This window comes from Olea europaea, unplaced genomic scaffold, assembly GCF_002742605.1.
Source record: "Olea europaea var. sylvestris unplaced genomic scaffold, O_europaea_v1 scaffold878, whole genome shotgun sequence".
Taxonomy (NCBI): Eukaryota; Viridiplantae; Streptophyta; class Magnoliopsida; order Lamiales; family Oleaceae; genus Olea; species Olea europaea.
The window spans coordinates 158,595-212,517 of NW_019267241.1; the positions used below are offsets into that span (position 1 = coordinate 158,595).

General features: G+C 36.1%; 1 protein-coding gene, 1 non-coding gene and 1 pseudogene across 3 annotated transcripts; all 3 read left to right on the forward strand.

Moving 5' to 3' along the window:
• The first annotated feature begins 4,766 nt into the window (after positions 1 to 4,766).
• Positions 4,767 to 32,150, forward strand: LOC111392082 (eIF-2-alpha kinase GCN2). Of its 2 annotated transcripts, XM_023017360.1 has the most exons (30): positions 4,767 to 5,124; positions 6,919 to 6,987; positions 7,069 to 7,128; positions 7,219 to 7,324; positions 11,544 to 11,648; positions 12,981 to 13,385; positions 13,717 to 13,848; positions 13,927 to 14,013; positions 14,107 to 14,193; positions 14,294 to 14,405; positions 15,414 to 15,531; positions 16,316 to 16,370; positions 16,818 to 16,984; positions 17,617 to 17,801; positions 18,519 to 18,664; positions 18,754 to 19,003; positions 23,811 to 24,093; positions 24,230 to 24,323; positions 25,544 to 25,624; positions 25,738 to 25,794; positions 27,457 to 27,588; positions 27,674 to 27,757; positions 28,923 to 29,031; positions 29,122 to 29,258; positions 30,090 to 30,197; positions 30,784 to 30,869; positions 31,018 to 31,120; positions 31,202 to 31,324; positions 31,477 to 31,618; positions 31,880 to 32,150. In XM_023017360.1, the coding sequence occupies exons 1-29, from the start codon at positions 5,000 to 5,002 to the stop codon at positions 31,585 to 31,587; spliced, it is 3,717 nt and encodes a 1,238-aa protein (XP_022873128.1). In that variant the 5' UTR covers positions 4,767 to 4,999; the 3' UTR covers positions 31,588 to 31,618; positions 31,880 to 32,150. The 2 variants fall into 2 exon arrangements, with proteins under 2 accessions (XP_022873128.1, XP_022873129.1); XM_023017361.1 differs by lacking the exons at positions 4,767 to 5,124; positions 6,919 to 6,987; positions 7,069 to 7,128; positions 7,219 to 7,324 and adding an exon at positions 11,216 to 11,336.
• Positions 32,151 to 32,835: 685 nt separating this feature from the next.
• Positions 32,836 to 32,907, forward strand: TRNAT-UGU. Its single transcript has one exon. It is a non-coding gene; the product is annotated as a tRNA-Thr (tRNA).
• Positions 32,908 to 35,946: 3,039 nt separating this feature from the next.
• LOC111392085 lies at positions 35,947 to 48,496 on the forward strand (annotated as a pseudogene).
• Positions 48,497 to 53,923: the final 5,427 nt, after the last annotated feature.

Consider the following 53,923-nt stretch of genomic DNA (forward strand, 5'->3'; position numbering starts at 1 on the left):
GGTGGGGTTGACGAGTGAGAGGGTGTACTGGCCCCGCCACCTTCCTAAATGCATCGCTGCAATGGAGAGGCTGAGAAACACCCTCAGCAGGCAAGCTGAGAAGCACTCTCAGCAAGCAAAGTGGCCCACATGCAGCCCAAAAATTGCCTCCCATCATTGACTCCTTGTGAAGAACAAAGAGACGACGGGAAGAATTTTGCAGGAAAAAACTTCGCTGCTGGCCAGAAAATATTTCCTATACCTCCCATACCAAAGGTGACATCAAGGTAAATATAAGGCGGACGGACTAGACAGTCCATTTTTTGATCTGGTTGATCGTCAGAATGCCAAGAAATGGCAGCAAATTGGTTTCGAAGAAGAAAATGAAGAGATGAAGATAGAGGGTGAAAAATGCGAAACATTTATAGGGGGGTGAAGTTGAAGGGACAGAATATGAACAGCCACATTTCTGTTTAATGGACGGAATTAAATGGCCCTAAGTCTTGGGAACAGTAGTGGGAATATCAAAAGGGAGTAGACAAGATTCTTAGTGCAAAGCAGTTAAGTGATTAAAGAATTGATGATTAGAAAATAAACGTCAAATAAATGCACAAGAAGTTAATGTTCGTTAACAATGAACAAAAATTACAAAAGAGAAAAAGACATCGTATGTCTTAATTACAGTCTACCCCATAAGGAACGAATTCGTTCCCTAAGTTTTTCACAATCCTCGTTCTGCCGAGAGGAAGTAATGTTCAATTCAGCCGCAACGTCATCATCATCAACCTCCAAATTCTTGTACTGTTCGACCAAAGATTTAGTTCGCTCAATCCCCTGAGAGGCGTTACGCTTCTTAGCAGCCATCCTCGCCCTGCAATCGTCCATTTTGGCTTGAAGTCCCCTCATCTGAGCAGCCAGGTTAACCTTCAAAGAGTCTTCAATCATGACTTCGGAAGAGATTTCTTTCAACTCGTCCTTAGCCTTGTTGATCTCCATGCGTAAAGACTCTTTCTCAGCTACAGCTCGAAGATATTGAGTACGCTTGGCCTTTAGTTCAGCATTCTTGGCCAGCATAGAAAGGACCTCGGAGTGAATGACTTTCAACGTCGCTTTAAAGTTGGCAGAAAGATTGAGCGACGGAAGCGTCAGTGCTTGCTCTAACTTCGCACTCAAGTGCTCAAGTTCATCCTTATGTCTGGCAGCACTAGCCCTTCCAATGTCCATATCCATGAAGGATACGTACTCAAATACCAACTCCTTCAAGAACTTCAAATCATCCTCTGAAGAAACGACAGGACAACCAGATGGAGCAGGGCGAGGCATTTGGACCTGCCCCCAAGAAGCGAACAAATCCTGGATAGAACGCACAATCCTGTCAGCCTCTTGCAAAGAACGTTGCCAATATTAAAAATCCTCACTACAATGAACAAGGTGGAAATAGAAATGATAGAAATGAAGCAAAAAGAAAAACTACCTCGTCGACAATCGTAGAAGATGGCGCGCCCTCGGCCAAGCTTGCCACCAGCGACTCATCCATTCGTGAGGACTTCCCCTTGTCCGAGCGAGACGATGTTGCCACAACGGGCGGACTCATAGGAGTATCTGCAAAGTTCAAGAGCAACAAATCAGAAACCAATAGCACGAGCAAAGGTAAGACATCAAAAACTGAATTACCTTCTGCTTGGATGATTGGGGGGGCGACACCCTGGGAAGAAGGTGGCTTATCCACGGTTTGTGATGAAGACTCTGGGACTGAAGATGTATCTTTAAGCATGGTCCCATCACCAACCGGTTTGGATGAAGTAGCCTCAGCAGAGGATGGTGGAGCAGGAGTTGTCGATGCCAAAGCCTTTGAAGGGGAGACTGAACTTTTCTGAAAAGTCCAAAAGATCATCAGTACACAGAACAGTATAAAATGTGGAAAAGCATACTTGTAAATAGACCGATTTAATTACCTTCCTCCTGACGATAAGAGGGGCATCATCATCATCATCCTCCAGAATGGGAGATGCTGAGGCTGGCCGTTTGCGGTTTGAAGCACTCTTGGCCGTAGTAGGCCTGGCGGGGAGAGAAGAAGATGGACAAGCAGGTTGTTTGGTACGACGAGAAGGAGAGGGGCTTCGAATAGACAAAGGAGTGACCAAAACAGGAGGAGGAGAATAAATACTCGGTTGGTCTAATGAATGAAAGGCACGATTGCCCTCAGTCGCAAATAATCTGCGCTTCATTGATGGCCAAAGTTGTTCAAAAAGAGGGTGAGTAGCATGACAAGAATTAAAAAGGGCTAATGAAAAATGGCTTGATAAATGGAGGTTGCGAACGTTTATAGCCTCTACTTCCGCCTTATTAATGGTATGAAAACGGTCAATTAAGCTCTTCGAATAGCAAAGAGGAACAGGCCAAGTTTGGCCAAAACCAAGCTGACGGGCAAAAAATTGGGGAGCATAAATTTCTACCCCCACTTTGGCATTGGTCCCAGTTAAGATATCATGGAAAAGCTCCCTCCCAGTTAAAAACTGGATCCAAATGAGCAGAGAGGTGCTCGCGCTATCTATAGTGGAAGGGGGATGTACATAGTTTGGAGTCAAAAAAGGAGAAAAAAGAAAGAAGGAAGAAATTGAATATAAAGAATAAAAGAATGAAAAAATGTCCGGTCTGGACATATTTACAGGAGTTAAGGGCTCCATAGCTAGCCCGTAATAGCTAGCAGAAGGATGAGAAATGGATGGAGCACCAAGCGATGGAAAATAGGATCTCAACCACAGTTGAGTGAACCAAAGAGGTCCACTGCCAGTGGTAGATGCATCATTCTTCAATTGAGCCTGAAGAAAAGCCATACCTCTATAAAGGGCAGCCAAAAACAAAGAACATAAATTCAAAGACCTGCCACGCGCCAATTCGTGCGCTATAGGTAAATAACTCAGAGAAGGCTTTATACTTGGCACACACAAAATATATTTACAAAGCCAAACTAAAAGAAAGGCTACCCGCTCAGCATGGGTAGGTTCAGCGCTCGAATGATTATGGAGGGTCTGCAGGCTTGAATAAGAATCGGTGTAGTTTTTACCGAACTGTGGGGCGCCACCAGAAACTAAGATACCTGGGAAAATGGTATCGTCCAAAGGTGGTAAATTCACCAGGGCCCCAACATCCCTTAACTTAATAGACATGGGGCCAAGAGGAAAAATAAAGGTGTTGTACTCGGAGGACCAAAAACTCAAAGCAATCGGAAAGAGCGCTGAGTCAAAAGTAGGGGGCGAATAGAGACTTCTAACAAATCAGAAATCCTAGCGCCATCAAAAAGTGCCTTAGTAGGACCATGACCCACAAGACGAGCATGCCACCTACGAAAAGTTACATCAAATTTAGGTCAAGTGCGAATACCTCTTTCGCGAAGTGGCCCCAGCGGCAAAGAGTTTAGAAACGGAGGGCCATGAGTGCAAGGAAACAGCTGACCCACCGCCGCCTGTTCAACTACCTCCGAATTGTTGAAGAAAGGACCCAAGTAAAACTAATTACGTCCAACGTCGGCGGGCGCGAGAAAACTTGGGGTTATGTATGGGCGACTCAGAAGTTTCTGAAAGTCATCAAAACTAAAGGAATCGCTAGCTTGAGATTGTGAAGCAGCCATTGGAGAATGACCAAAACTTTTCAGGGTTACGTAACAAGGAAGCAAAAGATGAACAGTGAATTGTGAAAGAGATGCAGAAAATATGAGGCGTGGTTTGGTAGCAGTAAAATGGCGTGTTTGGGGTTTATAAGGGGTTGCAAAACGACGCACTTCTTCAAGTTATAGAAGGAAACAATGATTGAAATTCTTGGGAACTTCGAACGTCGCTGGAAACATGAAGTGAATATGGCAAAATTCAATAATTATTATTAATTCTGCCATATTGGGGGGTAATTGTTGACACATAAAAATTCAGCCCAAATCGAACAGCCCAAGGAATAAAGCCCAATTGAAAGATCCCCAAATCGGATAGCCCAAAGAACGAAATCCAATCAAACGAATCAGGGTGAAGGCCCAAATAAGGGGCCCAAGAATGCGGTGACGCCATCGCCCAAGTTTGCGAGTCGCCCAGAATCTGAACGAATGGGGTGTCATACGGTCGCCCAGAGCTGTTATTCCACTCTCGCCCAAACCTTCAAGTCGCCCAAGGTATCAACAAATATAACGCATCGTGGTTATCAAGGAATGCAGTTATCAAGGCAGTTGTTAAAGTAGCATTATTACGTTCCACGACTCAAGGAATTCAATCGAAAGCGGTTGAATGATGAAAGATAATTACAGCAGTTAAGAGGCAGTTTCATGACAAAATGGCCACTACAAAGAAAGTGGGAAGTTACAGGACGATCAAGCAGTTTTCAGGGTAGTTAATCACAAAGAGATCGTTTAGGAGGTATAAAAGGGAGAAAGAACGCAGAAGCAAAGGACCGAATCCAAAACTCTCGAACAGAGAATATGTAATTTTCATTTCCTTAGCTTTTAGACTTAAACATTTTTCTGTAACTCGTGTGCTTGCGCCCCTTGGAGGCACGTTGTTTTTCATTCCCAATTGTAAAGTCCATCGCCAATAAAAGAACACCCCTTTTTGGGACTTTGTCTCAAGAGGTTTCGTCCCTTACACAATCGTCTGACCCTTTTTAATTGTTAGCGACTTAACCCGCGTGAAACAAATATACTGTTCAAAAATCTATAAATAAAAGTTTGTTTTTGTATAGTTTCGAAGAAGAATATGCAATTTTCCTAATTTTTCGTGACGTAGATTTTCCCTAAAAAAGATGGTTTTGGAAGAGCCCAAAAGCCCATTTTTCAGCGCCACCTTCTCTGTTCCATTTTTCACACGCACAAATATATACATAAACAGTGATCCGTTTCAATTCATCTCTTCCATTTTGTGCATAATTTTTGCTATGTCATTCATTTGGATTGAAACCCAATTCTTTAATACCCCCAAAAGGAATTGAAATATACGTCTGCTAATAATTTCTGAACGGAGCGGTAAAACAAATTCCAAGAATGGGGCGTAGTTCAAAGAAGAAGAAGAAGCGCGGAGGAGTAGGAGGTCGTAGGGTCCAGGCTAAGGATCAAAATTCACTTGCCGCCGATAATTCTGAACTTTTATCCGAGGAACTCACCGCTTTGTAAGTAGTCGAATTCGATCTTTAACTCAATCCTTCACGTATAGGCTGCTTTCGCTGTTTTTGATAAATGGGTAGCGGCATGACTAGCCAAGATCTTTTCTTGGCTATGGTACTATTGCGTGATTCTGTGGCTTTCTACTATTTTGATTGTTCTATGGTTGTGCCGGTTGAAACTGAGAACTACAAATTATGTTTTCGTGATTGTTCCTTGAATCAATAGGATGAGAAGGGGGACAGCTTTTCATAGCATCGAATTTTAGTTGAAAATACTTGTGTGCACCATGTATGTATTGTTTCCTATTGAGTCTCGTAATACGTGCATTGGGTTTTTTTTTGTGACAATTAATCACGCAGTCTATTATCATGCTGCCAGATCAAGGAGAAAACATTCTCCTTGAGTTCACATCATTCTCGGTGATTGTACCTTATTCAATAAGCAGAGGCACCCTATATTTTGCATGTCTAGCTTGTATAAAACATTGCTATGACCTAAGGCATGTAAAGGTCTTACTTTTTTGTTTCCCGGAAAGATCCATGGAGGAATGATCCTCCTTTTGCTATTATTTACCTTTTTTTTTTTTTTTTTTTTTTTTTTTTTTTTTTTTTTTTTTTTTTTGGTATAGCTTCTACATTCTGCACAATGCCTCAATTTGAGCTTCTATAATTTTGTAAAAGAATACATCTTTTGTAATTTTCACTTCTCCGTGAAGATTGAGAAATAGATGAGGTGACCTGTTTGCTTAACTCCGTATGGCTGCGCCTCCCTTTTTTGCATTCATACTTTGGGATATAACCTTTCATAGGATATCTGTTGTGTATTCATGCTATCTGTTCTTTTCCTTTCCTGTCTTTATACAAGTTCCTTCTCTTTTCACACTAAATTTATTCATACGGTCACACTGTATTTGGTCTTAAAAAATATATATTTATAGGTTGACTTGTTACAAGTGCGGTGACCTCACAAGGTCTTCTCCCTCATTTTCCACGTCATGTATACATAGGGTAACAAGAAAAAAGTCACATTCCTTTCTGTTGGGAATTATAGGGCTATGTGTGTTATTAGAGTGTTTTGTCCATCTTGCTTTCTTGATAGAACCGTTTCTCTCCAAATTTTTGGATTTTAACAGTGTTAAAGTTATCAAAGACTTGTTTCCGTGTGAAATGCTGGCTGTCACTTGGTCTACATCGGTAGAGGGGAAATCTAAAATGAAGTCCCTTTGTGTGTGGGAGAAGACAGTTTCCTTGTCATCTTTGCAGACAAAATCAGCAGGATTTTTCTAGTAGTCAAGCCCTGACAGATGCAAATGAAGATGGAGGAAATTGCTATTTTAATTACCTTTTTTCATCTTTTTACCTGTAACTTCACATGTTGTACTCAAGGTTATATACCTTCTACATCGTCATCGTCACTCCTTTCTGTTTTATGGTGTTAGAATGTAGCTATCACACAGCTAGTTGTCCCCAAGATGTTGAATTTATCCACCTTTCATTTAAAGCTGTTGTTTTCCACAATGTTTCTAACAATGATTTGGTAGTTTCTTAAGTCATCTTTGCAAACATTGTGGTGTTGATAGTGAAATAGTTGTTGGAAATTAACCTTTACGTGGCCTGATTTGATATTTATATACATTTAAACACTGATAAGCAGGCATGTATAATGTAAAGTCCGATATATACATATGAAGATATGATTTTGCTTCTACAAATGATTTTGCATTGGCACCTGGCTACTTTTATGATAATGTTTATAATCTCATAGCATAAGGTTAACGAGACAATTCACTTAATTTTTAGGTGTGCAATATTTCAAGAAGATTGCGAAGTTGTTTCAGAATCACCTCCTCAAATTAATATCAAGCTCAGGTTACAGATCTTATGATAACTCAAAAACTTATATTATCTTCATGCTTTCTTTTGCTGAGTATTCCATGCGTGGGATAATAGGCCATACTCAAAGGATACAGGTTATGAGGATTCCGATGTTTCTGCTCTTCTTTCAGTGAGGTGTGTGGGTCGTTGTTACTTTATTTGCCATTGTTTGTTAATTTGTCTTGATGTAAACTCTCTTCTGAGTGTATTATCTTGACTCATCAGATTTTTACATGGTTATCCATACAAATCCCCAAAGTTGCAGATAGTGCCAGAGAAAGGCTTGTCAAAATCTGATGCTGATAACCTTCTATCTTTGCTTCATGACCAGGTATTGCGTGATTGTTAGTTTATTTCCTTTTAGAGAGAAATGATGCTTCAATTACACCAAGTTGTTTCGAAGTTTCTTATCACATTTACTTTAATTTAGATGAAGACTAGTCATTTAGCAATGTCAAGAGGACAAGTTGTCTCATCCTGAATCTGGAATCATTCAGATGTTTAAATTTTGTGTTTACGTTTTTCTTCAGTTTGGTGTGAACAAAATGAGCAATGTACTTGCAAGTCGTTACTATGCAACAGTTCCCGATGTATTAAGTTTTATGAAATGATGTTTTCTATCTTGAGTGATGATTCTCAATGTGATGTCAAATAATCGTTGTCTTGAACTGATTGCAAATCTACATGCAGAAATTTCTTAGAATAGCATCCTTGGTTTGGACTTTAGAAGATTATGTTATCTGCAATGGTTTGGGCGGTCCCTTGTTCTCATGTTCAAGCGTTTGCTTGTTATTTAGGCCTGTGAGTGATTTCTACTGATTACAATGCAATGTTATGAGTATCAGCTTTCTGAATGGAAGGTGAACTAAGGGTGTGTTTGATTACAAGTATGGAACTTACATTAAAATAAAATTGGGTAATTGGCACAAAACGTCCCTACCTTTCGAGTGTATTGTGTAAAATGTCCACACCTTTCATTTTTTGACATTTTTGCCCCTATTTCCATCTTTCTTTACGTCGAAAGTCATTTTCATTGTTTTTTGGGTGTAAAATGACCAATATGCCTTTCTCTTTAAGTAAAAGAAAAAAGAAAAAAAGAAAAAATTACAACTATAGGCAAAAATAAAATTGGGTAATTGGCACAAAACGTCCCTACCTTTCGAGTGTATTGTGTAAAATGTCCACACCTTTCATTTTTTGACATTTTTGCCCCTATTTCCATCTTTCTTTACATCGAAAGTCATTTTCACTGTTTTTTGGGTGTAAAATGACCAATATGCCTTTCTCTTTAAGTAAAAGAAAAAAGAAAAAAAGAAAAAATTGCAACTATAGGCGAAACTTCCTTCACTGTTTTTTTGGGTGTAAAATGACCAATATGTCATCCTCTTTAAATAAAAGAAAAAAGAAAAGAAAAGAAAAAATTGCAACTATAGGCGAAACTTCTAAAAAAGTGCAAATGCCCCTTCCCAAAACTTCACCTTCTTCCCACACCTCACCTCCACGCCATCGTCACTTGCCAGCCATTTTCAGCCACCTTCCGGTTAGCTTGGCAGTCGGACCAACATATCAATTTGAAACTCTCACTTTCCTTCACGACCCATTCAACCACTGGCCGAAAATCTAAAGGAATTGGTCGGAAAATTACGCCAAAATTGGCTGCTCACGCAACATGAAAAGGCCAAAAATGGAGGTTGAAAACTCCATTCCAACGACACCCATGGCACACCCATCCTCCAGGTCGATTATGTTCCTCATTGCGCTCCTATAGATGTCTTCATATCATCAAACAAAGCTGAAAATCAAAATCTACATCCAGAAAATCGGAGTTTGCGTTCGGTCGGTAGTTCTTGAGTTCAATCTTGAAAATTGATCGTTTGGTTGATGAATTGATGCAATTGATGGAGGACCCATAGTTGTGACAACATGAGTTGACGATTACATGCTAGAATTGGTGGATTGAAGCCCTGTAGCATCATCAATCGAAAGGGGGTCGGCCGAGTTTCTTTGTGTACGAACTGTCAAGGTTGTTTCTACAATTTCTGACCAAAATTGATGATGACCCATAGGTTCATTAGGTTTGCCTTGAAGAGGCAGTGCTAGAAGGGGTGGTTTGCGATCGTTGATTGTGACACCGGTGACGAAAAATGTGTTTGAAGTTGCCGATTTCGCCGTTGAAGATATCGCATGGTTCTCCAATTTCTGGTTAAAATTGACGATGACCCATAGGTTCATTAGGTTCTCCTTGAAGAGGCGGTGCTAGGAGGGGTGATTCGCCGTCATCGATTTTGCTGTTGAAGTTGTGTGAGCAACCTATTTTAGCGCGATTTTTCGGCTAATTTCTTTAAATTTTCGGCTAGTGGTTGGGTGGGTTGTAATGAGGAAAGTGAGGGCTTCAAGTTGGTATGTTGGTCAAGCTGACCGGAAGGTGGCTGAAAATGGCCAGCAAGTGGCGGTGGCGCGGGGGTGAGGTGTGGGAAGAAGGTGAAGTTTTGGGGAGGGGGGCATTTGCACTTTGTTAGAAGTTTCGCCTATAGTTGCAATTTTTCTTTTTCCTTTTATTTAAAGAGGTGGGCATATTGGTCATTTTACACTCAAAAAATAGTGAAAATGACATTTGATGCAAAGAAAGGTGGAAATAGGGGTAAAAAGCCAAAAAATGAAAGGTAAGGACGTTTTCCACAATATACTCGAAAGGTAAGGACGTTTAGTGCCAATTATCCAAATAAAATTAGTTTTAGACAATTGAATAGCCTAGAACTTATTTGCATGAGATTTGTCAATTAAATGTGTTTGATTGACTTAATTTTCGACTTAGAAAATGTTGTAATTTTCGATCTTTTGTTAGTGGTAGATGAGAAAGGGAGGGGGTAGAGGGGTGTGTGAGAGAGAGAGAGAGAGAATTGCCTGTAAAATAAAACCTAGTCCCTCACTAAAGAAAATGTTTTTCTTGTTTTTGAAGAAAACATGGTCACGTGACCATTTTTGAGAAATATTTTCCATAAAAAAATGTAAACATCCCATAGTTTTTTAATGACTTCATGCAATACTCTCTTCACATAGATTTCCCTTTAAATTTTAGATTTTTCTTCTTAAATCTCTTCATCTTCCTTGTGGCTTATAGGAAACATTCTATTCCTATGAATTTTTTGTGCTCAACCCTTTTACTATTGTGGATTGTAATTCCCACTCACTCAAAAGTATACGTATAGGCAATCTTCTTGCCTATTTACTTTTCAATTTAACCGTGTTTAATCATGTCTTTTGAGGACCTGAATTTCTGAAAGTTTCTTCTTCATGAACTACATGTTTGGAGTTCCATAGGGATGCTTCGACCATCCTCCTCATTTAGCAATAGATTTTCCCTCCTTTTTGTTCCCTTACAGTCATCTACTCTCTCAAAGGCAGAGTAACCTCCACCATGGATAATTGTAGATGGAGGTTGAGGAGTGGTTCCAAGGATGCCTCGGATCTACCCCTTTTTATTTTATTTTATTATTTTATTATTTTTTATTTTTTTGGTGAGGCAGTTATTAGCTGGATTGACATCAGTACATCCAATTCCATTTCATCCTGTACCAGGGATAATGTTGTTCCTCCAATCTTATCTTCTTATGGTTGCAACTAGTCCTAGGAAAGCTAACAAAGCTTGCTCCTTATTGTTCACCTGTGTCATTTGCTTCCTCAGCCCCGCCATTGCTCCATTTTATCTTGCTGAAGTAGTCCTGATGGGTTTTGTCTGATGATGTCTTGGTCTTTGACGTGGTTATCATCATAATTCATGTTGTCTTTAGACTAAACTTTTCAGCGAGACCTTCAATTTGGTGCCTCGTGTAAATTGCGTGGACCGACAACTTCACCAAAACCTTGAAGACAAGACACCAAAAAATGGAGGCATGGGTGATAGAAGACACTTCAATGCTCATGTCAGTCAAATTAACGTAGTACCATATGGATATGGTTAAAATTTTAATAGAGTTTGAATATTGCTAATTTTTGCATGGTGATGGACTTGTATTTCTACTTGATTGGAGTTATTGGGTTAGGTAAAGAACCATGCTTCTGCAACTGTAGGATTTTTATTCATGGAGTTGGTAGCCTACCACCTTTTGCTACTTCTGGAAGTGCCATACGTAGGTAATGTGCTAGGTAGTTTTGTGTCTACTTGGTAATCTTCTTTAGATATTAAATAGTTGGATGCTGAGTTATACTTTTGTTTTTGGAGCTCTTTGGACTGCTTCAGAGACAAGTCGAGATGAATTTCCCTGCTGAATCTGGAACTTTGTGCTCTCTGATTGGCCCATTATGCTTAATTGCACCTTGTTCATTATTGGTGTACCGTGCAGGTGTGGGAAGTCTTAAATTTGTTTCGAATTGATTAAATACCTCATAGGTTAGTTTGCGAGTGATTGGTTTATCAACCAATTTCTAGTCTGTTTTTAGATGGATGCTTTAACCAAATTTATATATTAATAGTCACTGATATAGACACATATATATTTTTATTTACTTTTTTTCCTTGCTCATAAATCGCTAGTTTATAATTATTTCAGGCTAGTTTGAATGCTCGAGAAGGACGAGTGATGATTTACAATTTAGTAGAGGCTGCTCAAGAATTCTTGTCTGAAGTAGTTTCACAGGGACAGTCACAGGAATCTGTAAGCATTGCTTCTCATTTTATTGTTGAAACAACTATGTGTTTGTCTTGTTTATATTATTTGTCGTCCAGCTTAGGAGTTGAAAATTGGATGAGTTAGAATGTAGCCAGATATAAAATGGATCTAGTTGTACTTACGTGAAACTCTTGAGTATTAGTTCCAAACACCCAGCAATCCTCCACAACCACAAGCATCAGTGTTCTGGAACAGTGGAGTTCAGTCTTCCCCTTTTTCCTTTTCCTATGTGAAACACACCACGTGTTACAGAAGAGGGAAGTTGATGATAATTTTTCCAAAATGAATGTAGATCATTAGAGGTATGACTAGTCATAGTTATCTGACTTGTTAGTAGAATATGTATAACAACAAAATGAAAATGAGTCATCTTGACAATGTGAATTTGGGCCGTTTAGATAATGAACATGATTAAACAGGTGGGACAATAGAACTCTGGGTCTCAGAACTATGATTTTTATAGAAATGTGACAGTGTGATCAAATGTCATGTGCTGAAGTACTTTTATGAGCATGAACAATATTGAAGGAGCTTCAATATTCTTTAATTGCTTTAATTTCAAAGACAAATGAGGCAGTGAATGTCAGTCTATAGAGCCATTTATTGGCTGGGATGTAATTATGATGTGAGAGATAAATGCAAGTGGATACCAGTAGACATTGTTTTTGAAAGGCTTATTTTTTCTAGCTCATACTTTATTTTGATATTTTGAGCAAAGATGGTTTTTTCGTGGAAGTCTTTGTATGTTGTGGGAATGACAGCAATCCTTGGTGCATAGTTAATGACGTGATTTTACTTATCATGAAAAGTGAAACAATCGATGGGATCTTAATTTAAATCTTCATGGCAACATGCTACAAAATATGAATTGATCATTGCAAACTTGAAGATTGCACCCACAAGTTTTTTACCCAGTCATCAATGTTTAACATATTTAAAAGATGTTACGATAAATTTATAATTACTATAGTCTTCTTTTTAGTCAATTACTAGTGAGAATACAGATTTACTTCACTTATAATTTTGTTTGTAATAAATTACTGGTGAGATTACAAAATTTAGTTAAACTTGACTTTTGAAGGTATTTGTTTTTGTTTTCTGCTGTCCCATCTACAGGTGCAGCATTTACTTCTATGATATAATTTTAGCTATTCTATATTTTGTTCTTGCGGATGTTTGAGAAGGTTTCAATTTGTTTTCTACGTTGCTTGGACTATAGTCTACAATATATGTCCTTTTAGTTGAGGATTTTCTGGGTTTGACGTGTGACCAGAATTGAAGATGAGCTGATTATATATAGATTGTTTCCTTTTGTAGGTCCGATGCCAGGAAACAGATAACAAAGGGCAACTCTCTCAAAAGAATGCTACAATCTCATCAAGCAAGATAAACTCTTTCAGAGGACCTTTCATTTATAGTCATGTAGATCTTTTCAGTGGTTCTGGAGAATCATGGAATTGGAACCTGGGAATGGAAGATAGTACTCAAATAGTACATCAGCATACATCAGAGGGTTCCAAACAGGGAAATGATAGTCTAGATAAGGTGGAACAGAATGTGAAACCTGCAACGGTTGAGAATTTAAAGACTGAATCTTTACATAAGCCTTCATCAAGACTAGATCCTCTTGAAGAAGAAAGTGAGGATGAGACACGAAGTACTAATTCGAGTGGAAAGATTTCTGATGAATCAGATGGAAATGATGTTCCCGGCGATTTCAAAGTAACTTTGGAATATTTCTCCTTTCGATCGATACTTGATATGCATAGCAAATTCATTAACAAAAGAATATTAGTTCCTGTACCATCTGTATAAACTTCTTGCAGAAATGTACCTTTTTACGTTTTGTAAGTGTAGTATGTTTTAGATATTGATTTTAAGACTGAACACGTATGTCATGTAGTGTCAAGTATTGTTTTGTGGTGTAAGACATGGGTAAGGCATGGTAAATGAAGTGTCGGATTAACTTAGCGTTTGAGTTGGGATGCTTGTTGTGCTTTTGACTGGAGGCTTGTCTTCTCCATAATACATGACAATTTTATGCTTTTTACAGGATATTTTTGTGGTAGGAAATCAAATAGAAACCGATTATGAAGATGTGTATGGTGAATCTTCAGAACCATTATCCTTCGAGTCTGTGGCTCATGACCAACCATCTCAGCCTGTAGCAAGAGACTTGATCCTGGTGATTTTCTAATCTGAACTCAGTGATTTTAATTTCTGTAAAAATAAACTGTAAAATGGTAAGTTTTACTTCCTTTAGGCCCACTTGCTTCGCATTGCTTGTGCTTCCAAAGGACCATTTGCTGATGCTTTGCCAGAAATAACATCAGAGCTCTTGAACTTAGGAGTATGTAATTCTTACGTTTCAGTAGACTTGTTTTAGTTTGACTTATATCCCAACCGGATATAACATTCTGGCTGCTAAATTCTTATTTTTCAGATTGTTTCAGAAACTGTACGAGATTTGGCCGTTAAACCATCTGCAGTCTTTGACAAGACTCTCAATTGTATTTTTGGGAAGCATATTGTGAGACAAATGTGCTTTTTCCTTGGCAACGTTTTGCCTACCAGGCATGCTGGATATCCTTTAACTAATAATCCCTCTCGTTTCTAATCTTGTTCAATAGGTTTCATCTAAAATCTCTAAGTTTTGGACAATGGCTTCTGATTTTGGAGAACATAGTTCTTCTATTCCAAGTTCCCGTTATTTGAATGACTTTGAGGAGCTTCAACCCCTTGGTGAGGTTACATTTTGTTAGTCTTTTGTGTTTCATTTGCATATCCAGCTAAATGGTACTTCTGTTATTTTCAAGAGAAATTCAGGCACATCCTGGTTTATTGATATTTTCTGCTGTTTTCACTGCTCAGAGTTTGCCTTTTTATGTTTAGGCACAATGAATTCTGAAAGGATTTACACGTGTTCTAGAATGTGGCAAAATGTGTAATGTAGGGCATAATGGAGAGCAACCCTTCTTGCAATCCATTAATCGATAATTTTTTTTAACAAGATCAAAATTCTGCTTTTACTGATATCCTTTACGTTTTGTCTCACGGATTGTACACCACTTAAAATTGCTAGAAATTTTGTGCAGTAAATAAAAATACAAAACATTGACTTGACATTCAGTAGTATCTTTTAAAGAAGTATTAAACTGAAACAACCTTACTGCAAAAATAGCACCTAAATGTTGGCGGTCTGTAAGTCCTCTGGTTACTGTACGCATATATTTATTATTTGGAGAACTTCTGTTTCATTACATAACAAAATGCAGATGCTAATTAGTATGATAAATTTTTACTGCTGTTTTTACCATTGATAGGTTATATCTCTAGAGATGTGAAATTCTAGAAGCATTCCTTTAATCAACCGCGACATGCCGATCTTAGAACAAAGCTACTCTATCTATTTTTGTCGTATGGAGCCTTCCATCGATCTTTAATACTTAGAAACTCTTGGCTTCCTATGAACTGGTTCCACAGTTAAATTACATTCCATTAGATTTCATTGGAATCTTATTTGTCATCTACCTTCTGCATGTGTGCATGGATGTGCTCTGTATTTTCTTTTACTTGTACATGAGATGGCTTATTGATGCACTTTCTAGGGTGTTTTGTCATGTCATATTCTGTTCTCATGAAAGCTTTCACTTGATTGTTTTGTGCTTTTTGATCTTTTTGAACTCTAATTCTGTTTGTTATCAATACATAAATTTATGAGCATATGATATAAATCTTTTCTGGTAACAGGTCATGGAGGATTTGGTCATGTTGTCCTCTGCAAGAACAAGCTAGATGGTAGGCAATATGCTGTGAAGAAGATTCGATTGAAAGACAAGAGCCTCCCTGTAAATGACCGTATCTTGAGGTCTGTATTTAACGACAATCTATGATCTCTGTAGTTATTATCTGCTTTTCGTTGGTTGCTATTAGGATTATCACACTCATACCTTGGATAGAAGATGGTTAAACTAGGTTAGAGACAAGCTTTTATCAATTGTTGTTCTATCATGTTACTTTGAACATACGGGTTTACAACAGGTTGGATGTGGATATATTGTGAGATTAGAGGTAAATTGATTTCCTAGCAGAAGTTGATTTTTTAGTATTAATTGCTGTTAATTCCCCCACCCTCTCTTCCAGGGTATCGGTCAGTTTTCCTTTTTTCTTTTTTAATGGTTTTGTGTGTCTCTGTGTGTGGGTGGGGTTTTTTTTTTTTGTTTTTTGGGGGGGGGGGGGGGGGCGTAGAGGGTATTATAGCTAGCAATCTACTACTTGTAGTTTGTCCACCCCATGAATAGCTTACTTGAAGCCATGTGTAAGACTATCCTTCAATAATATTCATTTTTGAAGCTGATTTTTCTATAAGAAATACTTCTTCTATTACTGCTTCTGTTTTTGAATTGCTGTGTAACTTCTTCTCTCTGCAGATTTAATAACCAATGCATAGATTCCACCAATAGTTTCCTTTTCTTAGTTTCCCTATTTTGCAGTCCCATGAAATCACCTACAGGATCCTTTTTTAATTTGAAACTTGTCTCTTTTTACATGTTTGCATTGCATGTTCGTCTTATCTGTGGTCTCGTTTCTCATTTCCTTAAGTATTTTCTGTAGAAATTTGTTTTGAACTTCATAATTTTTTTGATTATTAGGGAAGTAGCTACACTTTCTCGGTTGCAACACCAACATGTTGTACGTTACTACCAGGTATTAGACTCAATGGATATAAATCTTGTTAATTTGATATGTTTTAATTCATTCTTTGGATTTAGCCCATGTTTGGCCCCCATTAATTTTTATTTCATTACATTTCATTTTTCTCTCTCTTATTTTCAATTACACAATCTTTTATAAAATAATATTACACGTAAATCGAAATTTTTTCTTTCTTTTTCAACCACTCATTTTTTCAAAAAAACACTATTCCACCCATTTTCATTACCACAAAATGGGGGCCAAAGGGGGGCTTATAGTTTTTGGTTGTTAGGGAGCTCTTTCTAGTCATTATAGTTTACCCAAAAAAATATGAATAATGTTATCAATCCTCACCCTGGTTTTAGAGCTTCAAAATTTCTTCAATGAAAGATTTCTTTTGTGTTTCATGGCCTTCCTCTAATGATTAATTGTGGTAATGTAATATTTTATATATTTCAGGCATGGTTTGAGACAGGAATTGTTGGAAGCCATGGTGATGCCTTTTGGGGTTCGAAAACTGGCTTGAGCTCTAGTTTCAGCTACGATAACACAAGTTCGTCAGAATTTGGACCTCAGAATAAACTTGACTCTACTTATCTCTATATTCAAATGGAATATTGCCCAAGGTCAACTTCATTATCTACCTCATCTACCTCTTACTCCTTTTCCCATATAATTAAAAAGAAAAATTGCAAAACGCCTTCCAATTAAATTATATACGTTCGCGTGTTTCTAATTACTTGTTTCGTTTTAATATAAATGGATCTGAAAATGTAATTCTCTTGAGTAATTCTTTAGTAATTTTCTCAGTTTTATATAGAAGGTTGTGTCTTGTGTCTGAAGATATTTGAAACTCAAGACCGCCGGTTTTTGCATTGCACCAGTGTATTAAAATTGTGCAAAAGATTATTTTCCATTTCTCGAAATGCCTCTGATATTTGAGATTGTTTGTTATGCAATTTTCTCAAGAAAATGTTGTAGTTGGAATAACACAATTTATCATGTATTTTAGTTGGTACTAATGTAGATAAAACTGAAAGACGTGTCGCTGTTTGTATTATATCTTTATAGTGTTCTGGTTCTAGTAGATAAATAAGTATATTATGGACTGCCTGTTTCAATTAATAACAATAGTCGTGCATCTCATCATATTTCAATTTGCTAACTATATTTTATACTGCTATTGTGCTATACTACTGCTTCAGCATATTTGTTGATGTTTGTTGTTGACTTATTTAGTTAATCTAATTGTGTGAAGGACTTTGAGGCAAATGTTTGAATCTTATAATAATCTTGACAAAGAACTTGCATGGCATCTCTTTCGTCAAATTGTAGAAGGGCTGTCACACATACATGGACAGGGAATCATTCATCGCGATTTGACTCCCAACAACATCTTTTTTGGTGCTCGTAATGATATTAAGATTGGGGATTTTGGTCTTGGTAAGATGACTTTGTTCAACTTGTTATCGATTGAACTGCTTTATTGTGAGTCTATTTTACTTCCTTGTGGTGGAAAAGATTCTTGCCATTTTGTCATCTCTCTTCTAAATGTTGCTTTAATATAAGTTCATCAAAAGAGAATCCTGATGTTATTTATGAAGTACTAAAACCATGTGGAATGTTTGAAAGTCATCAAGCCTTTAAAGATGATAGTGTGACAAAATTTGACACCTACAAACTTTTATAGAACTAATTAACTGATGCAGAATAGTTATGCTGCCTAATATTCTTGAATGTTACAAATGAAGGTTTTCAACATGGAGATCTTTCTTTATATTTAAGTTACAGGGAAGGTGGGGGGTTTTGTGACTCATCCTCTCAGCCAAATTATTTTGATAAAGAGAACATAATCTCTTTGTAAACTTCATATTTTTTCATGTGGTGAAGGCAAGATTGAGATGCCTGACAAGAAATGCCTCTACACCCCGTATGGATGAGATGAGACATGATTCTAGGAACCATTTTGCAAAATATAGTGAATTATAAGATATCACAATCTCATTTCTTTTGGTCAAAACGATTTTGTCACTTTATTTGAAATATTATTCCAATTATAATTTAAACCACAAAATTTGGTAAATAAATTGGATTATTGTCTCAATTTTCTCGAGGATGGTGAACAATAACCTATTTTTGGGTTTTCTTCTTCAATTTCAGCCAAGTTCTTGAAACTGGAGCAGCTGGACCAGGATGTAGATGCTGGAGAAACGGTTGGAGTCTCAGTTGATAGAACTGGCCAAGTTGGCACCTATTTCTATACTGCACCAGAAATAGAGCAAGGGTGGCCAAAGATTGATGAGAAGGTCAATCTTTTATGGATTCAAGTGCACTACTGCGTTTCAGTGGCAACTGTTGCTAATGTATTCTCTTATTATGCTATATTGTTTTGTAGGCCGACATGTACAGCTTAGCAGTTGTTTTCTTTGAGCTGTGGCATCCATTTGACACAGCCATGGAGAGACATGTTGTCCTTTCGGATCTGAAACAAAAAGGAGAGCTTCCTGCTAACTGGGTTGCTGAATTTCCAGAACAGGCATCCTTGTTACGGCGCTTGATGTCTGCAAGTCCATCAGACCGTCCATCAGCCACAGAGCTTCTTCAACATGCTTTCCCTCCTAGAATGGAGTATGACATGTTGGACAGTAAGTAATTGTGATTTTTATATAAAACTTCTGATATCATTTCCTTAACATTTTTTATCGTGGACTATACATAGTTTGGGTATAGACACACGTAAATATCTTATTTCCTTCCTCACCTTCAAGAATGTTTCTCTTCTTTTCACTTTAGCCAGTTCTATTTAAATTATTTGGCCTCTTTATGATGAAAGCAGCTATTCATCCATGATACGTGAAAGAGTGTTAGGTGCTATGGTTAGATGCTCTTTCCTGATGTGCGAAAGATAGATTGAGAACCATTCCTGTTTGGCTCTATTTTTTTTCTAGATCATGTAACGACCCAAATTTTAACAATTTAGTTCGTTACTAAAGCTTTCATTCCATAATTTAATAAATTATTCAAACATCCCAACATGAAAATTTTTAGTTCCATCAATAAAATAAATAAAATATAATCAGTTGAAACATGTCCTAAATTCTAAATAACCAATTTCACATGGAAATAAAAACTAAAATAACGCTGAAAATAAAAGTCCATAGTCATGTTACCGCGGGTTTATTTTTATTGAATTCTATAATTTATGGCATCACGACTGCGCCGCATCTCCCTCCAACCAACGACCCGTTCTAATATGTAAGTAGGGAAAAAGGATGAGTAAATGGGAATACTCAGTAGGACACGAAAAATCATGGTGCAATCCCAAATAAAAATATTTAAATACATATGTCAAAATATCATATCGTCATCATATCTTTAGAAATCGGTAAGAGCTCAATAAACATATATATTTGGTACGGATGACCATAATATACATATCATATCATATCTTTAAACTTTCATAAGCATAACAATTCAACAATATGAAATAAATAATTTAAACGGGATAAAAGCAACAGCACCTCGTTACCCTACCTTGTTAGATCAATTAAATTTGAAAGGCAAAAATTGAATTCATGTTCAAAATCTCTATTTTCTACTTATCTGCCATGTGTGTGCATATCTGTATGTTCTATTGTGCAAGTAATAAACCTCTTGTACGATATTTAAGTTGAAAGGGACAATAGAATTTTGATAGATTTAAAAGTCTGCAAAATGACATGTTTTACAATACCAAGAAGTACTATAACCATTATCCCAATTAAAAATAATATTTTATCTCCAACAACCTAACACATGGCAACCAATCGTATCAACTCTTAGAAAAAAACAAACTACTAGTCAAAACCACCTTTTTTTCCCTTTGAATCACACGTGGCCTTTCTCCCAATTTAATTATAATATATGTGTATTTTTTTATTTATTTACATACCAAATAATAACAACTTATATAAACTATAATTTCTCGGGTCTAACTTATCCGACTAAACTTATTTTCGAGCCTAATATACATAATTAATTACGAATTATCCAACGAGCCCCATATTGATATACTTTTCTTCGCCCTATCGAAAACTAAATATTTGGCCTAAATAAAATTGTATTAATATATATATCACTTTAGTCCCCCAACTTTCTAAATTTAAAATATAGTATATAAATAATAAATTTTATTACGTGAAAATTTTCAGGACTTTACAGATCCCCCATGTATTTGGTAGCTCAACATAAGTCTCTAATTCCTTGATACTAGGTGAGCTATTTTCTGATCAATCGTGCTTAGTGTGACTACAGTGGAAGTATCATTTTCCCTAATGCATGTAATGTTCAAAAGGTACAATAAGTGTATATTGCTTTATATTGTTTCAGAGACTGTGACGACCCGAGTTCTAAAGATTCGAGTGTTACTAAAATCATATCTTGAACATTGAAGTGCACTTTCTAAACTTGAAAATTTGATAATAATTTCATAAAATAGTGCGAGTAAATTCATAACTTAAGAAAACTTAAATTCAATGAACAGAAAATGCTAGAAGTTTTCTAAACCAATACTTAATGAAATTAAATAAGCTTAGTGGATCTTTGACTTGCCACTTCGTTAGCCCTTTCATGCATCAATTGCCATGAACCATTAATTTCCTAAAAGGGGAATAAGGAGGGGTATGAGATAAAATCTCAATAAGCATATAAGTACGTGGGTTAATATTTTATACAGAATTTAAGGAATTTCATACATACATAGGGAGACATGAAAATTTAGACCGAGCATAGCTGATACACAATTTTCATCTGGAGTTCTACTATATTCCGGTCTAATCTTAGAACATACATGAAGGACATCATAATCAATGTTCCAAAATCATAAAGTACGAATATAAACTCATTAGCACGTAAAAGAACTTATACACACACCCGTATCTTGTGGGAGTGATAAGAAAATGAAATGTATTTGGGACTTAAACACTTGTCCCACATGCTAATAAATATAGTATATTCGTGGTTGTGTGTATTTCAAAGAGAAATGAATGTATTTGAAAAAGAAAAATATTATACTTATTTATAGGAACCACTATGCTTTTTGAGAGTTCTAATCCAATACAACTTAAAATTTTAAAAGTGATATAACTTTATCATTATCTCAACCATATTTTGGTTAATGAGATAAGATAATTAATTTTTTAGAAAAAATTACATTATCTGAATAATTTTTAAAATTAAATAAGATAGAGATAAAATCAAAAGATCAGCTCAATCATTTAAATTTTCAATTTAATTAAAAGAGATAAAATTAAAACATCATCTCAATTATCTTTATAATTAAATAAGATTTTAACAATTTGGTTCTTTAATCCCAAAAGGAAAAAAAATAAAATAAAATGTGTGGGCTATCATTCCTTCTGATGGACTTTAATGTGACTGATCTGGTTAAAATGATAATTGTGTTACTTTAAGGCCCACAAGATAAACTAATAAGATTAGGCCCATGGGTACGGGTGTTACAGATACTCTTGTATGTCGGCTTCTTTTTTAATCTCTTCAATGTTAAATTTCTGGGATTAAGAGTGGAGGCACAGGATTCGAATAACCAAAAACATAGAAAACCCTTTATTTTTAATAAGCTGCATGTTTGCATGGAGTTTCAGGTCTGTCAAATTAGAACAAGACTAAAAAATCTTGTGACATTTTTGAATGACATTATGGAATAAGCTTGAGTTTAAACTACGATACATTATTTTCTTCCATCTCCAAACAAGTGGGCAAATTGAAATTATACATGAAAAGTGTGGGAAATCTTTGAGGATGTTTGTAGGAAACAATCCTAAGTGGAAGCTTTTGTGATAGAATTAGCCAAATATATGAATAATCAAACTGCAGGGATGAGTCCTTCTGAAAAACGGCCTACACATTTCTATGACTTAATTCCTTTTCCTGAAGTGGTAGAGAGATAATTGAAAGGTTTCATGATAAAATCATGCCCAAAATCAAGAAATTGAATGCCAAGTAACAAGAAATATGTAGACCAAAAGACACAAGTTATTGAAAGTTGATATTGGTGATGGTTTACAGATTCAAGTAAAGATTTTCCATTGTATATTATTCTAAAAATAAGCAAAAGAAAGACTGATGTTACAAAATTTTCAAGACAATATGAGGAATTGCCTTCCAAGGGGAGGGGATGATGGAACCAGCTAACGGCATTCCTTTGACACATGAAATGGACTCGTAAATGGAATTCTTGGGATAATGCAATGAGTAAAATGCATTATATAATATCTTTGAATGGGTAATAATATTATCTCTTATTTCTGTTTCTACGTTCAGTATTCACAGGAGTGTATTGAATGGAGGTAATCTGGAAAGGATGCAATATCTTAGTCAGGGGTGGACCCACATGGGGTCATGTGGGGTCAACTGACCCCACAGTTTTTTTTTTCCCTGGCTGTTGAAAACGGTTAGTTGGGTTCCAATTAATTCCTAGTAGCCCAATGACTCCAATCCATTATCCATATCCATATAGTCCAATGACTCCAAAGTCCAATACATTATCCATATATTGATAGCGATGTATTTGACGATATTGATAACGATGTAATTATACGACGTTTTCAAAGTATGAAAACGCGTAGGCTACAATTGTAGTAGTATATGAATTTATTTTCGTTAATGATACGTTGTTCGAAAAAAAATTCATTTTTGACCCCACAGTCCTAAGTCTCTAGGTCCGCCCCTGATCTTAGTGAATTGTTTGCTTGGTGAAAAGGATTAGGAGATTACCAATCATATGCTGTGGGGAAAAGGATGGAAAATAGAACACAGCACCCAATGTAATTTTCAGTAATTTGGAGAGAGAGTAATCAAAATTTTCTTTGACGGAGTGGAGAAGACAATTCAAGAGATTCACATTTTTAGTACTTTTTTATGGAATTTAAGAAAAATACCCAAATCAGTGGGTTTATGTGGATCTCCTAGATAGTTTGTAGCTTCTACATTGCTTAAATGTTTGTGGATTTCCTAGATCAGTGGGTTTATGTGAATTTCCTAGATGGAGTGTAGGTTCTACATTGCTTAAATGTTTGTCTTTTTATTTTCAGCTTCCCTTTTCAGGTAAGCTAAATGTTTGTGGAGACGCATTTATTTTTCTTTTGGCCTAACGGAGTAAATTATTTGATTTTGTAGTCAAAATGGTTTAGAGTATCTTTATCTTTATTTCTGCAAAGCCTCGTGATTAATCAATGTCTTTATCGCCACTTGATTTGAAGTAACGATCTTTTGCATCTCTGAGGATTTACTACTTGATGACTACAAATTTGACATTCTGAGTGGTTGTAGAGATACCCAGCACTGATAGTTTTATCTCATGATTTGAGCAAGTTTAATTCTGTTTCTTTTTTTATTTTTTATTTTTTATCTTTCTTTCTTTATTTTTTATTTTTCATTTTTTTGTACATGCAGATATTTTACGAACAATTCATAGTTCAGAAGACACCAGTATTTATGAAAAACTTGTGAATGCTATTTTTGATGAGGATATGTTAAGCTCGAAGGGCATTCAGGAGAGTGTTGGAAGACCAAAATTGGTTGGGCAGGATACTTCATCTATTCTTTTCACAGATGTTTGCAGTGCTAATCGTGATCAGGTTGTTGAGGTTGCTACGGAAGTTTTTCGTAAGCATTGTGCAAAGCATTTGGAGATCATACCAATGAGAATGTTGGATGAACGTCTGCAGCTTAACAGGTTTCACTCTGAATTAACTTCCTTTTACACTCTTGCTATCATTATTTTTTCATGTTACCTATTTTGGTTGACGTGTGCATTTGACGTTAACGTGTTTGAGCTGTCTGCTTACTCTGTTCCTTTGTTAAATTTAAAGAAATACTGTGAAGCTATTGACTCCTGGAGGAGATATGGTCGAGCTTTGCCATGAGCTACGCTTTCCATTCGTCAAATGGGCCATTACAAACCAGGTATGGATTTGGTGGAATATTATGTTCTTTCAAAGTTCAATCACACATTATGGAAGCTTATGTCCTAACATTTGCCAAGTGCTTAATGCATTGCTATTGCATATTCTTAGAGCATAAATCCCAACTATTGCCAAGTGCGAAGTGTTGTAATATAGTGTATGTTCTTCTGTGGTCAGTTTAAATTACACCTTTAGTTTCAATACAAGAGAGGCAGGGTATTACTTTCCATTTGAGGACTTGCTGTATAATAGTAATTCAGCTCAAGTTGCAGTATTGGCCAGCTGAACTGCTGAAGGTGTCATCAGCTCTGTTCAATGTTACTGATATCGAGCACAACTTACATTAAATGATTCTTACAGTTCTTAAGGAGAGCTAAAAGTAGAGTGAAATTATTAACATGTGTTTCTTAATTAAAAATATTAAGAATGTCGAATACTAGAATTCATGGCTTTGTGGACTTGCCAATGGCTCATAAGATTGATGTGCTCAATAACTTTTAAATACTTAAATTGATAAACTGCTTCAGCAATCAAGCATGGAAACTGCTTAAATTGTAAAAGCGACAGAGACGAGTCGAAGTTTAATAAAGGGAACAACGATTAGAACAGCTGACCTCTATTTTTATGATTGTTAACTGCTACTTTGTGGTTAAATTTGTAAACCAACTTATTTGTTCTCTGTAGAATTCCTTTCTTATGAGCATTTTGATACATATGATTAAATGTGATGGGCACATACTCTTATGTTCAAGGACAAGTTTTATAGAACGGTTGTTAGACTTCTATAATTAATGTTACTTAGTGCATGGCCATACTAGAATAGATAAAATTAGAACAGAGGACCAAGCAAGTTTCCGCGACACCAGTGGAGGATAATCAAAGGAATGAAGATATAGATGTCTAGCCACTTAAAGAAGCTCTGTATGGCAAGAATAACTGCTGTTCAAAAAGATTATAAAATGATTGCTTGACGTGAAAACGATTTGATTTAATTTTACTTTTTCAATAGATGGAGCAACGAGCTGAGCAAAGTGGAAAAAATGGATTCTTGTAATCGACTCAAGATTATTTGGAGGCCTGGATTGTTGTTTTGGTCGCTACTTGTATTAAAACATTGTTAGTTGACACAAGTATTTGTGTTGCCTATTTTAGGGCTTGAGGAAAAAATATTTATATGAAGCCTTTTTACCATTGATTAAGAATTTACTGTTTCCTGTGCAGAAGTCGTTTTTCAAACGTTATGAAATATCGTATGTATACCGAAGAGCAATTGGACATTCACCACCTAATCGGTACCTCCAGGTTTATTGCATTTTATTTATTTATTTATGTATTTATTTTGATTTATTTTTTTGTGTAATTCTATTAATTGTATTTTGATTGACTTAATATAAACAAACTTCCCTTGTTTGTAGGGGGATTTTGATATCATTGGAGGAGCAGCAACATTAACAGAGGCAGAGGTCATAAAGGTACTGTATCGTTGTCTTTAGTTTTAAATCCACACCCCCAAGCTCCAGACCTAGAACCTTCCTCCCCCCAGTTAAAAGATTTACGACTCCAATTAGAATTTATTTCCATTCAATTTTATCAGTTGTTTTGAATCTTTTTTTCTTTTTTATACTTGAGGAATATGTGCTTTTTGTCAAAACCAATTCTTGAGTCGGAATTTTGATTGTTTAAGGGTTGTGCGACATTGTGTACCAACTGATATATATAAACTCATTAGGACTAACTGCTTTGACATTAGAATTCCAATGACTTGCAGTATTAACAAAGTGACGTTCTTTTTTTTTTTTCCCTCCTTTCTTTCTTTTCTCCGTAGATGTATATAGGTGATACAACCCACATTCCTTTTCCTCAAACATGTTATTCTGTAGAAAATCTACTACCATAATATAGCAAGCATTTGAGGCCCAATTTCTGTCTAAAAATTCTAAATCATTCTGAAAAAAGAAAGGATGATTGTAGAACTACAATAAAAGGTGTCTTAATATGCAAGTATTAGATAGAATTTCATCTAATGTTTTAAGTTTTACCATAAAACTGTATGTTCCATTATCTCACTTTCAGGGGAAAAATGGAGAAAAATGCAATTAGTGATAAAAATGAAATCATCTAGAACGTTTATGTATCCAGTTATGAGAAAATATAGGTATTATTGGAAATCGATGTTTAAGTCAACTATGATCTTTCTTTGGAAGGGACAAGGTATGCTTAAAATTGTGCTCCATAAAAGATGTACACAAGTAAAACCTGTACACATTTGCCTTCTCTCTCTAGCCTAGCAGGCTACCTTCTGCCACACTTCCTACAAGCCACCTACTTGAGGAAAACCCATAAAATAACAACTAATCCACGACCCTTTGCATGTGCAGTTGATTCCCACACACAATTGACATTTTTGTCTTGATCTCCATGATCCTCAAAAAGCATATCAGTTCTGGTGGGTGACATCTTTTTGCAGTATGTCCTTGAAGAAATCTGGAGATGCATAAATTCCATTAGATATCTCCATTTTTATGTTATATTGAAAGTATTCATAGTTTTGTATTGTTTCTATCTGTGATTAGAGGAAAAATATATGGTTTATTGCAGAGATCAATATATTCTTTTTACCGGCTGAAGGAACACAGGATGACTTTTATTGTTTTGCTAGTGATAACAGCAATTATTTATTCCAAATGTGATTATCTAAAATCTTCTGCGTAAATTTATTTTATTTTATTTTATTTTTTGTGTGTACATTAGGACTATATAATGTAAACATATGTGAATTTTAATCAAGCCAACTCTGTGGAAGTTCCATAAAAGTAAAATTTTGTGGTCCAATTACTTTCTTAAACATAGATCATGAAATTGGTGATCAAAACTGGAATCCTGAAAGTGTTTAAGAAACATATTGAACTCATAGTGGTCAGAATGAGAATCCTATGTATTTGATGGTTTGTTAGCTTTTCACTATGTCCAAGAAACAATGTTTTGTTCAAATTAAATATCTGAAATGAACTATTAAAGCTTCTAATATTTCCACTGGGATGTATGCATAGCATTGATCAATTTGCATAGACCATGCACTATGTATTGTTTAGCTCTGGCGGATGTGAAATTATAATGTGCATTCCAACTTACAGGCTACGGTGGACATTGTCACTCGATTTTTCCAATCAGAATCCTGTGATATTCATTTGAATCATGGGGATCTGCTGGAAGCAATATGGTCTTGGACTGGAATCAAACCAGAGCATAGACAGAAAGTATCAGATGTATGGCTTCAAATTAATTTGTTGGTGGCTTTCTACATGAATGTGCATATATTCGTTTTTGACAATTTCATCATTCTTCGTGAAGCTTCTCTCTTTGTTGGGTTCTTTGCGTCCTCAGTCGTCTGAAAGGAAGTCAAAATGGGTGGTCATAAGGCGACAACTTCGACAGGTCAGAAAACTGAAAGCTACTTGCTCAAAGAAACAGAGTCACTGTTGGGTTTCTGTTTGCTCTCTTTTGTTCCATCATTTTCACCAATGAAGGCCAAGTTTTCATTTTCTAGATATTTATAATTATAGTTCAACTGTAAGAGAACACAAGCCTTATTAAAAACAATTGTATGTTTTCAGAATTACTTGGGATGCAAACGATGCAGCAAGCTGCAAACCGTTAGAGAAAACTAACAAATTTATCTATACTGCCACAAAATAGTCAAGAAAGAACAGATTGGAAACTATGAATGTTGGAAATCAGTCCAATGTAGCTTTACAATCTTTTATAAATTTGTTTATGGTGAAGTCTTTTGTTGTTTAGTTCATAATGTATTTTAACTTAACTTCTTCTGTAATCTCTCTCTTTGCATGTTGTATAACGAAGTTAGGCATCCTAGATATATGGAGGTTATGTTCACAGCACTTTAGGAATTTATGGTAGATAAGAATTCTCTGTCATAGTTGCGAACATTACCAGGCAAAACTATGTACATATATTTCCCAAACCTTGGGAACTCTGAAGCCTTTCGGATAGCGTGATGGAATTTGCCTCCCTCAATGTGGTGCCTAAAGAATTCCAGTTTCAATCAATATTCCTACTGATTTTCTGTGTGGTGGGGGGGCAGAAAAGGGTAAAGTGGACAAATTAAATTTTCCCTCTCCAACGCTAATTTAAAAATGAAAGGGATTAAAAAAGTTTATCCAAATAGAGTTTGACATTGCTAAAATAGAAGTATAATAATGCAAAGAAATTTGATCTTCTCCCATTCATTGGGATCCTGCTCTGAAATTTAATTAAAACCCAAAAACACATTTAGTTTCTCTGGTGTTGTCTTTTAATGGATAGCATGACTTGTGGGTGTGAATATTTGGACCCTTATCTTTTCATGTTGGCTTCATGCTTCTTGGCATACAAGGCATAATTAATGCCGTTAAGTGGAAATCTGAATTTTTTTTTTTGTTGGAATTGTAGTTTCTTGTGTTTATAAGTTGCAAAAATACTGTGGTGGGATGTACACCGATCAAATGATCTAGTTCATATTTAGACATGAATATTTGATAATGAGCTTAGCGGAGATGTCTGTAACATGATTCTAAGAGTTTATTATTGGAATTCTATCCAGGAACTCAATCTCTCTGAAGCTACTGTAAATAGATTACAGACCGTTGGACTGAGATTCTGTGGAATTGCGGATCATGCACTTCCCAGATTAAGAGGTGCCCTCCCTGCTGGTAAGTTACACCTGATTTTCTGTTACTTGTTACTTTACATATTATTTCATTGGTTCTTGTAAAGAGAGAATTTATTTGTGGTTAATGCAGATAAATCAACACACAAGGCACTTGATGAGTTGTCAGAGCTTTTAAACTATCTAAGAGTTTGGAGGATTGATAAACGCTTATATGTTGATGCCCTTATGCCGCCAACTGAAAGTTACCATAGGAACTTGTATTTTCAGGTACTACAATAGTTCTCATCTAAGTGTATTCCTTTCAATCAAGGCCTTATTTACTGCAAATAGTAATAATTGTGAATATGAAGGCCGATGAACTGCTCATTTTAGTTTCTTGAATTCATTCTAGGATCAAGCAAAACTGTAACGTCTAATTTTTATCTAGGTATGTGTGTGTATGAGCAACTAGTAAAACTTACTTATGAACATTACAATTTAACAACGAACAATTGACGAAGAAGAAGGAACAAGAAAGAAAAAGGGGTTTCAAGAAAAAAAGAAGAATTTAGGGCTAGAGAAAATCGATTTATTTCATATAGTCAAGGTACCTATTACAATGAATAAGCCCACTTTTATAAAGTAAAAAAGCTAAAATCAAAAGAACTTATAATAAACCAGAAATTTTATTAAAACCAATCCAATATAATCTAAACAAACATAATTTGAAATGAACTCTATTTTAAAATCATATCTAAATTCCATTTTTATCACCATCAAAAACAATAGGAATAAAGGAAGAGGGAAACAAGTATCGACGATGGGCAGAGGCTGCTTTATGCATAAATCATATCAGTTTAATACAAGGTTAACAAAGTAAAGAAAAGATTACTTTTCTTTATACCTGACTATAATACATCTCCTGACCGGGCATACAGTGCCTATTTTTTCATAAAGAATCTATCCAAAGAGGCATGTGGTGGCACATTTTTTGTTCTTATTTTAAGTTTGATTTTTCCCTTGAGAATGGTAGCTCAGTTTATGCATTTAAAAACAGAAAACAAAATATTTTATAAGCTATATTACTTCGTGAATGGTTATTCATCCTCTTTCTCGCAGATATATTTAAGAAAGGATAACAGTACTGTATCACTTATGGAAGGAACACTCCTTGCTGTTGGTGGTCGTTATGATTACTTGGTTCACCATATGTCAGATTCTGAACATGTAGGTGTTAAATTGACTATTCCATTTCTATTTATGTTGTTCTTGTGTAAGATTGTATAAAGTGCAAAGTGCGTGCATGTATATTTTCCCTTTTTATATTTGTCTAGTTGTGGTTAAGAATGTAACCATGACTTTCAGCTTTTAGGGTTAGATTCTGGCCATTGTGTTCATCAATGGCTTAGGATACTTTTGCAGCACGAGATTCCGGAAGGTTAATCAAGTTCACAATCATTTTTCTGGACTTGTAAATATATTGGTTAATCCTAGTCTTTCCATGCGAAGGATTACATAACAAGGTTCATGGATTTGCCAAAACAAGGCTTTTCAGAGTAAAAGATTTTATAGACTCTTGATTAATTTTTTCCTTATATTGTTCAGATACATCACGTTCAGCATTGTAGGCAACACATAATCTCTGAAATCTAACACGCTTATTTTCTGTCATTCAACATCATAATTTCAAAATTTTCTATTTCAGTTATTATTGCCCAATAAGAGAGCTAATGCGTATCTATCGTTGTAATAATAAACATATGAAGGCAGTGTATACATTTTATGACTGTCAGTGTTGCTATGATGTTCCCAGAAATTAAATCCTCCAGGTGCAGTTGGGACTAGTCTTGCTCTAGAGACAATTTTGATGCATTCTTCTGTAGATATTAAGCCTCACAGGTACTCTTTCCCTCCCTCTCTCTGTGTGCGCGCATGCGAATGTGTGCACGCATGCGTCTGTGAGTATAGTAGGGTCCAACGTAATTTTATATAAATATCTTTATTCATCTTCAACTCGTTCTCTAAGTTTGGCGTTACAAACATGCAGAAATGATGTGGGCATTAACGTCCTTGTTTGTTCAAGAGGAGGTGGCGGCTTACTAGTGGAGCGCATGGAACTAGTGGCTGAGCTATGGGAGGAGAATATCAAGGTCAGTGATATCATTCCTACGGAGATTTTTGAGATGTCCAAAAAAGAATCTGAACTTACACGCTGGCATTCATTTGATCAGGCTGAGCTCGTCCCATTATGTGATCCAAGCCTTACAGAACAGTATGAATATGCAAGCGAGCATGATATCAAATGTCTTGTTATCGTTACTGACACTGGTGTAACTCAAAAAGGTTCAGTTAAGGTAGGACCAGTAATCGTGTTGGGCCATTATGTTCTTAATGCATGTTTTTCAGAGCTTATAATTGGTCAGACTATTTTTATCCACAAATTTCATAGAACCCAGAAATTTTTGTTCGAAAGGAATCCATATAACTTGATTGGACCTATGAGCAGGTCCGTCATCTTGAGCTCAAGAAAGAAAAAGAAGTTGAGAGGGAAACCCTTGTCAAATTTCTATTGGATGCAATGGAAACTCAATTTAGAAATCTATCCATCTGGAACTAGCTCATTACGCTTGGAACCCTCACTTGTTCAGGTTTGCTTTTGGATCAATTCTTTCAAACCAGTGTATGTATGGGAAATGTGATTAAATTATATTCTAAGCTGTTCAAGCATAATTTTTACCGACTTATTTGTCCACATATATTCCATAAGCCCCACAACTTATAATGTCTTAAATTTTAATTTAATTACTTCTCAAACATGCACTGGTATTCCATTGGAAGTTTGTTTGTTCAGATTGACGAAGTTTCCTTGTCTTTAAATTTAAGTATCCAATGCTCCGTCTGCCCCGCAGGTCATAACCATCATCCCCGGACGAAGTTGTATATAGTCTTCCAGCACATTTTGTGATTTCAAGATTACGACAGTTAAATTTGTACAGCTTCTTGCTTTGATAAATTTCTTGTCGAACTTACAGATATTACCAAGTATTAGTCCTCATATTGAAATAGGGAAATAATCTAGTTTGAAAGGTTTTACTATTCATAGCAAAAAGTGTTCCATTTTTGACTTGGAAGATTTCAGTTTTTAAGTTACGTTTACTTTTATAGGATTTATGTCTTTCATTGATGACTTCCATATGAATGCGTAGTCATGAAAAAATGGAATAAACTTTTATAGTAATGGACAATTTAAAGAGTAACTGGAGCTTCTTCTTCAGTCTTTTTTTTTTAATAAACGTGTTAAATACATAAATGGGCGAGCCCAGGGCGACCCCATTGGTTGACGACTCTGACTTGAAATATTATTACGAGCTAAATTCTCTCATTAACTTCTAGGCTCTATCCATATCAACAAGTTTAGTCACAATGTCCGATGATCTTTTCCCATTCTTATCAGCCCTCTCGATCTCGATCTCGATCTCGATCTCGATCTCCAATTAATTGCAAGTCGCATAGCACTTTCTAAAGCAAAGCAAACAATAATAGAGTCATACGTAATTTTTGAAAATGGAATTTGTTTACGTGGAATGAATTACCCTAATGCATTACTTTAACTTGACAAATAAATTATTACTCATGTACGGTGGAGATTAAAATAAGATTTTTAGCAGATTTTGATAAAATTTGTGATTGAAAAGTTGTGGATCCAGTTCAAATTAATTATTGATTTTGATTTAAATTAAAATTTTAAGTTTAATTTTTACCTGTGGCATTGTAATTAAGTAATTAGAATTTTTTAGCTGTTTCTTGAGGACTCTTCAAAATAAATCCAATCAAATTAAATTACAATTATGCCATAACCAAAGAAGCCCCTATAGCTCAGTGGTAGAGCGTCAGTCTTGTAAACTGAAGGTCCGTAGTTCGATCCTGCGTGGGGGCATTTTTGTTACGTCAATTATATTATTTTATTTATTGCAATTGCCAACTGCTATTTTGACTCCAATTTGGGCAGCATCTTTAAAAAAAACATATTTTGAGATTTTCAACTTCTTTTCAAGTGTGCTAGAAGGATTGTACAACTGTCCTGTTCGATATATATATTTTTTTCTTTTGGTAAATCTTGGTCCCTTTCTAAAATATAAAAACATGATTTTCTAATAATGCGCTATAAGAAGAAAAATATATAAATGGGTGAAATATGTGCGAGTTCAATATCAATATCAATATCATTGCAGAAAATTTGAAAAAAAAAAAAATCCGTAATTTCCACATATTTTAAAGTTGTAAATCGACTTATAAACCCAACCATCAGTTGTCATCGTGATAGCTTTAAAACTTAGTCTCTTGCTACAACAAATTACAATATTTAATTCTTGAAATATTAGAACTTATATTTTGTATTGTCATTTTTGAGCATTTACCTTGATAAAATGTGGAACAAGACAAGGAGTGGCAGTGTATGTCACTTTTTTTGACGTGTCAAAATGTTAACTAGGTTCTCAGAAGATTTGATCTTGGAATAATGAATATTTATAAGAAAGTCCTTGAAAACAATAGTATATGTCATCTGTATAAAGTAAATTGGTCATGCATGCAACAGGTACAGTAGGTAGAGGAGAAGGCGAAAATCCTTATATTTTATTATTGAGACGACTTTCATATTTTACATTTTTTAACATTTATGTTTGTGTTGGATCGGAGGTGAATCGACATGATTGAGGATGGGAGGTGTTTGCAATTGTACTGTCTAGTCCTGCATTCATTGTCAAGTGTTCGAACTTTTCGCGTTGGATGTTAAGCTAAATCGAGATTGTTGTAGACCTAAACTGTCAATTTTCTATTTATTATTATTATTGTTGCGTGTTGTCACACCTGTCCTACCCACCTGGACCAATGGCCCACTCATCCTGATTCACGTGGCATTCCTGCCGAGATGGCACACATTGCTGAGGTGGGATATATCCGAAGTGCTTCAGGCCGAGGCCCATGACCCGAGGCATGGAACTTGTTGGACGTAACTGAAGTCCTCAAGTGGAAGTATTTGTCAAATGGGCGAAACCCCGAAGTCGATGCACGAGCCTCTTAACCACAAGGAAACATCCTCCATGGTCACTTCTCCCAAGAGATCGCCTGCACAGATCTTATTCGAATGATTGATTGAACGTTTGTCATAAGCATAAAGGTCAAGTCTTGTCACTAGCATGGAGGCCCTGCAAAAGCAATAAATGCGCCGCAAGCTAGCAAGTCAAGTCCCATATCTAGGAAAGGATGTTTGAACTAAAGAGATGAGGCCACGTGCCACTTCATCCAAGGGCTCCCATTTCATATGCACTACTATAAATACTTCCATTGTGTAATGTCAAAGGCGAATGCAAAAATCAATACTAAAGACTACATTTACTCAACTCTCTCTCATTTGCTTGCAAAACACAAATCGAATTCATACACTTTTACATATACATCTACGAGCACCGGTTGGTAATTATTGTACAATCGGATTGCGAACAACCCGCCGGATTCCGAACGTCACCGTCCCGCGTCGTTGGGCTACTCCCACGCTCCTTTGAACCGTTCGTTTTAGACCGTCCACGTGTCTTAGCGTGTTGGACATTCGCCCACGCAAGCGCGGGTGGGACCGACATCGTTGGCGCACTTTTTGGGGTCAACAATTATTATTATTATTATTTTTCAATATAATCAAGGTTTCTTCACCTCAAGTTTTACAATATGATGCAATTATATTTGTTACTTTTTTTATGTATAAAATTGGTACCATGAAAATTTTAGTTTGCAAAACACAGCATTTTTTTTTTTTTTTTTATATAGAAGTAGGGATGCAAGCCAAATTGGTTACTCATTTTGGCTATGACTGATTTTCTGTTACCATACTACCATTAGAAGCATCAATTGAATGAGCAGGATGTCAGTTTAACACTTTAGCCTTTTCGAATCCAATATGTACATGACAGATTATCCGTTTTGAACTCAATAATTTTGCGTTTATGCAAGTCAAAAGTTTCAATCCTCTCGTACTAGGGAAAGGCCCTCCTAACTCTCTAATGCCCACGTCAAATATATAGATTGAATTATCGACAAGTACTTTTGCCACAGGTATGCCGTCAACTAAAACTTTAACGTACAATGGCTTCAAGTGTTTAGTTAACTTCATGGCTAGTCTCTTAAAAATAACCTTTTCGACAGCATCTATTTCCACGTCTTGTTTGTCCTCCATCGAGTTATCCTTTTGTGATAAGTCAACGTGCAATATGTTGCACTGAGCTTCTGTTTCCTGAATTTCCTTTTTACTGTTTTCTAATGCTTCTTCTTCTGTTACCCAACCTGTGGGAGGAGGCATTATTCTTGGAGGTGATCCATACTTTTCAGAGCGATGAACTCTCTTTTTCCTTTTGAGCGTCCTGTACAGCACGTAATAATCGAAAGAACGCCCAGACATTTTGAACTCAACCCAACCCTTAAAATATACTACAATCCCAAGCGACAACATCGAGGTGCAAAACCTTTCGATAGATGAATGTGGTATATACAGAAACGTAGAATGCTCGTAAGATAACTAGCATATAAAATTCAAACATATTTTTAAAATTCTTGAAACAATGAATCAAATTCAAATACGAACATGTATGAAATCAAATAGTTCTGTTTCGTTTAACAGAAAACATCCAAGTACCCAGCGTAAACTGAAAGTGAGTCTCAGTTCCATTCCAAGGAGCCCTCTTAATCCGACGACATGTTTTGTTGTCTTTAATTCAACAATAAAGATTCAACCACTTCGATCTTTTCAATAATAAATTGCACACAATTAATGAATGAAACGCCAAAATTTTTATGGCCACTAGTTGTCATGCCTCCTGCTCACTGCAACGTAAAGCCACACGATATTATGTTTTATATTTACGGCCACATTGCTTTGCCGTCTCAATCTTGTTCTAGTATTTGATACACAAATCAAAAACTTGTCTTTTATATCCTTTGATTCACTGCCAGTCACTTCAAAAATCTGATTCCTCGTTCTTATTTGCTTTCTTTTCTGTTATCTTCTCCCAATATTCTTAGCTAGATAATTTTGAGAGTTATATAATAGATATTGGTCAAATAAAACCCTTTTGGTCGGAGAACTATTAAGGATTATTGTTGCTGGGAACTTTGATTTTGTCGTATTCATAGCTTCTTTTACCCTGTTCTTCACATGGGGTTTTCTTGAATCTTGAAGAAAATTATGGGTTTTTCTAAATAAAGTGTTTCTGTTTGAGCAGTTTGTCATGTAGGCCTGTTCTAAGCACTTAATATAAGGGACAAGATCAGAATAGGAAGATGAAGATTCAGTGTGATGTGTGTGAGAAAGCTCAAGCAACAGTGATTTGCTATGCTGATGAGGCTGCCTTGTGTGCTAAATGTGACATTGAAGTGCATGCTGCAAATAAGCTCGCAAGCAAACACCAAAGGCTGCTTCTCCAATGCCTCTCCAACAAGCTACCTCCTTGTGACAAATGCCAAGTTAATAAAAATGGTCACCCTTTTATGCTTTTTATGGCATGTTTTGTCCGTTAACTAGATAATTATATCCAATATTGTAAACTCAACAAATGCTGTGTTGAACCACTTGATTGGCCCCCTATATATCACTTAAATCTCATCTAGGCGGGCTTCATTTTTTCTCATCAAAGCTTAATAAGGCCCCCTCAAATGTTCCTTGATTTAACGTCACTAAGACATCTACCCTGAGGTGCACAATTTCATAAAATTGGGGTGGCAAGACTTGGTGTCAAGGACCGCAGCTTCACTTAGCCCCTTGACACAGTCGCAGTCGTAGTCGCAGTTTGCCCAACTTCGTCCGCACATTGTAAATATTAGTTCAAATTTGAGTTGTAATTTTCTTTTCATTGTAATAGTTATTTCAGTTGTAAAATAGCTCTGATATTCGTAAACGTTTAGTATGATTCCTCGTTATTTAAACGTCTACTCCTGTCACTTAGGTTTTTGTTCAGAATGCTATTATATGGAGTATTAGTCATTCAAAGATCTTTCAAGCTCACTGGTATCCGCCCCCTGCACCAGCAATTATAATTTTCTACTTTCGTCAATTGTAATGTTCAACTTTCATCAATCAATGTTTAATTTACTTTTAATGTATTCAAAATCTCTGTTGTAAGCTTACTACAAAATTATAATCAAAATTTTCTTTTGTCCCGACGCGATCGAGAAAAGGCGAAAGGTAGTCTAGCGGAATAGACTACTGTCGCACGGTGTCTCTTTCTGTGCCAGGAAGAAAGGCACCCCGTAAAAGTTGTTATCAGAGCCGCGACTCACGACCCTCGATAAGAAAGCTATGGATCCAATTACATCCAACACCACTGAGGTGGGAGAGCCTCAAAAGAAGAGTACTACTAAACATCGCATTGCTTGATGAGACAACCACTAGGTTGTGCTATGCCGTAGACGGTCTCGAGGAAAAAGTCGAGATGGCAGAATTCGAGATTCGTGGATTACACATCCAACTGAATAAAAGCCAAAGGGCTTGTGCAGCAATGATTAAAGTTGTTGTAATCATTCCTGATCTGCAGGATGAAATGGAAGCGTTGAGAGCTCAATTACAAGTACTCCAACGTGCGGTGGGCAATGAGCAAGAGCCGTACCTGAGTATGCTCCTAGACTCAGAATTCCTGAACCGTGTACCTATAGAGGGGCACGTAATGCAAAAGAAGTCGAAAACTTCTTGTTTGACATGGAACAGTATTTTCTCGCAGCTTCGATTGAAGACGAAGCTAGAAAGGTAAACACAGCTAACATATATCTAGGTGGAGATGCAAAACTATGGTGGCAAACCAAATATGCTAACATTCAGGCCAACAGGGTCCGAATAGATTCTTGGGATCTCCTCAAGGAAGCGATCAGGTCGTAGTTTTTTCCGAAAAATGTCGAGTATCAGGCTCGACGGGCACTTTGAGACCTGAAACATACAGGCTCTATCAGAGAGTATGTGAAAGCCTTTTCAGGGCATTTGCTGAATATTTGAGATATGTCGAAAAAGGGTAAGCTCTTCACCTTTATGGAACTGTTGAAACCATGAACACGCACGGAACTTCAGAGACAGAAGGTTACTGATTTGAGCACGACCATGGGAGCCGCCGAATGTTTGAGCGACTACTAAACGAAATCCAGAAAGAATCAACCTTCGGGGAGTAATCAAGCAATTGGAGGTGGTAACAGACCCACAACTACCTTGCATGTATCAAAGTAGAGCGACTCGGACTTGTTCTGGAAAAGGGTAGTGGAAAAGTCAAAGCAATCAACTCCGCTGCTCAACCAATAGCTGAGTGGCGAAATCAGTGTTGATCAAAGCAGGTCCTTTCGAAGGAAGGACAAACTTATCTGCAATTCAGATGGATGATTTCAAGCTTATTCTAGGATTGAAATTTCTTCGGGATACTAAGACAGCAGTGTTGTCGTATTCCGATTTGTTAATGATGATAGGTAATAAGCTATGTGTCATCCTTACACAAGTTGGGAGGATAGGCGAGAAGAATATCTCAGCCATGCAATTTAGTAAGGGTTTCAAGAGAAATGAACCTTCTTTTTTGTGCACTCTTCGATTAGAGGAGATCAAAGAGGCGACTGGTCCTATTCCAAAATCCGTCAAAAGGATTATTTGAGAATTTGAAGACATCATACCGGACGAATTACCAAACACATTACCACCAAGAAGGACGAATGATCATGAAATTGAACTTATTCCACTTGCCAAACCTCCCGCCAAGGCACCATACCGTATGTCTCAGCCTGAGCTTGAAAAGCTTAAGAAGCAATTGGGAGAAATGTTGGAGAGTGGAATCATTGTGCCTGCGAAGTCACCATACGGAGCTCCTGTGTTGTTTCAAAAAAAAGCTGATGGTTCTTTTAGAATGTGTTGTGACTTTTGAGCTTTGAACAAGATCACTGTAAATAATAGCTATCCTATCCCACTGGTTGTGGATTGCTTCGATCGACTGAGTCGGGCGAAGTATTACACAAAAATTGATCTTAGGTCCAGATACTAGCAAGTTCGGATCAAGGAGGGAGATGAAGCAAAGACTACGGTGGTAACCAGATATGGAGCCTTTGAATTTAAAGTGATGCTCTTTGGTTTGACAAATGCTCCAGCAACTTTTTGTACTATGATGAATCAGGTACTTCACAGATTCTTAAATGATTTTATTGTTGTGTACTTGGACGACATAGTAATCTACATCGAGACATTGGAGGAACATATCCAACACGTGAGGCAAGTTTTCAATCGGCTACGGGAGAATGAACTCTATGCCAAACCATCTAAATGCTCATTTGCACAAACATCTATCAGTTTCTTAGGTCACATCATTGAACAAGGTAAAATCTGCATGGATTCGAAGAAGGTTACAGCCATCAAAGATTGGCAACCACCAAAAATCGTACATGAGGTACGTTCATTTCTTGGGTTATGCAATTACTATCGAAGATTTGTGAAAGGCTACTAAGAAATTGCACTGCCACTTACTGAATTGACAAAGAAGGATAAGGATTGGGATTGGTCATCCCAATGCCAAACTGCTTTTGAAAGGTTGAAGAAGTCCATGTGGACGAACCCGGTTTTAGCCTTACCAGATATGACTAAATCATTTGAAGTTCATACAGATGCTTTAGATTTTGCACTTGGTGGAGTCCTTATGCAAGAATGACATCCGGTAGCATATGAGAGCCGGAAGTTAAACCAAACAGAATGTCGTTACTCGGCACATGAAAAGGAATTGTTGGCAGCAGTCCATTGTCTTAGAGGATGACGTCACTATTTGCTTGGGTCTCCATTTATTGTGAAGACAGATAACATTGCCGTTAGTCACTTCATGTCCCACTCAAAACTATCTAGCAAGCAGGCTCGTTGGCAGGAATTTCTTTCAGAGTTCAATTTTATGCTAGAGTATCGTCCCAGATCTAGTAATCATGTTGCTGATGCTCTTAGTCGACGGGCCGATTTGGCTGCCATGTGCTCTGTGACTGCTCTTTTAGGTAGCGTCGTCACCACGAACACAAGAGACCAAATTTGGGTACTTATGAATAAGGACCCGACTACTCAATATTTGGTTGACCTCATCAAGCAGGGTAAGACTCGACAGTTCTGGCTCGATGGAGAACTAGTGAAGACTAGGGGAGACCACCTATATGTTCCTAAGGGTGGAGATTTAAGGAAATCATTAATTACGAAATGCCATGACATGATTTGGGCAGGGCATCCCAGAGAGGAACGCACTTGTGCACTACTACAACGTGCATACTACTGGCCTCAAATATGGGATGACATTGCAACCTATGTAAAAACCTTTCTTATTTTTCAGCAAGATAAGGCAGATCATTAGAAAAAGGCGGGCTTGCTGGAGCCCCTTTCTGTCCCAACTTGGCTATTCGAAAGTGTATCGATGGACTACATTATTGGGTTGCTAAAAGTTGAGGATTTTGACACTATCATCGTTGTGGTGGATCGTCTATCAAAATACGCAACTTTTATTGCAGTGCCTAAATATGTATCCTCGGAAGAGACAGCTCAACTCTTCTTCAAACATATTGTCAATACTGGGAACTGCCTAAGGATATCGTCAGTGATCGAGATCCTCGTTTTACTGGCATATTTTAGACTGAGTTGTTCATACTTCTTAGTTCAACTTTGAGCATGAGTTCTAGTTTTCACCCACAATCGGACGGACAGACGGAGCGCTTCAATTCTATGCTAGAAGAATATCTTTGACATTTTATCTCTATTTCGTAGAAAAAATTGGGTGAAACTTTTGGATGCGGCTCAGATTTGCTTCAATGCCCAAAAGAGCTCTTCCACCAATAAGAGTCCTTTTGAGATTGTTACTGGCCAGCAACTGCTACTCCCTCATACAGTGGATATCGAACAAAGTACCAAGTCTCCTCAAGCGAAGAACTTTTCTCAAGAGTGGAAACGAAATATTGAAATTGCTCGGAGTTATCTTGAGAAAGCTCAATAACGGTATAAAAAGGCTTCAGATTTAAAGCGCCGTTTCCTTGAATTCAATGTTGGAGATCTGGTATTGGTTAAGCTTCCCGACAGAAATGTGTACAAATCGACAAGAGGGAAGGACCCCAGATTGGCGCCAAAATACATAGGATCATTACCCATCGTGAAGAGGATTGGAAGAGTCGCATATAGAGTTGAACTCCCTTCATGGTGTAAAATCCACAAGGTCTTTCATGTTAGTGAGCTGAAGCCATACTTTGCAGATAAGGAGGATGCATCTAGAAATGAGCCAAAGCGACTTGTGTTTGAATTGAAGAAAGCTGGGAAGAAGGTTGCTGAATCTATTCTTGACCATCAAATCACTCGAGCTTCTAGAAAAGATCATCGAGAGTACTTGGTCAAATGGATTGTTTGCAGCAGTGAGGAGAATACTTGGAAAAGAGAAAAGGACATTGGAGCCTTCAAACTATTAATTGAAGCATATCACGCATTGATGGCACCGAGGACGTCGCCAAAACAAATGGGGGAGAATGTCAAGGACCGCAGCTTCACTTAGCCCCTTGACACAGTCACAGTCGCAGTTTGTCCAACTTCGATCGCACATTATAAATATTAGTTCAAATTTAAGTTGTAATTTTCTTTTCATTGTAATAGTTATTTCAGTTATAAAATAGCTCTTATATTCATAAATGTTTAGTATGATTCCTCGTCATTTAAACGTCTACTCATGTCACTTAGGTTTTTGTTCAGAATGCTATTGTAGAGGGTATTAATCATTCAAAAATCTTTCAAGCTCATCGGTGTCCGCCCCCTGCACCAACAATTGCAATGTTCTGCTTTCGTCAATTGTAATGTTTAGCTTTCATCAATCAATATTTAATTTACTTTCAATGTATTTAAAATCTCTATTGTAAGCTTTCTACAAAATTGTAATCAATTTTTTCTTTTGTCCCGAAGCGATCGAAAAAAGGCGAAAGGTAGTCTAGCGGAGCAGACTACTGCCTCACGATGTCTCTTTCTGTGCCAAGAAGAAGGCACCCGGTGAAACTTGGACATGTGACATTAGCGTGCTCAACTGCTAGGTCTAAAAGTTTAATCCTTTAGATAGGATCACTCAAATATCTTTTAAATCTCGTCTTCAATAGTTTGGCCACAAGATTTGGATAGAACTTGAAAACTATAAAGGAAGAAAATAGGGAAAAAAAACTTGTTGATTATGTTGTAAAGATGTCTCTAATACTGAGTACCATACATGCCCACAAAATTTTTCCCTTGTGTTATAATGGAGATCCTTGTTAGTTGTAAACCTAATAGACCCCCAAGGACATTTATAAGACTATAATTTTAGCTTCATTTTCCAATTTTCCATACCAAACATGTTGGCAATGTTTTGCCTTTTAAAGAAGATCCACTGTGTTGTGTCCACTATTTCGTAACAAATGTACTGCGTCGGTATATGCTTTTGATATTTATATATTCTTGATGCTATGTACAAATAGATGGTTTTTATTTTCTAGTTCGGCGTCTACTATTGAAGATGAAAATCATGCCAATGTCTTGTCCCGTGACCTTTTCTTATTTCTCGCTATATTTTCATAGACATTCATCATTTCTAGGAAAAATCGGCTTTCATTTTCTGTGTGGAAGACAGAGCACTCTTCTGCAAGGACTCTGATGAACCTATCCACTCTGCCAATCGTCTTGTTGTGAACCACCAGCGATTTCTTGCCACCGAAATTCAAGTTTCTTTGAACTCCACTTGTAATAAGGACGATGTGAATCAAAGGCCACCTAAACCAAAACCAAATTCGCAACAGTAGCCGTTTAGTAGCACCTCACCATCCTGGGCTATCAACGAGTTGCTTCAATTTTCGAACTCTAAATCATCGAAAAAGGTAAGCAAGCTAGTAGTCACACAACTATTGGATTAATACATTAGTACTTTAACTATAAAACATGATCCAGGAACCTTATTTCTCAATATAAATTTCGTGTTGAAAATATATGTCCTGATATTGTCCATAATAATCTGTATAATTGCTGCAAATTAGATCCTGATGACAATTGCTGCATTTGGTATGTATTGTTTGTCAAAATCCTGCAAGCGTACGGGTTCGTTGTGCAAGTGATTGATCGGAAGGAGATCCGGCTCATCAGGATTTTGCATATACCAAACTAGCCTACAAATAGTCAAGACAAAAGAGAATTAAGTAGTGTAATAGTAGCCTAAAAACAACAAATTAAATAAATAATAAAATAAAATAATAACGAATCTAAAATATCTAATAACTAAAATTAACACTGTTATTCTCTGACAACGGTGCCAAAAATTTGTTCGTCAAAATTCCACAAGCGTACGAGTTCGTTGTGCAAGTAATAATTGTGATGAAAGAGTTATCATTCCACAGGAAATAAAGTCTAATTCTAGTGTATTCGATATAATTAAATTCGTGTTAGTAACCAAAAGTTGATTTTTGTTTGAATAGCTATTTAAGTTCTATAACTAAAAATTGCAAAATTAATGAGAATTTGTTTTAAAATTCAGATGAGTAAATGTATTGAATTTTTGATGCCACTGATCAACTCTTAATTCTAATTCTCAACCCTTGACATTTATCTCAACTCATACAATTGTGACGATTAATAATTTCACTTTTTTTATTATTCTTTCTCAAGATATAATAAACTTATGATTACCATGAGACGATTATATTCCTAGTCCGAATTCATATGGCAAACGCGCATTGATATGTAGGATTATCACACACGATCGCACACGCCACAAATATTATTCCTAACATTCATTGTCCATGTGTTCCAATAACAGTGTTCTACCTACCCGTGAGTTTTCCAACACTACGTATAAGCAATTTCTTGTCCTAATGGTGCGCAAACATTAAAACAATATGGACATGCGTATTAAAGAAACCACAACATAAGAATTAAGATAAAAACATAAGGTCTTGAATTAAAAACTAAGAATCAATCAATTTTGTCATCCATCCAATACAAAGATATTTAGTCTAGCATATTAATGTAGGAAATACATGAAAAATAAAAGAACTACATCACCCGAATTATTAAATTATGAAAAGAATCTGAAATCCTTCAATTATGCCTTCAATTCCAAATCCAAGTGATGAAGTCTTGTTCTTCAATGTATATCTCTCTCTTTTCCTCTTTGTCGGCTTGCAAGATGATAAAAATTAGGTCCCCCCATGTTTTAGCCGACTCTTGGTATGAATATGGTGCCAAAATTTCCAAACCAAGACTTTCCAAAACAAAATAAGGAAACAAGATTTTTTTGTCGGAGTTGAACCATGCATACGCCTAGTTCAACTGGTGTCTTCATGTTTCCTCTTTTTGATAAGATGTCTTTCATAAACTTGGCGTAGCTGGGCATTTGAGCTAGGGCTTCAGCGAACGGTATGTTAATGTGCAACTTCTTAAATACAACCAAAAATTTTTGAACAGCTTATCTTGCTTGTGTTTTTGCAGTCTCTGTGGAAATGGGATTGGAGGTACTTATACTTTGACGGGAGCGCTTGTTTTAACTTGTGGACTATCCGATGACTCAATTCGATTTTCCTCTGTTGTTTTGTCTGATTCATCAACTTTCTCCTCACCCGTGATAGGTATCTTTTCTGTGATAGTTGCTGGCCACTTTACATGTATTTCTGGTAGCTGGACTCCACTCTGTGTAGTTATGGCTTTGACCTGCTCCTTAGGGTTTGTCTCGGTGTTGCTAGATAACGTCCCTTGAGCTCTACCTGATAGTGCGGCTGCAATATTTTGCACCTGTTGTTCCTTGATCGAGGCCTGTTGATTTTGAAAGTTGCTCTTAGTCTTAGTGATGTACTGAGCCAGAAAATCTTCTAACGATGGGTTCTTTCCTTGCTGTTGGAACCCTGGTGGTTTAATTTGATTGTTTCCTCATTGTCCTTGTCCCTGATTGCTAGACTATGAAAAGTTTGGATGATTCCTCCAACCCGGATTAAATGTGTTGGAGAAAGGACTATTTTGCTGTCTTTGAAAGTTCTGCGCATAGCTCACTTCTTCAGACTGGCTAACATGTGTAGACGCTAGAGGACAGTGCGTAGTATTATGATCAGCTCCACAACCTTAACAAACCGGTGGAGATTGGTGTACCATGTTAACTGACTGAGATAGATTGTCCATTTTCATTGTAAAAACTTCCATTTGTGCAGCTAGTGCTGTCACTACATCTACATTATGCAACCCTGCTATTTTCCTTGGAGCTTCCCTATCGGTTGGCCACATCGATTGATTCTAAGCTATTTTTTCATACAAGTCATATGCCTCATCCACATCAAGTTTCATCACCGATCCTCCTGCAGAAGCATCTATCATATTTTTGAATTCTTGCTTTAGACCGTAGTAGAATAAATATTGCTAAGCCTTTTTAGGGATGTCAAAGCTGGGGTATTTCTTGAAAAAATTCTTGAATATCTCCCATGCCTCCAGATAGCTCTTAAGATCTTTCTGCTTGAAAGTGTGGACTTCATTCCTAACTTGATGAACTCGAAAAGGTCGAAAAAATTTCATCGTGAATTTTTGAACCATATCATTCTAAGATTGAATGCTCCCTGGTGGTAAACAAAAAAAAAACCATTCTCTAGCAGTGTCCTTCAAGGTATGAGGGAATAATCTCATTCGAAATGCATCTGCTGATATTTCTTCGTGACTGATTACCTCACATAGCATAAGAAATGCCGAAATATGTTCATGAGGATTCTTTGTGGCTTTTCCAAAGAACTTGATGTCTTGGTGATTTTGGAACAAATTGATGACATCGGGTCTAAGGTGAAAATTAGGTTGTCCAAAGGGAGGATATACCACAACTAGCTGCACCGGTGCTGGAATTGGATTGACATAATCTCCAACTAAGACAGGAGCTTCGTTCTGGATAGCTCTCGATTGATTTGGCTGCGGTATTTGCTCGTGAAGTTGAACCTGATTTTGTGGTTGATTTTGGTTATTGGCCATTCTCCTTGCTTGACGTTGAACTCTTCTACGATTTCTAAATGCTATTTCTATCTTGTGATTGATCGGAAAGAGATCCGGTTCGTCAGGATTTTGCATATACCAAATGAGCCTACAAATAGTCAAGACAAAAAGAGAATTAAGCAGTGTAATAGTAGCCTAAAAACAACAATTAAATAAATAATTAAATAAATAAAATACAATAAAAATGAATCTAAAATATCTAATAACTAAAATTAACACCATTATTCCCCAACAACGGCGCCAACAACTTGTTCGTCAAAATCCCGCAAGCGTACGGGTTCGTTGTGCAAGTAATAATTGTGATGAAAGAGTTATCGTCCCACAGGGAATAAGGTCTAATTCTAGTGTATTCGATATAATTAAATTCGTGTTAGTAACCAAAAGTTGATTTTTGTTTGAATAGCTATTTAAGTTCTATAACTAAAAATTGCAAAATTAATGAGAATTTGTTTTAAAATTCAGATGAGTAAATGTATTGGATTTCCGACGCCACTGATCAACTCTTAATTTTAATTCTCAACCCATGACATTTATCTCAACTCATGTAATTGTGACGATCGATAATTTCACTTTTATTTATTATTCTTTTCAAAGATAGAATAAACCTATGATTATCACGAGACGATCATATTCCTAGTCCGAATTCATATGGCAAACACGCATTGATATGTTGGATTATCACACACGATCACACGCGCTACAAATATTATTCCTAACATTCATTGTTCATGTGTTCCAATAACAGTGTTTTACCTACCCGTGAGTTTTCCAACAATATGTATAAACAACTTCTTGTCCTAATGGTGCGCAAAAATTAAAACAATATGAACATGCATATTAAAGGAACCACAACACAAGGATTAAGATAAAAACATAAGGTCTTGAATTAAAAATTAAGAATCAATCAGTTTTGTCATCCATCAAATACAAAGATATTTAGCCTAGCATATTAATGTAGGAAATACATGAAAAATAAAAGAACGACATCACCCGAATCATTAAAGTATGAAAAGAATTTGAAATCCTTCAATTTATGCCTTCAATTTCGAATCCAAGTGATGAAGTCTTGTTCTTCAATGTATATCTCTCTCTTTTCCTCTTTGTCGGCTTGCAAGATGATAAAAATTAGGTCCCCCATGTTTTAGCTGACTCTTGGTAAAAATATGGTGCCAAAAATTCCAAACCAAGACTTTCTAAAACCAAATAAGGAAACAGAATTTTTTTTGTCGGAGTTGAACCATGCGTACGCGTAGTAACCTTGATTGAGCTTCGGAGGTACAAGTTCCCAACCGTGCATACACAAGGCCTGCAGACCCATGCGTACGCATAGTTCAATGTTTTTAGGGGCCAATTTGTAATTTGGTCCCTGAACTTTCTGAAGTGTGTGTTTTGGTCATTTTCCAAAATTTCTTGTCCCATTAGCTTCTCTTCAATTCCAATTGACTCTTGGTGTTCTTAACTCATCGTTCTTCAGTCCAATTCAACTTTTGGATTATTGCATTCTAATCCCCAAAGTTTGCCCTTGATGCAATTGATTCATTTTTCCCACTTATTTTCTTTATTATCTTATCTTCCATTGATTGTAACCTATACACAATATATATATAGGATTAAGCCATATTTTATCCAATTCATCAATAAATAATCAATTTTAACTGCCTAAATAAGTGTATAAGATACACTTATCATGTATTATACTTTATCTTCATAAAAGATCAATTATATGATTGTACCCTCTCTCTCTTGACACACACAGAGAAAGAGAGAGAGGTAGAAGTTACCCTAATATGCACTTTTCCCCTAGACCAATGTTGAACGTTATAGGGGCACATTGGAAAATTCGCTTATGTATTAGGTTGCCATATTATATTCCTCTATGAAGGATACTAGGACGCTGTGTGAGAGAGAATAGAGGTGTGAGTCCAAAAATCACTTTGTAATCCTCTTCGATATGGTGCAATTATGTAGCAGCATCAGGTGGAAGTAGCTCTCTGAATCACCTTAAATCTGTGTTTTTCTTGTTTTCGTTTTCTATTTCATGTTATCATTGCTCTCGATAACATATAATTAGCGTTAATCCATGACACACACTTTCCATGAGTTATGAATTGATCATTTTTCCTCGTCAATGCATTCCACGATCCATTTCTTGTGAACCATCCTTTTTTATGCTTATGTTTAGTGGTTACTAGTTCTTTTTTTTTTTTTGAATTCCAGCTCCATTAATTGATTGCTACAATTTATGCAGAAGGACCATCTCGAGCTTGGGGAGTTCGAGTGGTTGACAGACATGAATCTATTTGGAGAACAGGTTGGTAAAGATGCATTAGCGACAACCGAATTACCTCAGCTACAGGTGTCTCAACCTAGTAACGGCACCTCTTATAAGCAAGCCAAAATTCACATACCTCATAAGAAGCCTAGACTTGAAATTCCAGACGAAGACGACGACGACGATGATGAATTTTTCATCGTGCCTGATCTTGGTTGAACCTTAATGTATTAATGCATCTACGTAGATGCATATTATATCCCGTGTGACTGCATGTAAGAGGTGAATCAAGTATAACACTTATAGTGGGTTACATATTTCATGAGATTAATCGAGCATTTCTTCTTTTTAATATTTGCCATGTTTCTAATCTTTTAGCATTATAACTTGTTTTGTTAAGCCCCGTTGATCTTGGGTGCAAGAGTGCTTTATTAGTGAGCTATTACGCACTCTTTCAAGGGAGGCTGTCATCCACACAAGAATAAATAGAGTTTTTCGAAAACCTGTTAGTGGACAATGGAATACACTAATGTGGTAGCCGAAAAGGTGGATTCCCCTATTAAATTACATTAGCTTGCTCCTTATACAGGAGCAGTTAGGTCTTTTTTAATTTGATTTAATTGTGAAATTACACGACGTGTGTATCTAGGGAGGCCCTATATTTGGCTGCATTAGTCTTAGATTTCAATAATATTTGAATCAACAAGTTTGAAAAACCAAAAAAACAAAAAAAAAAAAAAAGAATTTTAAAGAATTTGTATCAAACAGTGGCTTAATGTATATTTCCATCTCATTTCAAAATCTCTTGAAGAACCATGACAAGCTAGACTACAAGTCATTGTGCTTTACACTTGGAAACGAACTATTTTCTAACGATTGGCATGGAGCTAATCACATTACATTGAAGCTTCAACTTGCTTATGGAGGACAAAAGTATTGTTGGGAAACACTTTGTGCGAAAACAAAAAAAAAAAAAAAAAAATTAATTACAAATTACATAAATCTCTATTTGATTCTCAAAAATTTCATAAACTTCCTTCGAAGTTTACCCATAGTAAACAGATTTTTCTGTCAACAAATGATAAAATCTTTTCACTTTATTTTTTTTACACTATTTTGAAATTGTTATTTTATTGTATTTAAATTATATTTATTTATTATTTAATCTACTATTTCATATTTTTTATTGAGATGTTATAGCTTTAGATAAAAAAAATACCATTATTAATATTATTGATTTTTGAGAATTTGATTGACAATTAATTTAGAAGTCATCATAAATAAATGTTCTATAATAATTTAATGAAGTTAACTGAAAAATCAATAAATATTTTATATTGCTAGATTTAATATTTTTTTTTTTTGTTTTTTATTTTTTTCTACTCTTGACATTACCATATCAATATTAGAGAGTAAAAGTAATATTATCATAACTTATATAAGTAAAATATTAGCAACAAAATTTTATATCTTAAGGGGATGTCAACGAGCCAAGTTGGGGCCTAGCCAGTTCGCAAGCCGAAACTCGAGGCTAGGGCTTGGTTCAAGTAAAATTGTGCGAATTTTTTCTGGGCCCGAGCTAACCTTTTGCTTGCCCAAAAAATCTAGGCTTGACCCAAACTTTCGGTTCGGGTCTTATCGAGTCAGTTCCTTTTTTTTTTTTTTTTTTTTGAATTTTTGACAATTCTAACATTTTAAAAAAAAGTGTGCAATTTATACGAATTACAAATTAAAGAAAAGTTACAACCCTCGTCTTTTTTTTCTTTTCTTTTTTTTTGATTTGGGATCGACTACAATCAATATAGGCAAAGTTAAAACTGTACACAAATAAATTATTTCGTGTACAATTTTTCTTGAAAAAAATAATCTATATATATTATATTGCTATTATAACAAAAGATACTAAGCCTCATTTGGCCTCCATTAAATTAAATTTTATTTTTCACTATTCTATTTTCAATCACACAACCTTTCATAAAATAACATTACTCATAAATTGAAAATTTTTCATTCTTTTTCAACCATCAATTCTTCAAAAATATACTACTCCACCCATTAAAATTTGAAATAACGAGGGCTGAACGGGGGCTAGATATTAGAGTAGAGAAATTGGAAATTGAAGTTGAAATAAAAATACAGCAAGTTAAAACTTAAAATTGATTGAAGAAAATTGTTCTAAAACTAAAAAATTTAACTTATATGTATAACAAAAGAATATAATCATTTTAACTGAGTTTGAATTTCAAATTTAAAGATTGAAATAAAGTCTGTTATGGCAGCTATTGTAGCTGCCTTAACAGGCACATAGGTGCCATTTTGCTGACGATTTTTTTTCCCCTAAGGCTCGGCTTACGAGCCGACCCATGTGGTTCGTCGAGCCACACGAGCAAGCACGAGTTTGAGCTGACGAACCAAAATGGGGCTCAACTCGAGATTGAGCTTGATCTCTCTGAGTCACGAGTCGAGCTGGCTTGGACTTTTCCCGAGCCAAGCTATGGGCTACTCTAGTCGTCGAGTTGAATTTAGATCCCTAATATCTTAGCACCTATTTTGCAAAATTTATAATATTTAGAAATTATCAAACTTTATTTTTCGACCACACGTTAAAATACAGTCACAAGTATTATTCATTTAGGACAATGCTACAAGTACCGAATTCTTTTACCGAATCTTTTACCTACTACTCACAACAAGGGCGGGACCAAACAAAGGCATAATTTCTTCTCAAATGGATAATTAAATTTCCTTTTTAGTTCATTCTGTAATAAAAATTGTAGAACAAATTTAGTTTGTTCATTTTTTAACGAGAAATCAAAATTCCAAAAAATATGGTTAAGATGGAATTACTCTAAACAAAAGTTTAAGAAATAAACTTTTTGAAAGTTAAAAGAGTTTATAAAATGTCTAAAGTAAAATTAGAAACAAAAAAACATTTAAGAAAAGATATGTAATCATATATAAAGCATAAGGAGAGAAAGGCAAAATGAAAAATTGATGTCAAAATTTGGAGTTTCCGAAATGGCTAAGAGTGAGTTTGGTTTTCCGTTTTGAGGTCATTTTAAATTTTGTAAAATACTCAAAACATGTTTGGTACTTTATTTTCAAAAAACATTTTTGAAAACAAGTATAATTTTACAACACAAAATTCAAAATGACTTTTGAGTGTCTTCATTGAAAACACTCAAAAAAATCAAAACAAGGAAAATGAACTTAAAAACTTTTTCAAATTAAAATAATTAATAAAATCACATAAAATATACTCAAATACAAATATCCATCTCCTTTTTCTTTCTTTGTGCCCAAACTCCTCCAAAATATCATAAAATTATTTCTAAAATTTTTAAACTAAATGCATTTTCTAGTTTTTTTTTCTTTTCTTTTTTTAGGAGAAACACATTTTCAGAATAATAAACCAAACTCGTTTTCTGCAATATTAAAATAATCCCTCAAAACAGAAAATAAAAAATGAATTCCAAACTGAAAATAAAAAACAAAAATGCCAACCAAATGCACCCTAAAAGACTCTTCAAAATTCCAAATGCTATAAATACTAGGCAACTTACAAAAATATCCTTAAAATTAGAGGTCTTTTGAAAAATCATATAAAAAATAGTTTAGAAATAAAAATACGGCATATAATCAAGTCACTTTTTTATTTAAAAAAAAAAAGAAAAAAAAAACAGACATAATGTCACATTTAAAAGTTAAGTGTTTTTTTTTTTAAATTAAAAAGTGATATTTGTCACTCAAAAAAAGACACACTAAAGGCGACAGAAATTCAAAAAAGTGACAAACACTAAAAAAAGTGACGAAAATTCTTTAAAAAAAAAAGTGACAAAGAATCATCAAGGTGACAAAACACTAATTAAAACATTGGAATCAGTTTAATAAAGTGATAGAAATAATATTTTAAAAAAAGGTGACACACCACGTCACAACTTTTTTTTTTCGTTCAACGCCAAACATTTTTAGGGTAGTTCATCGACAAAAGACAATCAAAATGTCAAGCATCTTTAAATCAATTCAATACTATCGTCATCTACCAATTCAACCGACAACCCAACCGCTTTTCCTCTACTTTCTCCGTTGCCACCACTATTACTACCAAAAGACCCAAGCCTACTCACTATAAACTATACATATAAAACAAAAGAAAAACAAACTCATATATAGACATATTCAAAAAAGTGACAACTACTATTCAAAAAATTGACAAACACTAAAAAAAGTAACAATTAAAAAAAATACTTAAAAAAAAGCGATAAAACACTAGTCAAAACCTTAAATTATATCATTTTATACGACTTCTACCACTCTATCTGTTGACCCCAAAAAGTGTTGCCAACAGATGTCAGTCACACCCGCGCATACATGGGCGAATGTCCAACACGCTAAGACACGTGGACGGTCTAAAACGACCGGTTCAAAGGGCGTGGGAGTAGCCCAACGACGCGGGACAGTGACGTTCGGAATTCGGCGGGTTGTTCATAATCCGATTGTACAATAATTACCAATCGGTGTTCGTAAATGTATATGTAAATGTGTATAAACTCGATTTGTGTATTGCAAGTAAATGAGAGAGTTGAGTAAAGTGTAGTTCTTTGTATTGATGCTTGCATTAGCCTTTTGATGTTACACAATGGAAGTATTTATAGTGGTACATGTGAAATGGGAGTCCTTGGATGAGGTGGCACGTGACCTCATCTCTTTGATTTAAACATCTTATCAGGCATGAGGTTTGACTTGCTAGCTTGCAGTGCATTTATTGCTTGTGCAGAGCCCTCATATTAGTGACAAGACTTGACCTTTATGCTTATGACAAACGTTCCATCAATCATTCGAATAAGATCTTTATGCAGACGATCTCTTGGGGAAAGCGAACATGGAGGACACTCCCTTGTGGTTCGGAGGCTCCTACATCAGCTTCGGGGCTTCGGCCATTTCACACAATACTTCCGCTTGAGGGCTTCAGCTATCTTCAACTAGCTTCAGCATCATGGTTTCGGTTCATGGGCCTCGGCATGTGGACCTCTGGTACGTTCACAGGCCTCGGTAAAAAGGTGCATCGGCTAGTCGACTTCAGTCTGAAGGGCTTCGGCCATTGTCCACCTCGGCAATATATGCCACCTCAACTGGAGTGCCACGTGGTTCAGCCTGAGTGGGCCATTGGCCCAGGTGCATTGGCCAAGTATGACAACACGCAACAATAGTCCCCCAAGTCCAAGTATGGTCATTCATGTAACGCGTGGACTTTAATGAAGTAAAAATTGAAAGAATTTTTGAACCCCAAATAATAGTCCTCGAAGTCCAAGTGTAGATATTTATATCAGAGTTGGAATTAGAAATGTGTTGCCGTGGGTGAACGATGAAGAGACCGAAGCTGTGTTGATGTTGAAGATGAAACTGAGGTGGTTGTAAAATCGAACCTGACTTGTTGGCTGAATGTTGAAGTTGAAGCCGAGGTGGATGGGAAACCGAACCTGCGAGACTTGATAGCTAAATGTTGAAGAAAAAGTCGAGGTGGTTGGGAAACTGAACTTGACTTGTTGGTTGAATGTTGAAGTTGAAGTCGAGGTGGTTGGGAAATCGAACCTGCGATGGCTGAATGTTGAAAAAAAAGTCGAGGTGGTTGGGAAATCGAACCTG

What these genes read in the sequence shown, in the direction of transcription:
- LOC111392082 (XM_023017360.1), top strand. Translation starts at nt 5,000, where the DNA reads ATGGGGCGTAGTTCAAAGAAGAAGAAGAAGCGCGGAGGAGTAGGAGGT. An exon ending in GTATTTTTGGGAAGCATATT is followed by an intron (nt 14,194 to 14,293) that starts GTGAGACAAATG and finishes CTTGTTCAATAG; the next exon opens with GTTTCATCTAAAATCTCTAA. An exon ending in AATGGGCCATTACAAACCAG is followed by an intron (nt 24,324 to 25,543) that starts GTATGGATTTGG and finishes TTTCCTGTGCAG; the next exon opens with AAGTCGTTTTTCAAACGTTA.